Below are 60,948 nucleotides of genomic sequence, written 5' to 3'. Positions count from 1 at the left end.
TCCAACAGTACTGCATCAAGTGATTTGAGTCATACATCAAAACTACCACCACCACCACCACTGGCTATAATGTAATTATAAAAACACAATTTTATTTATCATATTTTCTGGTTATATCAACATCATCTATCTTCTTACATCTACTGTATCTACTGTATTTAGACTCTCAAACATGCTGTACAATGTACATATATGAAATTTTTCCATGTCAATAGACAGTTTTTTCACATTTTATGGTTATTGCATTTTTAGGGCACGACAATAGTACCTCAGGGAAACATGCGATCCAACAGTACTGCATCAAGTGATTTGGGTCATACATCAAAACTACCACCACCACCACCACTGGCTATAATGTAATTATAAAAACACAATTTTATTTATCATATTTTCTGGTTATATCAACATCATCTATCTTCTTACATCTACTGTATCTACTGTATTTAGACTCTCACACATGCTGTACAATGTACATATATGAAATTTTTCCATGTCAATAGACAGTTTTTCACATTTTATGGTTATTGCATTTTAAGGGCACGACAATAGTACCTCAGGGAAACATGCGATTCATCAGTACTGCATCAAGTGATTTGAGTCATACATCAAAACTACCACCACCACCAGTAATTATAAAAAACACAATTTTATTTATCATATTTTCTGGTTATATCAACATCATCTATCTTCTTTACATCTACTGTATCTACTGTATTTAGACTCTCAAACATGCTGTACAATGTACATATATGAAATTTTTCCATGTCAATAGACAGTTTTTCACATTTTATGGTTATTGCATTTTAAGGGCACGACAATAGTACCTCAGGGAAACATGCGATCCAACAGTACTGCATCAAGTGATTTGAGTCATACATCAAAACTACCACCACCACCACCACTGGCTATAATGTAATTATAAAAACACAATTTTATTTATCATATTTTCTGGTTATATCAACATCATCTATCTTCTTACATCTACTGTATCTAATGTATTTAGTCTCTCACACATGCTGTACAATGTACATATATAAAATTTTTCCATGTCAATAGACAGTTTTTCACATTTTTATGGTTATTGCATTTTTAGGGCACGACAATAGTACCTCAGGGCAACATGCGATCCAACAGTACTGCATCAAGTTATTTGGGTCGTATCTCAAAACTACCACCACCCACCACCACTGGCTATACTGTATTTATAAAAACACAATTTTATTTATCATATTTCTGGTTATATCAACATCATCTATCTTCTTACATCTACTGTATCTAATGTATTTAGTCTCTCACACATGCTGTACAATGTACATATATAAAATTTTTCCATGTCAATAGACAGTTTTTCACATATGGTTATTGCATTTTAAGGGCACGACAATAGTACCTCAGGGAAACATGCGATCCAACAGTACTGCATCAAGTGATTTGAGTCATACATCAAAACTACCACCACCACTGGCTATAATGTAATTATAAAAACACAATTTTATTTATCATATTTTCTGGTTATATCAACATCATCTATCTTCTTACATCTACTGTATCTACTGTATTTAGACTCTCACACATGCTGTACAATGTACATATATGAAATTTTTCCATGTCAATAAACAGTTTTTCACATTTTATGGTTATTGCATTTTAAGGGCACGACAATAGTACCTCAGGGAAACATGCGATCCAACAGTACTGCATCAAGTGATTTGAGTCATACATCAAAACTACCACCACCACCACCACTGGCTATAATGTAATTATAAAAACACAATTTTATTTATCATATTTTCTGGTTATATCAACATCATCTATCTTCTTACATCTACTGTATCTAATGTATTTAGTCTCTCACACATGCTGTACAATGTACATATATAAAATTTTTCCATGTCAATAGACAGTTTTTCACATTTTATGGTTATTGCATTTTTAGGGCACGACAATAGTACCTAAGGGCAACATGCGATCCAACAGTACTGCATCAAGTGATTTGGGTCGTATCTCAAAACTACCACCACCACCACCACTGGCTATAATGTAATTATAAAAACACAATTTTATTTATCATATTTTCTGATTATATCAGCATCATCTATCTTCTTTAATTATAATTATTTTTATTTTTAATATTTATGTACAAATAAATTTATTAACCCATAAGAACAATAAATAATAATTTATATAATAATATTATAATTAACATTTACTAATAAAATCATATTTTGTATGTTTCAGATAAAATGAAGATTAAAATAATATTTATTATAATGCTGGTACAATTTTTTGAAAATTGTTTGGATGCATAGATAATTATATGGAGGGTCTTGGAAAATTTTGTGGCTCAAGGTTGGTAATTGAACTTTCCATATTGTGCAAGGGGAAGTACAGTGAAACTAGAGGTTAATATAATTTCTTAATAACATCTAATCATCATTTATTATACATTTCATCAAATTTAAATATAATTATATTATAAGGCAGCTCCCAATTTCTTATTATTCCTATTGATATGTATATGGGACTCTCGTGGTACACTTTTACTGGTGGGAAGTGATGAAGAATTACAAAGTGTTAATAACTTTAAGGAGAAACAAATTATTTTTAACATTTTATTTTACTGCTTTATATGAGATTTAACAATATAAACCAGTATAAAATTGAAAAAAACCATAGTTTGATAATCTGTAATGGATGAACTTTGTTGATGAATTGGTAATCCAAAAATAAAATAAAATCTTAATATATTATAATATTATGTAGATAGGTTTATCTATTTAACTCTTAACATATCGTGTCTAATGATTAATTTACTTCATTTTCAGGAAATGTAAATCGGCGCCAAAAACGCGGTATTGTGGAAGAATCAGGGCCGTATTACCCAATAGGCACTATAGGCACTGTGCCTAGGGCCTACGAACATTTTAGGGCCTACGAAAATGAAATTTTTGGTTACGATTTTTCTGTAATATTTTTTTTTAAAGTTAATTAACTATTTGTAGATGTTAGCACAACAAATAAAATATTTTTTATAATATTTCTCGTATATTTATATTTAATGTTCGTTATCGTAATTCGTAATAATCACTTAATGAAATCAGATTGGATAAACCATAAACCGATAAAATGCATACGGTATACGGGAAAACGACTGTGTATGATGAATGAAACGACGATTTCTGTTTAGAATATTTTTGGAAATAATACAAAAATAATATCATTTACGTAATATAAATAATATTTATCGACCGCGGACTCACCCACACACACACACACACACGCGTGGACATTATATGCGGGACTTGTTCGGTCGGTATCGCCATTCGCCGTATCGAAACGATAAGACAACATTTAATTATTCTTAAGTAATCCTTGTCAATATTGTTATTTGTTCGTAGCAGTCCGCAGTTCCGTACTATAAATTATAATATCATTATTCATTAATATCGTTTATTGTCAATTGTAAATCCAGTATAGTGAACTTTAAACGGAACAATCTCTGAACAGGTACTTTAAAATTTTAATCTATATCTTACGTTAGATAATATATTAAAATAACATCGTATTTAAAATTATATCATATACTGATATACTCTTATAAATGTTTATGTATACATTATTAGAGTAGAACTAGTAGAAGTAATATTGAAATGTCTGGTGATGGGTACAAAAGGATGCACGAAAGTGGTTCTACTAAAAGAAAAAAGAAAGAAAAACGAGATTTATACATCAGTCAACAAATGGGGTCCATGAGCAAATTCATAATAACACAAAATCGTTCTAATGCAGGTACAAGTACAAACCAAATTGAGATTTCAAATAAAAATCAACTAATAAATATTATGACAGATGAATCTAAAATTGAAGGTAATTTATTAGGTTCATCTCCTAAGAAAACTGAACCAAATTTGACAACTCCCTTAAACGAAACTACAAGTGTTATAACTGAATCTATACCAGATAAAGTTAAATCCAATCTGACCGACCTTAGTAATTTAAAATTTAGTAACGATCCTGCACATTGGGAAATTAACGCTGATCTGATTTCTTATTTTTCTGAAAATATTCCTATTCAAAATGTGGATGCAGATTTAACTGTATCTGCTAGACAATTTGGTAAAAAAATGAGATATTTCAGAAAGGAATATTTTTCACGAGCATTAGGAAATGGTGAGTGTGTAAATCGAGACTGGCTGATATATTCGCCATCCACTGGATCAGTGTATTGCTATGTGTGTAAAATTTTTCGTCATTTGCAAAGTAGTGATAAATTAACACTTGTGCATCAATTCGAAAGTGGTTTTGATGATTGGAAAAATATTAATGTTAGAATGGAAACTCACGAACAATCTAATGACCATTTTAACTCGATAAAAAAAATGGTAGACCTTCAAAAATGTAAAAAAATAGATGTGGAATTAATAAATCAGTATAATAAAGAAAAAATGTATTGGATTCAAGTTTTAAGACGAGTTATAGCAGTAATTAAGTTCTTATCGTCTAGAGGATTAGCTTTTAGAGGAGATTCGGAAGTATTTGGCTGTCCAAAAAATGGTAACTATTTAGGTTGCCTTGAACTTCTTTCTAATTTTGATCCTTTTCTTGAAGAGCATATAAAAAAGTTCGGAAATCCTGGCAAAGGAAATATATCATATATGTCATCTACGATTTGCAACGAATTTATAGACATTCTTGCTACTACTCTAAATTTAAAAATTGTTTCTGAAATAAAAGAATCAATATATTTCGGTATTAGTATTGATTCGACGCCCGACATAGCGCACATCGATCAGTTAACGATCATTATTCGTTACACCACCATTGGTCAAGGAAAAGTCGTAGAGAGATTTCTTGGCTTTGTTCCTATTGAACAGCATGATGGTAAATATCTTTTTAATGTATTGACTAAATTGCTTAACGATAACAATATTGACATATCAAATTGCCGTTCTCAGTCTTACGACAATGCGAGTAATATGAGTGGAATATACTCAGGAGTTCAAGCTCTTTTTCGTGAAGTAAATAAATTGGCCGAGTGGGTTCCCTGTGCTGCACATAGTTTAAACTTGGTAGGATCTGTTACTGTTGAATGTTGTACTGAAGCCATTAAATTTTTTAGTGTGGTTCAGTCAATTTATACGTTTTTGGCAGCATCACCTCAAAGATGGTCTATAATGTTAAAAAATATGAAGGAGTCTGTTTTTGTAGTTAAAAGTCTGTCTGAAACAAGATGGTCCGCGCGTAGTGATGCAACGAAGGCATTATCACTTAATTATGAAGAAATCCGTCAGGCTTTGATTGATATTTCATTATCAGAAAGACAACCTCCTAATGCTGTTAATGAAGCTAAGTCACTTGTTAAAAAACTCAATCGTCTTGAAACTGTTCTAATGTCTAATATTTGGAATGACATTTTACAACAAATTAATATTGTAAACAAATCGTTACAAACACCCGGTATTGAGATATGTACTGTCGTTAACCTCTATAACAGTCTTATATTATGTTTTAAAAAAATGAGAAGCGCCGAAGAATTTGATTTATTTGAAGAAAAAGCAAAAAAAAGAGTTTCTGGTTTGTCTGATTATTCTGAAATGGAATCTAGAAAACGTAAACATAAAGTCTCGATAAATGATGGCAATGCAATTGATGCTGTTGATCAAATGAGTGCTAGAGATAAATTCAAAACTCAAACATTTTATGTAATAATTGATAAATTGATTGTTGAAATGGAAAAACGAAAAAAAGCTTATTTAAAATTAGACGAAAGATTTAATTTTTTAACTAACGAGAGTTTAAAAGATGAAGAAATAAAAATAAAGGCAAATAATTTAGTTGAAGCCTATAAAACCGATTTAGAATCTTCATTTGTTAATGAGTTTTTGATTTTTAAGAGCTTTCGAGAAACTGGGATGTCTGTTAATGAAATGCTAATTAAACAAATAAATACCAAAATGGTAACAAGTTTTCCAAATGTAAACATTGCTTTTAGGATATATTTATCAATTTTTGGGACTTCGTGCGAAGGTGAAAGATCATTTTCAATTTTAAAGAGGGTTAAGAACTGGCAGCGGTCAACTATTGGACAAGATAAATTATCATCATTATCGGTACTTGCAATTGAACACGAATTACTCCAAGACATCGATACCGAAAAAGTTATAGAATCATTTGCAAACAAAAAATATCGTAAAAAACATTTGTAACAATAAATTTATATTAAGACATATTCTACATAATACTGTTATTTTTAAATTGTTACAATAAATTATCTTGTTTTATATTTAAATACAAAGAACAAAATGAAAAATGGTATAAAATAAGTTGTTTTGTATGGTTCCTGCAGTTTAATTTTAAATAATATATTTTGAGTAATGTAAAATGTATTTTTAGATGTGTTAAAATTGTCATTAGATAAAGTTATGATTATAAAGTTAATAATTGATTTTCAGGTTGTAAATATTTTTGATTTTAAAGACTTAAAACACTGCGAAAAACACTACCTCTCCCAAAAATTAGGTTTCTTAATCATTTAAATACTGAACACTACAGAACCGTATATTAGCACATGATGGGTAATAAAGAACTGTGCCTAGGGCCTACGATAGTGTTAATCCGGGTCTGGGAAGAATGTTGTTTAACAACTCGTACAAGGAAATTCTTAAAAGATAATTATTGTGGACCTGAATTGACTGAACCAAAAATGTATGTAATTTGTAATTTAACTAAATATTATGATTGTAGTGTGATTAATAATTATAAAGAATTATAAATATATAATATAATTGGTTAGGTTGAATAAAACTGAAATCAGATGGTATAGATAAGACCAGCATAACTATAACGTTAACAAATGTTGAAACTTTTTATAGACAGTTGGATTAACATATAGATTATCGTGTGGTTATTTGATGAGCCAAAATTTGCAAATCATATAATAATTAAGTTAAAACTACACTGCAATGAAATTGTATAAGATAGTACTCTGTTTTAAATTAACTATTTGATTTTGTTCAATAATTAATTAATATTTATTGTATAAATTACAGAAAACAAACAATGGAAAAAACAACGACTAATCCAAACATAAAAATAGATTATTTTGGTTTAATTTTTAATCTAGGTAACTAAATATGTCATTTGTGGGATATAATGTTATTCTAATTTATATTTTATATATATAATTAAATACTTTTTTAACTAATTTAAGTAATCAAATTTTGTAAATCTTTGGAGTGGTGATCCTTTATAGTCTTATAGAAAATTCTAGAAGAAACCTTTATAACCCCACTAACTCTAATTTCTTCCCTTTTTAAATACTATTGGGTGTCTGTTCTTCAATCTCTATTACCAATCTTTAGTCAAGGTAAAGTTTCTTTAATAATTTGAATTAATTTTACAACTTGGAGTGTCGGTGAAGAGGTTGGTATGATAAGTGTACCAAGTGAACATCAACACCCTACATAAATAGGCATTCATTTTTTAGAATTTATTAATCATTTTAATTATTACTTTCTTTTTATATTTTAAAAATTAAGTGTTTTTTATTTTTTAGTTATTGAATAATCATTCATTGACATTGATTAGTTACATTTTTAAAATTTTGTTTGTTATGTTTTATACTATGAATATTTATAATTGGTTAATGTATTTATTTTTAAATTAAAAAATGAATTGATACATTTACAATAAATGTTATTCTTACATTTATTTATAATACTATCAATATTTTAATTTTTATATTAAAACATGAATATCAAATATTAATTATGTACCTATTAGTTTTTTCCAATAGCAAGTAATCTTTGCTTTGATGAGTGAATATATAAATTATATAAAAATTAGGAAGACCTAGTGGGAGCTCTTATATAGGATAGCTTTATACTTATTTTTTTATATATTATTCTATATCATAATATTACAAATATATCTCATGTTTAAAAACAAAACTATATAATGGTTATAAACACATAATATAGGTATCTTATACAATTATTATAGTTTTGAATACTTAATATTATAAACAATTAATAACTTTTACGTTCATCGTTTTAGCTTAAGATATACATTTATTGCATCTTTTACCATTTATAGCTAAACATTTAAAAATACATTTGATTCTAGGTATATTCTGATAAACCACAAACAACCATTACACCTAACTTTTAATAAGAGTTTTTAATATAGTTAGGTATTCTAATAGTATATAGAATTCAAATTCATATTTGTATCGACTAATAAAACAAAAATAGTATTTGTCACTGAATGCATTTCTTAAGATGACTGTTTATAAATGAGATTAATTAATTTCTGTCAAAGTTATTACAAATGATTATTAGTAATAATTAATTACTTATTGATTTATTAAGGAAACTTGTAATATAGAATTTATCTACACATCACATTATTAATTTTTTCACTACACCTAGACATAGGTACTAAGTGTGTATCATTCATACTTCTGTATGGCTTTTTAATTAGTAACGATATATTAATAAAGATATCATATATCTATATAAATATAGATGTTCTCTTTCAGCAATTATTTGTTTTTGTAAGCCTGTGACGATTGATTTGTTTTCTTTAAGCCTTACATTAGTTTCCAACCACATACTAGCACATTTGATATGATGAGGCGAATTCTCGTGTGTTTTTAAATACTCGTGTACATGTTTTCAGTTTTTTAACCCATCTTTGGCTAAACTAGATCGACTCGTAGTATCAAATATTTTACAAAAAAAAAACAAAATACTGCATTAACTGTTTCGGAATACACTAACCGTTTTCTTAAATATTTTTCTCCGTTACTTATGGTTCGAAAAAATAACGAATATGAAAAACTACGGTTATTATTATCTTATTGAAAATTAAAATTATTCATATAATCGATAGACATTTGGCGCACAAGTGTATGGTTTACCGCGGTTGCGCGGTGTAAGTCTTACCAACCGGACCGATACACTTGTCGCCTAAATTTCGTTGTCGATCGGACTCCGTGGATCGAAGGTTTTGGAGGCCGGACAGGCATGGAGGTAAGTAATTGTAACACGAAATTTTGGTGTCGGACGCGTGTGCGTCGAAAGTCGTTTTTATTGTGATGATATATACGTCGTTGACACAAGTAAAAGTCGCGTGTGACTAGGCGTACAACATTTGCCTTCGAGTCGGGTGCTCGATGCTCGGGCGTGCGGTGATGGCGTCGGGGTCGCGTGCGAGTTCGTACGGTAATTCGTGAGCGGTTGTGTGCGGGCGCGAAAGCCGTCGAGTTCGGGAACGTCGGGCACGTGTCGGTCGACGGGACCGTGCGCGTCGTAGCGCGTAACGGACATGTCGTGTCGGTGGTCATTACATCTCGAGAGTGCGAGAGTTTACGTGTAAAATGGCGCGGAACGTCGGGTTCGGGTCGGCGGTTAAGAGTTCGGTCGGACTGTCGCGGATGTGGCTCGGTCGAACGTCGTGAGCAAAGAGAGCGAGCTTTACGTCGCGATCGGTGTCGTAGCCTTCGCGGGACGATTTGGCGCGTACGGCGCGGAGTAGGGGCGCGATCGCTGCGTCGCGTAGATAAAAACATATATATATAATATTCACAATGGTCGCATACATGTAAAAGTATAAAAACGAATATAATTCAAAATACTTGTGAACGAATATAAAATAGAAAAAGGTATAATTCACGGGAACAAATGTAGTTTAGCGGCCAAGCTCGTTTTTCAATTTTTTTTTTCCAAAATGTGTGTTTTAAGTCACTGAATTTGATTCTGTTTGAAAAAATTGTCGCTCTTTTTTATTACGGAAGTTGTACCAAAAAAAACAGGAAAATAGTTGATTTTTAAAACATCATGGTTACCTCGATAAAAATAACAAAAGTTGCATTTTTGAGTGATTTTTTTTTTTGAAAATGTGTGTTTTTGTACGCTTAAGCTTTTGAGGTAATCACATTTTCCCTATTGTAGTTACTTTTGATAGTACCTATACCAAAAAAACCGGGCAAAAAATTGATTTTTAAAAATATCATGGTATCCTCGGGTAAAAATAACCAAAAACGATTTTTAAAGTATCTTTTTATTTACATAAGTTTATTATTATTCAGAATTGTCTTCTGTATCATCGTCAGAATTAGACTCATCGGAATTTCCAACAACAGAGCATTAATAGGATCTTACAATCAGTGGCGTATTTACGGGCGGTGATATGGGGGTCATATCCCCCCCGGAAGCTTATTTTATGTTATTTAGATATTTATAAGAGGCGGCTATCTAATTGTTAATGTTGAATATGATATTGTTACCACAGTCTTCGATTGTTACTATTGTTCAGTGATTTTATCTTATCTTAAGATGAATTCAGAGTTGATAATCAACAATTAACGTAGACGAGAAACACTTATCAATATCAAACTGAATTAATTTTACAGTTTGATTTTTGAATGTGTTAAAGTGTGTTACTTGTTAATCTTGAATTCTTGTGTTAAGTTTTAAAGTGTTGAATATTTGAATATATAACGTACCTATATTTAAATCTATAATAAATTGTTATCATGGATACAATTGATACAGGTAAAAAACAATCTATTTTAAACTATTTTAAAAGAAAAGCGTCTACTTCACCAAGTCAAAATAGTGAATCTGGTAAGACAAATAAAGTTCTTGTCACTTCCTGTCCTGTTACTAATAATGAAAATCTGGATGAAAGAAGTAAGGATTGTGATGTAAGTTTATTATGCTTTATTTATTTTATTTTTTAAGTGATAAAACAATAGTAATTGTACATTTGTACAGCTTACTGCTTATAAATTATAATATACATCAAAATACGTTAAATATTATTTTTATTTTGAAGATTGAAACCAATAATATTGCACGATAAATTCTAATATTCAGCTGCTTCCGCAAATTAATGATATTGCTTTATTTATTAATCGTAGCTTAAATGACGAAGAAAAGCTATTAGTAAGTTACTAGCCATTCAAAAATAATTCCAAACATTAATAAATTATTAAAAATTGTATGCACATTACCCGTTTCGACAGCTACCCCTGAGAGAACATTTTCAACACTCAAACGAGTTAAAACATATTTAAGGAACACTACGACTCAGGTAAATTTTAAAATAAATTTTACACTTACTGTTGGTTATAATGTGCTAAAATTTGTCTTTAGAATCGACTTAATGGACTTTGCATGCTATCAGTGCACAAAAATATAACTGTCACACCTGATGAAGTACTCAATGTACTTTCATTGTCCTCAAGAAAATTGGACTTTGTTTTATAATTAAAAAACAAATTTTTTTACATATTACAACATGTACCTATATGCAATATATTAATATGAATAAATGTGTATAATATACTAAATATGTCTTAAAATCTTTATATCCCCCCGTGAAAAATTCCTAGATACGCTACTGCTTACAATTCCCCTGCTATTTTAAAAAATTCAGGTAGAGGGTCTACATTAAGCGATTTACAATGCTTAATGAACATAAACTTCGCTTATTACCCCGTAAAAAATCTTTTTTCCTACAATACTGCGAAAGAAATGCCTTTGCGTGTCTCCACATCACCTCCGCGTTATTGGCGTGTGCGCCATTGCCAGGGTTTTTAAATTGAATGAAATGGTTCACGGTTAAATGCTGAAAACCTTCTTCCTTCTAACAGTCGTAAGCCTATTATTTAAAAATGTATGTTGCAATATGGCAATTCAAAGTTGCAGTGATTACGCGTGTATCGGCACTCGTCGCTACGCTCCTCGGCTAGAACTATACGAGGTGTGATCAAAAAATACCGGGATTTTTTTTTTTCATTTATTTAAATGTACAAATAATATTTCAAATATTAGTCTCCTTCAAAGTATTCACCGCCCGATGTTATACACTTGTCCCATCTCTCCTGCCACTTTTTGAAGCAGTGTTGGAAGTCTTCAACTTTAAGTTGTTTGAGTTGATCCACCGCATTCTTTTTTATTGTTTCAATATCATCAAATCTTTGTCCTTTGAGGTCAGTTTAAATTTTTGGAAATAAAAAAAAATCACAAGGGGCGAGGTCTGGCGAGTAAGGGGGATGAGGTACAACTGGAATTTTTTTATCAGCTAGAAACTCACGGATTGATAAAGCAGAATGAGCAGGCGCGTTGTCGTGGTGTAACAACCACGATCGATTTTGGAACTGATCTGGACGTTTCTTACGGATTTTTTCTCGTAATTTAATTAAAACTTCTTAGTAAGTCTGATTAACCGTTTGACCAGTTGGAACAAATTCGTAATAAATAAGGCCTTTAATATCGAAAAAAGTAATCAACATGGTCTTCACGTTAGAACGAACTTGTCGAGCTTTTTTGGGTCTTGGTGAAGTTACTGATTTCCATTGTGATGACTGTCGTTTAGTTTCTATGTCATAACCATAGACCCAAGTTTCATCACCAGTTATTACATTTTTAATGAACCCTGGGTCATTTTGTGTTCGTTCTTTCAAACTTTGACAAACTTCAAATCGATGATTTTTTTGATCTTGAGACAACAATTTTGGGACCATTTTTGCACAGACTCGTCTCATGCCTAAATCTTCAGTCAAAATAGTTTGACATGATCCAAAAGAAATGTTACACTCACTAGAAAGTTCTCTTATCGTCATTCGTCGATCTGATCGAATAATTTTTCGTACTTTTGCCACCATTTCCACATTTCTTGATGTTGAAGGTCGTCCAGCACGAGAGTCATCATTAATGTCTTCACGACCCTTAATAAACCTTTTATGCCATTCAAATGTTTTAGACCTGCTCATCGCTTCATCTTCAAATGCTTTTTTAATCATTTCAAAAGTTTCAGTCGCTGATTTACTGAATTTAACGCAAAATTTAATGCAAACACGCTGCTCGAGTTTATTCGCCATGACAAAAACGGCAGACACAATAAAAGTATCTGATTTCAATGAATTTTCGTTCATTACTAACAGTTAATATTAACTCGCGGCTTGAATAACGTAATTGAGTGTTATCTCTATTTTTATTTGATGTGTGTATATTCCCCATTCGATTATTTTTAGCGCAGATATAATTTTAGTCCCGGTATTTTTTGATCACACCTCGTACATATAAATAGAGGTATTACTGTATTGAATATTTAATTTACTATTGTTGCACCCCATACTTTTGTGAGCCATTTCCGAGATGGTCCACTTTCCATTTTCATAGCTGGATTAAAAAATATTGTGTCATTTTCAAAAATTCACATTAAATAAATTTCAGCTTTTAGCTAGCTATATTACATTTGTGATTAGATGTAATAAATGGTATAAAATAAACATATATAATTGCCACATTACAAATTATCTAATTTAAGTAATTAACTATACAAATGTACTAAAGAATGGTCCTAAGCGTTTTACTCAATTTATAGTTCTATGAGTTTGGTAAAGAATTAAAAAGATTCTCGGACCAAAGTAGATCATAAAATGATGTTTATTAGTTGTAAAATAAATACTTAATTAATACATTAATATTAAATATTAATTAAATATAATTCAAGTAAATAAAATCATAGGACTCAAATAAAACAACAATTGTATCAATTTTTATTTGTATTAAGAATATCAATAAAGTTAAGGCTCTTATGCACAGTTATTATTTTCCCAATCCTCTAGTTCATCATACAGTTTACCTAGTTTAGTTTGTATATGTATTTCAGTTCTAGTAAAAAGATAAATGTTTAAAATGTTCTGTTTTTCATATTTCAGTTTTACAATTTCTTCTAGGTTTAATTCAGTTTCTTTAAATAGTTTCCGAATTTTTCGGTTTAAAATTCTTATATCGTTTTTTTTTTGATTTTCATCATTTTTCTGGTATTCGTTGTGTTGTTGCACTAGAATCATTAAATCTTCGATCTCGGATTTAATGCTTCTCATTTGGGGCCATTCCATTTTTTAATTCTATAAATTAAAGGTAAATATTTATTTTTTTGGTTACATATAAATTAGGATTAACATCAGTAATAAAAACGGTTATGAAAATTTGAACATAAATAATTATTGTTTATTGAATAATTTATAAAAGTTGTTCCACCAACACAAGAATATTCATTATTTTCATCTTCGTCACATAATTCGCAATATGGTTTATCTCCTTTTCGTTTAGCATATTCCCATACCCAACTTCTTTTTTTGCCCATTATTGTAAAAATAAATGTGTAATATTTGATGAACACGCAATACAGAAAAAAGTCAACTGTGCAAATATTTGTTAGTAAAGTTACTATTTTCTAATTGAATTTATAAATTGATGATAAAAACGACCAAAGCCGACGATCGTGACAGGAGGCTCATCGGTGGAAGGAGTCACTAGGTGTTTCAATTGTGGTGATCGTGGACACCAGTCCAGAGAGTGTCCTGACGTTAATAAAGGACCAAAATGCTTCTCATGTCGTGCTTTTGGACATAAATCGTTCGAGTGTCCAGCTAAGAGTGACGCGGTGCCGAACGTGTATCAGGTCGACTACGGCAGTAACAACGACCGTATAGTGAAACCAGTGGTGATTTCTGGCTGCGAAGCATTGGCTCTTATTGATACGGGATGCGATATTAATATTTGTCGGCACTCGATTGGGTCGAAATTAGTCAATGTCACCGGCAAGATGTGTCAACTACAACTAAGCAGGTGCAAACTTTTTTACTGAGCAGATATTGGACGCAGAGCTGCATATTGATGGTCAAACATACCCCATCACTGTGTATACCGTGAGTGACGACAGTATAGGCCATGATGTGATCATAGGTCGACCGTTGTTTCAAACCAGTGCCGAGCTAAGGGTAGGACCGAAAGCTGTGGAAGTTGTTGATGCTCGTAAAGTGCGACAGATGATGAACATTGATGTTGGAGTGCCGGAACTGGACGTAGGCGAAAGAGAGTTCTTGCCAACGATTCAAAAAATAGTCAGCAATTATGTGCCTGAAAGTCGTGTAACGGTACCTATGAAGACAGTCATTATTTTAAGCGACGAAGTTCCGGTGTATCAGCGGCCTAGACGGTTAGCGCCGCGTGAAAAAGTTGCTGTTGATCGACAGGTGGAAGAGTGGCTGAGTGAAGGCATTATTCGACACAGCTGTTCTGATTATGCCAGTCCAGTGGTCCTGGTAGCCAAAAAAGATGGGACATTGCGATTGTGCATCGATTATCGGGCTCTTAATAAAAAAATCGTACGTGACCGTTATCCACTGCCGCTCATTGATGAGCAGGTCGATCAATTGCGCGATGCTGTTATATTTTCGACGTTGGATTTACGGAATGGGTTTTTTTTACGTACCGATGGACGAGAACAGTATAAAATACACATCGTTTGTGACGCCTAGTGGACAATATGAGTTCCTGCGTACGCCGTTTGGACTGTGCATATCACCTCCAGTTTTCCAACGGTACGTAAACTTCGTATTCCGCGACATGATCAAAGCCGGTTACCTATTGGTATATAATATATATGGATGACCTTGTTGTTGTGGCGGCTAACGTGGATGAAGGTGTTGCACGCCTGGAAGCTGTGATGGGGATCGCCGCTGAAATGGTCTTGACATTAAGTGGTCTAAGTGTCAATTTCTTAAGCGAACTATCGATTACCTCGGTTACCGTATCCAGTATAACGCTGTCAGTCGCTCCGAAGTTAAACTGTTAGCCATACGTCAATTCCCTAAACCTAAGACTGTCAAAGCGGTGCAAAGCTTTTTAGGGCTTACCGGCTATTCAGACGATTCATACCCGGTTACGCCCATGTGGCACGGCCGCTGATTGATCTGTTGAAACAAGATGTGGTATTCCAAGTTGGTGTTGAACAGGAAGCAGCTTTTGTAGAGCTGAAACGCCGTCTTACAGAAGCACCTGTGTTACGCATCTACAGTCCTGAAGCTGAGGCGACGGAGTTACATACCAATGCGAGTCAGTGGGGATTTGGGGCGGTGCTGCTACAGAAAGATAGTAATGATAGTAAGTTGCATCCAGTTTGCTACATGAGTAGAAAAACTACTGAGGCACAGCGTAACTACCATAGTTATGAACTAGAGGTACTGGCGATCGTGGAAGCGTTGAAAAAGTTTAGAGTGTACTTATTGGGTCTACATTTCAAAATTGTAACAGATTGTGCTGCGTTTACGAAGACCTTAGAAAAAAAAGATTTAGCAACCAGAGTGGCCAGGTGGGCATTGCTGATCTCGGAGTACGATTATACCATAGAACATAGGTCCGGCTCAAAGATGCCCCATGTGGATTCCTTGAGTCGTTACCCGGTGTGCATGTCCATCCAGAGAAGTGAGTTCCTGTTACGGTTGATAGCCGCACAACAAGACGACCCTGACGTTCGGACTACTCTGAATGCACCAGTGGCTGGGAAACATGTAATTAAGTTTGGCATACTACCGATACACGAAGTATGCGATGGTAATGACTTGCCAGTGATTCCTAAGAATATGCAGACTGAGGTGATTAGGAATGCTCATAACGATTAGTTTTATTCGAAAAATCTCAAGACTATCCAGAACTTAAAGATTTAAATTGGTTGAACGATTTAATGTTTTTCACTGATTTTACTACAATGTATAATGAATTAAATAAAAAACTTCAAGGGCCCAGTCACATAGTCTTAACAATGTTTGAAAATATCAAAGGTTTTGAAAAAAAAATTGAAATTTATTGTAAAGATCTTAAAAATGAAAAATTTAAATATTTTCCACATTTGAAAAATCATCTGAACAATTCATTACACTTTGCAGATAGTCAGACTGACATCAAATTTATAATTAAAAAATATGTTAATATATTAGAAAATACAATTGAATTATTTTCTAATAGATTTTCACAGTTTCGATGTCTAGAACCAACCTTTCAATTTTTAATAAATCCGCATAAAATTACATATGATGAACTTGATCTATCTTTTTTTGAATGGCTAAATATCGAAAACATAGAAATGGAATTAATAGAATTTCAGGGAAATGTAATTTGGAGAAATAAATTTATTAATTTAAACAGTGAACTGGAAAAAAATTATTGTGAAATTGATAGCAGTATTAAAACCGAAAACCTAATTCTTATTGAGTGGAAAAGTCTACCAAATTCATTTACATCCATGAAAAAATTAGCACTTTCATTATTGACTATGTTTGGTTCTACATATACATGTGAGCAGCTATTTTCCTCCATGAATTTTATCAAATCCACTTTGAGAAATCGTCTTGGAACAGATATCAGTGCAGCATGTATTCAATTAAAATCTACAAATTATAATCCCAGGATTGATTCGTTAGCTGGAAAAATGCAGCAACAAATTTCTCATTAAAAACTTATTTTTGTAATTAAAAAATATATGTGTTTGTATTAATATGTAATAGTAAATTAATGCTGTAAAGATATATTATTATGTACATGTAACTTTATAAATAGTAAATAGTAATAGTAAATGCTGTAAAGTTATATTAATATGCAATAGTTATAGTACCTAAACAGAAAATGCTGTAAAGTTTAAATATTTTATACACCTAACAACAAATAAAATCATGTTTATATGTTTAATTAATTATTTTTTAAGCAAAAAAAGGTCTGACACGCGAGGCAAATAAAATCAAACCAAACATTTTGATTTGACACGCAGTTATCAAAAGGTTCGCCATCCCTGCCTTATGTTGTAGAAGAGATTTGGTTTTTTTTCCAAAGTGTGCCATTGTTTGGTGAAAGAGAAGCAAGGTGAGATTTGTAAAGTTCATTTTTGTGGGTCTTGAGGAGAGATTTAAGTTTATTAGATAGTGAATTGTATTTGCGCCTGTCCTCAGGGTAGTGGGAATGTTGCCAGCGATTGCGGACTCTGCGTTTTTCATTTATAAGTTGTCTGATTTCAGGTGTGATAAGATGGTCAGACTTCGGTCCGTGTAACGGAACTGAGGCATTTTTTTTTTGTATTGAGAATAGTTTCTGTAAAAGTGCTTATAGCATTGTCAATGTCTGCGTGGGATTTTAGCTTGATGTTGAGATTAGTGTTGCAAGTCATAATGGTACGAAACCTTGGCCAGATTATTTTGGAAGAATTATTATTGTTGTGCGATGAAATTGAGGCATTTATTTGAATCAATACCGGAGTGTGGTCCGATGCTGGATCATTTAGGTTAGTTAGCTTTGATTGAAAATGATTAGGGAGACTAGAGATGAAGAAGTTGAGAAAATCAGGGTTGCGGTCTCGGTGAGAAGGCCAGTAGGTTGGTGCACGTGGTGCAAGTACTTTGACGTTTTTGGTTATGATGAGATTCTGAAGAGAGCGGCCTCGAGTGTTGATTGTTGAGCAGCCCCAACAGTGGTGTTTAGCGTTAAAATTGGCTCCGAGTAGGAATGAATGATTAATCTGTGTTAGATATACAAGGAGTTCATTTTCAGGGAATTTTCGGCCTGAGGGGAGATAAGCAGATGCAATGGAAACCGGAATAGAGTTAATAAGCAAAGAAGTGTCGATTATTTGCATATCGATCGATGTAAACGGAGGAGATGGAGTGTGCGCTATTTTATTAGAGATGATTAACGCTGCCCCACCATGAGCGGTGCGGTCTGGGTGGTCTGCTCTCAGAATGTTATATTCATATATTTTTAAGGTCGATTTATTTGTAAGATGTGTTTCAGTAATCATGGCTATGTCGACTTGATTTTCAATTAATGATAGTTGTAGTTCGTTTATATTGTTTAGTATACCGTTTGCATTCCATAATAAAATGGTGATAGGTTTAATCAGATGATTAGCGTCCATCCTTGATGAGTTTCTCTATGACCGTCGTGAGTAGTGTGATCATGGGGTTGATTAATGACTTTAGTTCATTAATGAAGGAAGAAAGTTGATTGGTTAGGTTATTTTCGGCAGGTATATCATTTTTGGACCAGTGGTTTCTATGATTTCCCGGTAGTATGCTGATGGTGGGAGTTTTGGAAAGAGGTGGAAAGTTTTGAGAATTGGGGATCTCTTGGGTGGTATTTGTTTCAGAGGAGAATTGATGAACTTTTTTATTTCTTTGTGAAGGGTTAAGATGTAGTTTTCTGTATTTCAGTAGGTCTTTGTGTGTTTGGCAGCCTCTATAATTTGCCGGATGCGAGCCACTGCATAGAGCGCATTTGGCTGGTTCAGTACGGTCTTTTTGACATTGAGTTGATTCGTGGTTGTTACCACACCGGACGCATCTTGGGTTATGAAAACAATAACTGCGAGTGTGGCCATATGACTGGCATCGCTGGCATTGGGGGATTTCTTTTTTAAATATTTTAATGTTGGAGTTCTAAATTATGAGCAATTCCAATTAAATATTCATCCAGATCACGTTCGTCATATGTGGACACAATATCTTCTATACGTTTAGCAACATCTCGATATTTTTTTTTTTTGCAGGAAGATTTTGTCCAGCGATAAATTGATTAATTTTTATCTCGGCTAAATGTTGTTCTTTTTTAAGAACCTCAATAAGTCGCCATATGGTAGGATGAGACACAGCTAACAAAGACGAAAATGCTCTATGCCAAACTTCAATACTATTGTTTGTTTTTGGCAAACCCGCTTGTGTAGTATCATATTGGTTCAATAATTTTATATCAAATATTGGAGGTCGTTGTTCTAGTGGTATCCCAATCCACGTTTCTTCAAATAATCAATTAAATTAAGTTATAACTTTTCATTGTCTACAAAAAACTGTTGAGACATTAATTCTTCGAATTTCTTAACAACATATGGCACAGGAACTAAAGCTAAAGCCATTAGCTGTTTTATTTTCAAAGCGAAATCCACATCTTTCGTATATTTTTGACGTATATCTGGGAAGTTTTGTATTTTTTGCCATAAACATTAACAAAAATGAAAAAAAACAGCCTCTCATTTATGTACCAGTAAAAACATTAGTAAATGCATCAATTAGACCTAGCGTAGGTAATGTTATTACTTTATCTTCGTATTATTTTGGTTTTGCTCTAATAACGAAAAATATATAACAATAAATGTTTTGTAGTAAAAATATTGAAGTTGTTGACCTAACCGTTGAACCTAACCGTAATGGACGAGATAAATGTCATTATATATAATATATTATATTTACATGACCTAAAGATAAACATTTTTATATTCTTTTTTAAATTATAATCATTATTCTTATAAGATAACATAAATATAATTATATTAATAAGGAAAGGTATCAGACGGGGAAATGTCTTACGTGGAAAGGTATTGGACGGCGAAATGGCAGACGAGGAAGTGACCCGATTGTTATATAATGCGTATTTACTAATGGTTCATAACTAAAAAACCATTCTAATTTTGCAAATACGATCTGATGCGCCCGAATCTAATACCCACATATCCATTGTGGTGGTATTATTTAGTGTTGACTCATAAATAAATGCGTTTTCGTTTAAATTTGACGTATTTGTCTATTTCATTTCCATGCTCCGAAGTTAACATACAATCTCTTTTGAAATGTCCCTTCTTACCGCAATAAAAACAACTTAATCTATTATTAGTATTAATAAATTCCTTGTTATTTTTATTATAACTGTCGTGTTTTCCACTAGATTTGTTTTGAAATTTGGCTGAAAATGCACTCGATTTTTCTTGATCGCCCACTTCAACTTTAATCTGCTGTAACCTTGATTCTTAAATCATAAACGACTATCTAGTTAAATTATTTACCGTTTTACTTCCTGTTGGATAGAGTCCCAAGCACTGTAAAAATGGTGATAATCTTTTGGCAACTGATTTTCATAGGGCCAATGTCAATAAAAAATACTTAAATAAGAACATTAAAAACCAAACGTATACCATTAGGTAGTATATAATTATATTATGATGATAGCTAAAGGAAAAATGCATACAATGAAAATTCAAATTTATATGAATTTTTGAAGTTCAATAAAAACGTAATTGTTTATTATCCAAAAGTGTTAAATAGTAAAATTGGCCCTTTTTGACCCAAGGTCCAGATTTAATTTACATTGTATCAGCAGCAGCGCAATCAGGGCACGTGATCTTAGATCGCGGTTCGCGTTCGCGATCGCTCAAGGGAAACCGTACCTTATAACTGGCTATTCGGAAACTTAAAGCTGCCTGTATTGATTATAAATCTAGAAAAACATTTTATCACTTTGAAGTAAATGAAATAATAATTGTAACTTGCAAAACTAATTTATTAATTCATAACGACAATATGTAAACTTTTTTACTCGACGGTACATTCACAATTAATTTCACAATGCACAATTAATGACTTGCTGCACCTTACAATAAAGAAACCACATTACTTAAATTTAGCACGAAGAAAATTTTAAACATTTCATAAAGTTTTCATACAGAAATAGGTTTATTGATTGATGTTAAACTATAAGGTAAAAATAACTATTGTTAGTTTGGTAAAACATAAAGTAAGCAGATACAAATACTTTTTCATATATTTCAGGAAAATTAAATGCAAATGATGGCAAACAACAAGGATTTAAAGCTATCAAAACTATCCATTAAAAGCCGCAACAGGCGGCCATCGTGCTTTTAACCTTCATAGCTGTAGTACCAACCAGGACACAGCTATTTCCTTAATACCAGTGTTTTAGATTTAAACAATTCTGAAGCTTGATTTTCTAATATTTCGTCAGTTCTATGTCTATTGTTTAGTGAATTGATTTTTTTGTATGCTATAACATGAGCTCTGGCCAAGTGTTTATAGACTATTTATTTTAATAAATAAATACATTTTAATTAATTACAGAAGAGAATTAAAAAATAGTGATGGTGTGGTTCAAGTAGGTAACAAAAAAATTATATTTCAAACCACATTTGAAGAAGATAAAGATCGTAGATATGTACACAAAAGGAACTAAGGATTAATCTGTTTAAAGGTTTAAACGGAGAGATAGTTTTTTTTTATTAATCAATCATTAGTTTATGTATTATACCTTAAAATAAAAGTTAACATCATCTATCATATAACAATAATATAAATGTCTGTCAAACTAAAATTTTGATTTTTTTTTAATATTTTCTAACTTAAGTGGTTAATAAATTAATACATCATAGACTACATATATTTTATACTAGTAACACCATTAGTTTTACTGTGCCAAAAAAACGTGTTATTCCTGTAAATAGTTTAACATGACATTGTTTGATGTGATATTTTCTCAAAAAATAAAATTGTCCACTACTCGATGGACCTCACATGATCGTATGGATGTATTTGAAAATTTTAGAGATTTATGTTTATCTAATCTTAAACTAGATCCTGCTCATTATATGACTGCTCCAGGATTTGCTTTTGATTGTATGCTTAAATATACTAAGGTTAAATTAGAAAGATTAAAAGACTTTAATATGCTTTTGTATTTCGAAAATTCGATCCGAGGTGGAATAAATCAATCAACTAAAAGATATGCTAAAGCAAACATACCAAACATTAGAGGTTTGAACTATAATCCGAATAAACCAATTACATGGTTAACGTATCTCGATTGTGTAAATTTATATGGAAAGTCGATGTTAACTGAACTACCTTTTAAAGATTTTGAATGGGTTGATAACTTAGATATAGATGTTACAAAAATTCCAAACGATTCAAAAGTTGGTTATATATTAGAAGTCGATATTGATTACCCTAAATATTTACATAAAAAACATAACGATTTTCCATTTTTACCTTTAAACGAATGTCCTCCAAATTCAAAAGTTAAAAAATAAATTACTACGTTATCACCGAAAAAAACTTATATTATACACTATAAAAATTTAAAACAAGCAATTGCTAATGGACTTAAATTAAAAAAAATTCATCGAGCTATCCGATTTTCATAGAGTAAATGGATGGCCCCATATATTGAACTCTGTACAAATATGAGAGTAAAAGCTAAAAACAACTTTGAAAAAAAATTTTGGAAGTTATTAATTAATAGTGTTTTTGGTAAATGTATGGAAAATGTGCGTGCTAGAATTTCTTTAAAGTTGGTTTCGTCAACTAGAAAAGCAAGTAAATTAATGATGAAAACTAACTTTAAAGATAGAACTATATACTCTGAAAATCTTATGGCTATTCATCAACATAAGGAAACTATTAAATTTGATAAAGCAATTTATGTAGGATTCGCAATTTTAGATGTCTCAAAAACATTTATGTATGATTTTCATTATAATGTAATGAAAAATAAATATGGTAACAAAATAAGTTCTTTATACTCGGATACAGATTCTATGGTATATGCTATTCGAACACACAATTTTTTTAATGATTTATGATATGATTTATCACCGTTTTTTAATACATCAAATTATCCTATCGATAATTATTGTTTTAGTGAAATTTATAAAAATCAGCCCGGTTATTTCAAAGATGAAATGGGAGGAAAAATTTTAAAAGAATTTGTTTCATTAAGACCGAAATTATACGCTTACAGAACTGTGGACGACATTGAGGTAAAAAACAGTGGCGTATTTGAGAGTTCATCTGAGGGGGGGCGATTTTAAAAAGAATATTCCAAACCGGCAACCATTTACATAAACTTACCTAGACATAATTAATTTTATATTGTACCTGTATAATATAACCTATAAAGTAATAAGTTACTAATATGATAAAAAAACAACATATTTACAAAACAAAATCTATATTTCTTTTTTTTGTATTAGCAAATCTATTTATAACATCATCTACTGATATGGTTAAAGTATGGTGTATGTTTAGCAAAGCCAAACCAGTCAAGCGTTCTTGTCCCATTCTAGATCTTAACCAGGTTTTCAATCTAACAAAAGTTTTTTTTAATGCAATTTAAGAAGAAAAACAGATCTTTAATTTTAAGCATTGTAAATATATATATATATATACTATTATATATATAGAATATATATAGTATTAGGTTGTAGGTATATAGTTAAAGTATTTTATAGAAGCTAGCTAATTTTTATTCTAATAATTAACACATGCACCAAACCTTCTAAGCGTTGAAAAGCTGCGTTCTGCGGATGCTACACTAATAGGCAGACAAGCAATAATACTTATTAATTTATGCAAAGTTGGATAAATGATACTATTACAATTTTCCATTGATGACAAAGCATCTTGACAAATTTCATGACCTTAAACAAAATTATAAAACAATCAATTAATACAGTTTTAAGAAAAGTATAATTACAAACATTTTTTACCATCAGTTTTTATTCGTTGCCATTTAGTTTTCCATAGATCTAGTTCTGTTTTTAGCTCGATTTGGTCAACAGATTCTTCTTCATTAAATACAAATAATTCTGTGGCAGCTTCTGTTATTTTTTTAAAATCGTCATTAGAAATGTCAGTAATGTAGCGTGGAATTAACAAACATAAATCTAATAACATCTTATTTTCTTTTCTTATGAATCTTGATCTTAAGTCTTCTAGGATATTTTCCAGTAATGGTATAAATAGTGATACTCTATAATACTCTTCTATATTATTTACTGGATGGTTAGAGCGTTTTGTTTGATATTTCGATAATCTAGGGATTTTTACTTCGATATCCATTTCGTTCATTAACAATACACACTCTTGATATATATCTCCAAATATTACAAGACAATTGGTACGTTTATTTTCTAAATTAAATATTATATCATCAATACAGTTTTTAGCATTTAATATATCATAGTTCAAACCTTGGAGAATACGGCTAACAGGTGCTGTCACACATAAAATATTTGCTAAAGAATGAATTGCAATTATGAATTCACAACTACATAAAGCTGTTAATAAAGTTCTAGCCTTAGAAGATGAATCAGATTCTTGCCATTCAGAAATTTTTGTTAAACTTTTTATTATATACGGTATAGATGTTTTGAATACCATGACACTATCATGGCGCTCAGTCCAACGGGTCTCACATAAGCTTAGTAAGCGTTGCTGACCATTCAAAATTGTTTTCAAAACAAAATTTCTTTTTGATGAACAGTTAAAGAACTGTAATATTTCTTTCATTAGTCCGACACTGTTTCTAATAGACTGAACTGTAGATGATTTAGATATAGATAAATTCAGACTGTGATTTGAACAGGGGCTATGGACAGCATTTTTTGCATATGACTGAATTTTTTTAACTGCACCTCGCACTTCTGATACCATCACAGAACAGCCGTCAGTTCCAACTCCAACACAATATTGTAGGTCAAGGCCATAATTTTTTAATAAAGAAATTACTATTTCACCCAAAGTGTCACCATTTAGTTTTGGTTCAAAATTAATATCTTTTTCATTAATATTATCATTTTTATCCTCATCGTCTCCGATTAAGGTGGTACATTTTTCATTGTATGCATAAGCATGACAATCAATAAAACAAACAAAATTTTCTTTCACAACTCCTTTACATAAATATCTGAGCACCAAACTCATTTGAGATGTATGACTGATGTCGGTGGTCTCATCAAAAATAACACAATAATATTTTGATATTTTTACTTCCCCTAAAATGTTTTCTATAATTACTGATTTGCAGCAATCAATGAGTTCATTTTGAATGACAGGACTTATATAGGTTGCTTTAGAGTGTGTTGTCTTCAAATGATTTTCTAAAGCTAAATCCCCAGCCTTTATTCTGTAGTTGAGAAGTTCACGAAAATTACCTTGATTTACAATAGAATGTCCTTCATTATAATTTTCAAAAAAGTCTCCATGGTCTCGATGACCCCGTAATGGAATATTTTGACGACCTAGGAATATGATAGATTCTACAATGGGTTTTAGACGATTTCTATTTTCTGTAATTTGTTTCATTCTTTCACTGTTTATTAAATTTATCACTTCTTTTTGGGGATTATTAAAGGTTTTCATAAAATCATCTGCAACTTGAACACAATTTATGTGATAAATATTTTTGCTGTGTACTTCTAGATCCCCATCTTTTCCTAAGAGTTTAGAGTACTTTTTTAATGGTTTAGAAACAAATTTACTTAATGTAATCGTTTTGTATCTCCCTCCTTTATGACCGAATAAAACACAAAATTTACAATATAGTCCTGACATTGTTTTAGAAAAAGTTAACCATTTATATTTTTCAAAATAACTTTTGTTTAGGTATCTTTTTTCTTCTTTACCTTTTTTTATATGCACAGAAAAAGGAAGAATAAAATCATTTTCGGGCAAATTATCCATGGTTATTAATTTTGCACGATCATGGTCAGAACAAATTACATTAGAGTCTTTTATAAAATGTGCAACATCTAGTTCAAAAGAGGGACTAGCAATATTATTAATAGTTACCAAGCTATTTAATGTAGATGAACCAGAAGTTGCAGACGGAGTAACAATTGTCTCATTTATTTTCTTTTTATTTGTACTATCAGTATTATCAGTGCAGTCTTCATTTTTGCGTTTTAACCACTGGTTCATTAAATTAGACATATTATCGCACTGAGACACTAGGTAATGTATTATTTAATTATTATAAATTTATAATATAACACAACACATCAACTATTATAACTATTAATATATATTTATATAACTATTAAGAACAAAACCACATATTAAACAAAATTATATTATGTATCAGTTATCAATATCATAGATAATAACAGCTGTTGTCAGGCGATCACACACTTTGATAAACGGTCAACTAAGTTACCGGGGACCTTAGATAATACATATTAATTGATTAATTTATTATTAATCTAAGTATGTATTATCTAAGCCGGGGACTAGGATATCACAGAACAATATGATGATATAATATGACCCCAGGGGACCTAGTTGGCCAGTGATCTACGTGACGTAGTGTGGCGAGTGAGCACGACGACATTTGTACCCCAAAGAAAAATGTATGTACATTTTTATCTTTTGTTATCACTGATAACATTTTTCATAAATCATAATTTTATTTTTGTTTCTTAATAAAATACCTATTACTTGTACACAAATTTTCTTGGTCTAAAAACTCTCGGGAGGGGCGATTGCCCCCATCGCCCCCCCCCTCAAATACGCCACTGGTAAAAAAAGCTATAGGTGTGAAAAAATATGTAATTAAAAAACATATGCAATTTAGACATTATATAGAAATATTAAATGCATACATGAACCATAAAAATGTTGATGATAAACAAACACGTAGAAACATGAATTTTATTTAATCGAATAAACATATTGTTCATTCTAAAACAACGAATAAACTTGTATTAAGTGCTAACGATGATAAACGTTATATAATGAATGATGGGATTAAGACACTAGCGTATGGACATTATACAATTAAAAAATAATAATACTAATAAATAAAAATAAATTACATACATTAAAAAATCTTTATTTTAAAATATCTGCTGACGATATCCACGAATTATGACTTGAATCGGAACCCATCCATTTAACAAGCATTTTATCTTTAACTTTTTTTAAAATACGCTCAATTAAAAAGGTGTTCGGGAAATCAGTTAATTTAATTTCTTGTTCATAAAAATCTCCTAGAATTATATTATTTGATTCATCCTTTAGTTGATAAGTTATCGGGTTTGTATGTAAAACTTTTGTTATTGTAAAAATTTCCGTTGTCCAATTCGGTGTATATCCTTTAATAAATATATTATGTTTGTATTTTGATATTCTTACTTTATCATTAATTTTAAATTTTGATTTATGAAATGTTTTATCATCTATTTGTACATTTGATTTAATTTTTCTTGTATTCATTCGAGCTTCATACGGTGTACACTTAATTGTTCTGTTTTGTATGATTATAATTATAAATAATTTTTGATATTGTATTATACCAATTCCATGTACCTGTCGCAGTAAAATATTTATATATATTATTTTTAAGTGTTCGTATAGCACGTTCACCAATTGAACACTTGATAACGCTATACGAACTGTAATGTTTAATTTTATATTTTTTAATTAAATCTTGAAATTGATTATTATAAAATTCTGTACCAATATCTGTTTATAATAATTTTGGATTAGCTTGTTTTAATATATTAAGCATACCTTTTGTACATTTTTTTCCTGTTTTATTTTTCAATGATTCTACCTATACATATTTTGTGTATGTATCTATAACAACTAAAATGTATTTAAAACCAAGATTTTAATTCGAATGAGATTGCATGTCCATTAAATCAGCTTGCCTAAGGTCATCTTTAAATCGTGTTATTACACTACATCTGGGAAATATTTTTCTTGCGGGTCGATGTAGCTCATTAGCTATACACTCTAATGTAGACATTATACTATTATATTCCTTTCACGTAATTCTTCTAAAATAGATATGATTTCATTATTTACACCAGTATTACCAGCAATTTGAGATGATGTTATAAGATTCAATCTAGTAACTTATTCATTCGGATCATCATAGTACACTAATTGTGTTTGAGGTATTACATCTTTATATAAACCAGAACCTTTCTTAGTCGTTGGCGATAAACTAAATTTAAATAGCTGACCTGTTGGAGGTTCTGTATGTTTAGAACTATTCATAGGAGAAGAAAAATCAAATGAGACATTTCTTATGTTCGAATCATCAATAACGTTTCTTCGTTTAGCGCTTGAACTAGATAAAATGTTACCAAATTGTTTTAAATTTAATTGGGAAGGAGTTTTAATTTTTGCGTTATTAATTTTTAATATTTCTTCGTTAAATTGCTTTTCTTCAATTTGTATTCGTTCATAAAGAGGTTTTACAACGTTCATCCATTTGAAATATCCTGAGGTTTTAGGTTTCCCGTCTGCTTTTAAAAAGACTTTAGTTATTTTTAAAATATTATAATATGATTCCATGTCTTCCATAGTCATATTTTTTGGTACTTTTTCACATAATAAAGACCAAAGTCCTTTAGTCCAAGGATAGTAATTATCGAGCAAGTGTAATTTACCGTGTTGGAAAGTAACAGGTATATTTGATATTTTAAGTTGATTATTAACCGCATCGTAATGCATACCATAAGCTTTATCATAACGTTGTGATTTAGGATTTGAAATTAAAAAATTGTCAAACGATGAATTTAGTACACTATCGCTATCTTCATCACTAGCGTACACGGATACTTTTTTTTTTGATAGTGTCGGAAATATGTGGTGTTTTTTTCTGTCAGTGTACTCAATGGTTCTAGTAAAGGTTTAAATGTTTCACGAAAATAGTTATCAGAATCTATAATACCACGCTTCATATCCATTATTTTACGTTTGATATTGTTTTTTGATGTTACCAAATTTTCTAACAAAACTTTGTCTTTATTCATTGGAAATAATAAACTTGATATAACTGTTTCGTTCGTCCGACTTTAGATAATACTATGTAGATGTTAACACTATTACAACTGTATTTATATTATTATTTTATTTTAATGAAAGAATGGAAACCACATCTAAATCTACCTTCATTCATTTCACGTGTTTTGTCGATAACCATAAATCCATAATCATTATGATTCCAACATAGAAGAGAAATTTTCCGAAATTCAGAGAAATCCATATCTGCCGATGAATGGTCATTAAATATATGGCGTAAATTCGTATCATCTTGTTTAAGTATTATTAAAAAGTTTGAGTTATCTCTTACTAACTGTTTTGGTATTTTAGAATATGTTTGTGCTAAATAAAATACAGAACTAGCACCTAAATGTCTACACATTGAGAAGAATTCCCTAATTACGGATTGTGAATCACAAACACGTCATCAAAAATTATGATAGAATTTTTCTTAGTTAAGTTTGGTTTTATAACTTTATCAGCACTTGAAAAAATAAAAAATTGGCACCTTTTATATCATATTATCATCTATTATTTTTTTTTAGTAAAACATATTTTTCTTGATTAGAAGTTTTAGAGTATAAATAGATATTCTCAAATCTTAATCCGTTTTCATGTGTGATTAGGTTATACATTATATTTGTTTAACCTGAACCACTAGGACCAACTATAATAGCACGTATAGTATCAGGTAATAATGGTCCGTGTCTTGATGGTTTCTTTATTATTTGAACATCTACGTTTAAAATATCTAATTTATCTTTCTGTACAATCAAATCCATTTTCTTATAAATACTCTAGAATTTTCAAATTATAATCAGTTATAGATGATGCGTTCAACCCGTAAGTGGGAATCAGATAAGACTGTCAAAGGTTTCGTAAATTTCCTTATAAATAGTCTCCCGTTTGAAGCCCATGTTCCGAAATATCAGTATTGTAGGCCTGGTACGAAATTAAAAAAGAGGTTAGATCGTGGCGATAAAAGAATAAACCCATTGGATACTGCATGTCATGATCACGATATTGTGTATGCGACTAGTAAAAATTTAGAAGATAGAAATAACGCTGATAAGGTGTTAGAACTCCGTGCTTGGGAAAGATTTAAAGCAAAAGATACACCTAGAAAAGAAAAAATTGTAGCGTGCGTAGTAGCTAACACAATGAAAGCTAAAAGAAAAATAGGTAGGGGCTGTAAAGGTAAACGGGAACGTGTTAATAAAATAAAAAATGGGACACGAGCTGCGATAAAAAAAAGAAAGGTTAAGAAAAATTATAGAGGTAAAAGACTGATTTAGCACCGGGTCAGACAAGTGGTGCAATTCCCTTAATACCTATTTTCGCAGGATTATCGGCACTTGGTAGTTTAATGTCTGGAAGTGCTAGCGTGTATAATGCAATCTAAAATTCAAAAAGAAAAAAGGTAACGAATTAGATTTAAAAAATAAAGGATCGAGAAAAAAAACTGATGAAAACGCTACCTAACAGACCAATTACATCTAGAGATATTATAAAATATGTTACAAAGTTTAATATCAGTCATTTCCGTAGCGACTTTTCGCGAGATGAATTGCCTAAAAAACCTCATCAGATTGAATGTGGTATATTAAACTTGGGCGTATCTTCAGGTGATAGAAGTCATTGGGTAGCGTTTTATAAAAATAAAGATAATGTTATTTATTTTGATAGCTTCGGTGATTTGCCTCCACCAATTGAATTACAAAAATACTTTAAGGGAAACAAAATTATATATAACTATTCAAATTATCAAGATTATAACACATTTAATTGCGGGCATTTATGTCTTGATTTTATACAATGCATGAATCAATCACATTAAGTTTAACTGGGAATGAAACCACATTATCTTCAAATTATTTCCAGTCACTAAACGTGCACGAAGACTGAAATAGCTTTGTTATGTTTACAAACGTTCAATTCGTTTCCAAACATAAATTCTTCTAATAACAAATTTGCGATAAAAGTAATAGAAGATAATAATAATGATGAAAATATATGTTATATTGCATTAAAAACGGGATGTTACGAAATTACAGATATTGACCGTCAAATTAAGAAGCAAATAAATTCTTACAATAAAGAAAATGGTACAAAATTAACATTCGATATTTCAGTTGACCATAATGATTTTAGATCATACATAAGATGTAATGGTATAATTATGTATAATATGGTTAATAATATAGCACCTATATTAGGATTTGAAAAACGAGACTATCCTCCGGAGTATGCAATTCATCGATCGGAAAAAGCTGTAAATTTAAACACAGTTAATTCTATAAAAGTGATGTGTTATATAGCTCAAGGATTATTCAACAATCACCTTCAAAGTCATACGATTTATGAGTTTTTTCCGAGTGAAAAGACTGGGACAAAAGCAGTGGCGTATTTATATGCAGGCACTATAGGCACGTGCCTACAGCGGCAAATTTTGAGGGGCGGCATATTTTTCAAGGGATTTTTTTTTCGATATTGATGGTATTGTACTATTGTATATTGACTTGGTGAACTTATTATATCGTTTTCTGTTATTGTAAAATACTCTAATAGCCACAACAGCCTACAAGATTATTTTAAATTATGTATTGAAAACAATGGCATTGATTTAAAATAGAATTCGAATTTATTATTTTTATAGTTTATTTAGTTTATTACCGCTGCGCGCCGTCTATTGGGAATACTCACGATTATAGATACTATCTATAATTGTGGAAACACTCACGCCGCGGCGGCGCAGCCAGTGAGCGTCTATAGTACATATTTATAACAAATGACAATAATAGTATAATCTAATAATATCAAGACGGCACGCCGGTTCTATACCAATATTTTGTTGACGATCTTTTATTTTATTTCTGGAGTAGTGATAATAATTAATTATAAATTATAATTCAGTCTGTGCGTACTGCCAGTATTGCGTAGTGTCGAGTTCTTACCGCTGTAGCTTTGTCACTTTTATTTGTCTACTTATTATATCGTTGTTGTTTTTATTTTAAATATTCTATTTATTTTGTGAATATGAGTACGAATAGAAAACGGTTAAGTGGTGACCAATACAAAAAAATTGCCAAATTAAAAAGTGAAAAATTGCATAATGTTAAAACACACAAATTGACTGATTTTTTTAAAAATCCAGTTTCTACTTCTGCTAGTTGTAGTAGTAATAGTAACACTAACACTATAGATATTCTGAAGAAAACAGATGCTCAGGTTAGTGAAACAAAAATTAGTTTATCTGTTGAAGTGGACAATATTGAACCTGAAGGTAGTTGTGGGTCAAATGAGTTAACTAATATGATAGTAAATGAAACCATTTTCGAGACAGACCCAGTTAAATGGGTTATTAACGACGAATTTCGTGACTATGTTGCAAAAAATGGTTTTAATCAAAATATGACAAACGGTTTTATTAACTCTAAACGTGTATATTGTGATAAAACAAGATATTTGACCAACATTATGTTTAATAGACGATTGATTAATGGAGAAATAATTGTTCGTTCATGGTTAGTTTATTCTCCAAGTTTAGGAGTAGTTTTTTGTGGGCCTTGTCGTATACTTCAAACATCTTTAGAAACTCAACTTGTTACTGAAGGATTTAATGATTGGAAAAATGCTATTAGCCGTTTCAGTTACCACGAAAATAGTAAAGAGCACAGAGATGCTATTATTAATTTAAAACATAGAGGGAATGTCTCGGAGCGTATTGATTATTCATTAATTAAACAATTAGATACAGAAATCGAATATTGGAGAAATGTGTTAAAGAGAGTAGTCGAAACTATTAAATCGTTAGCTTCTCGTGGACTCCCTTTTCGAGGACATGATTCGTGTTTTGGTTCTGTACACAATGGTAATTACTTAATGTCACTCGAATTAATCGCAAAATTTGACCCGTTTTTAGCCGATCATATAGTTCGTTTTGGAAATAAAGGTAGTGGCTCTACATCGTATTTATCTCACGTGATATGTGAAGAGTTTATTTTATTAATGATGAAAAAATTAAAATATAATATTGTTAAAGAATTAAAAGTATCAAAATATTTTTCCATAAGTATTGATTCGACGCCAGATATTTCGCACGTCGACAAATTGTCATTTATGGTGAGTTATGTCCTCGAAACAGGTCTTCCTGTAGAACGATTCTTATGTTTTGTTTCAAATCCAGGACATAAAGCTTTAGATTTGACTAATGCCATTACCAATACTTTAAAATCGCACGATATTGACATTTCTGACTGTCGAGGGCAAAGCTACGATAATGCTAGTAATATGTCAGGTCAATACAGTGGAGTTCAGGCACGAATTAAAGAAATTAATCCACTTGTTTATTATGTACCATGTAGCGCACACTCGTTAAATTTGGTAGGCATATCTTCTGCTGAAAGTTGCTCACAAGCATCAATGTTTTTTGGATTTATACAACAATTATACAACTTTTTTTCCGCATCAACGCATAGATGGTCAATTTTGCAATTAAATATGAAACATAATGCTAATACAATTAAGAGTTTATCGAATACTAGGTGGTCGGCTCGCGCAGACGCATGTCGAGCATTATATAATTCGTGGGACGAAATTATTAATGCATTGGTCACTATCAAGGATGACATTTTTGAAAAATGTGCTACGCGAAGTGAATCAAATGGTCTTTATAACCAAATGCAAAAATTAGAAACATCATTTATGGTTATTTTCTGGAATTATATATTAGAACGATTTAATGCATCAAATAAGCAACTACAATGTGTTGAAATTGGAAATGATAAAGTTTCTCAAATTTATACATCACTTATTAATTTAGTACAAAAAACCCGAAATCATTTTAATGAATATGAAACTAAAGCTAAAAAAATATCAAAGATTACTGAGTACAATGTTGATATAACTCGAAAAAAAAAAAAAAATACACTTCGATGAAAAATCCGAACAAACTGAGTTAAGTGGTAGAGATACATTTCGTGTTGAAACATTTTACGTTATTATTGATAAAATTACTAATGAACTTGATAAAAGACACCAGTCTTACAAAATGTTTTGTGATTTATTCGAAGTACTACTAAAAATTACATCATTAAATTCTTTAAAAATAGTTGAGTCCGCTGAGAAATTGCAAAAAATGTACCCGAATGATTTGGATAATACTTTTTCGTTAGAATGCTTACATTTACAATCTTATTTACTGAATAGTAATATCGATATTGTCATCGATAGTTTAACTCCAATCACATTGTGTCAGTATTTGAGAAAAAAATCTTTACATATTGAAATATTTCCAAATGTTGACACTGCATTAAGAATTTTCGTAAGTGTACCAGTGTCCAATTGTACCACCGAGAGATCGTTTTCATGCCTCAAACGAGTAAAAAACTACTTAAGGTCCACTCAAACTGATGAGAAGTTAAACAGCTTAGCATTATTCTCGATAGAAAATGAAATGTTAAAAGAATTGAATTGCGACGATTTAATTGACGCATTCGCAAAAACCAAATGTCGACGTAAACCGATCGTTTAATAAATAATTTATTATGTAAGACATTTAGAATGTATACAAATATTTTGTAATTCTTTTTTTTTCTAATATTTTTCAACTTTAATTATTATGTTTTTGTATTTAAAATATAATAAAAATTTGTTTTGTATACCTGCCTAATTAAATTTTATTTTACCATAATTAAGGGCGGCAATTTTCCACAGGCCTACAAGCGATAAATATACAAATACGCCTCTGGACAAAAGTTGTTCAATCACCACCAAATTTTATATATTATAAATTAAATAAAATAAAAATTGATTCAATAACTGTACAATTAGTTGATCAGGATTTTAATCAAATCGAAAATTTTGGTGAGACATTAACAGTCGTGTTACATATTAAACGTTACGGTTCTTAAGATAGGATTAAAATTCAATATAAACCCATTACTTCACGTTAATCGAGCTAGTCACACGACTAAAGTGTTACCGATAACATCGACTAAAGTAAAAAAATTAACGGTGAAAAATAAAAAAATTCTAAAGGCTCTTGGTTATAAACTAAATCAAAATGCCTGAAAGTGATATTTTGGATATAAGTCCACGGTTCGAAACGGATTCTAAAATTACGAAAATTGAATATCATTCATATACACCGTATACGACTTCATTTAAAAATAATGATGAAATATATCGTATATCAATCCAGCAAACATGTTTATCCGTATCTGCATGAAAGTTTTATATTTATAGAAGGTACAATATCAGATACTACAAAAGTAAAACTTTCTAATTATGGTTTTTCCTATCTCTTTGAACAAATACGACTTGAAATCAATGGGATAGAAGTAGATAGCACACTTGCATTTGGTATTACAAGCTCATTGAAAGGTTATCTATCAGGTACGCCAGATAACTTTAATTGTTATGAAAATGCAGGCTGGATTTTTAAAAATAATACAGTCCCTTTAAATGTTAATGGTGAATTTAGTGCCTGCATTCCACTGAAATATTGGTTAGGTATATTTGAAGACTTTAAAAAAATATTAGTTAATTCTAGATTAGAACTAATATTAACTCGAAGTCATAGTGATTTAAATGTGCTAAACGTAAAAACTAGTGGAAGTGCTAATTCTGGAAAAGTTGTTTTGAATAAAATTGTTTGGAAGGTACCCGTAAAATTATATATAAATTGAAATATAGGTACATATAATATTTAATATAAATTATAATATCTGTACTTGAATTACAGGTATACAAGCATTAAAGAATTTTTAAGTATAGTTATATATTATAATTTATTATTAATTTTCACTATATATTAATTGTGTGTTTAATTTATATAATAGAATATATATATATATATATATGTATACAGTACGTTAAATCAGGATTTACTTATTGCGATAACTTCTGGTATGATGGAGATACCTATTACAATTATAGTTTTTTTTATAAGATTTATTGACAAGTACTACAAATATTTCATATTTAAATTTTGTTTTAATTTTTTCGAAACAAATTGAAAGTATAGTTTTAAAATGTTTATTTTTTTTCCCTTTAATCTATTGATTTTTAATCATTTTTTTAGTAAATACTATAGATATGATAGCAAAAATCCAATTTTGTTCGGTTAGCATATGATTTACTATGGGTTATGGGTAATGTCTAAATCTTATTGTGTGACATCTTATATTTGGACGTACATAATATATATTTTATTTAAATGCTATATATATATATATATATATATAACTGATATTAATATATTATACTGTACTTATTTATATATAACATTATATAATATAAAGGTTTAATTTTTATATGAAACTGAATATTTTCAAACATTAATTAACAATTTTATTTTGATTTGTATGTTTACAGAAATCATATCTTTACATAAAAGCAATGAACACAAGCGCGCCCGCAGGATAAAATCCCACCTGTGGCAAGATAAAAATTCTAAAACCAAATCAAAAACGTTATTTTAAATTTTAAAATATTTCTAGTGTCTTCATTTTAATATATCATAACTTACATAGAAAAAAAACATTATGTTATACTTCATAAATGAATCTCAATAAAATTATGTTATAATTAATATGCGTGGCATTAAATTAAAAATGGTTAAAAAAAACTCACAGTTGGGGCAATGGCCCCTATGCCCCCCCTCTCGTGGGCGCCCTTGAATGAACACGTCTTCATTGAGTGCTGCGTAGGGCAGATAGTTAATTCTTGTTTTGAATACCACATTTTAGCATTGTTTAGTTACAAAGGGAAAACTAAAAGTTTATTCATAGCATTAAAATTATATTCAGTTATTCATGGTGAGTTGAGCAATGTTTATTTAATCATTCTTATTTATTCAGCAATAAGTGACAATTTTAATTTTTGTATTCTAAAATATCATTAGAAATTAAAAACTGAAATTTTTTCCTCTAATTTAAGTGTTTATTATGTTTCAGAAGCTTTATCTGGTTTACGAACATCTCCATTAGAAAAGCAAGAGTTCGACAAAGTTACAGACTACTATATTCGACATGCCATTAAAAAATACACTAATACACCAGTTTGAAATTAATTTAAATAAATACAAATAAGGTTTTCTGTAAAAAAAGAAAATGTATTATTATTGTTAAGCAAAGTGTGTTCTTTAACTAACATTATATTATATATAAATAATTCACTTATTGCTAACAAAGTTGTTAGTTTTTATTTTATTGATATTAATAATGGTTTTATTAATATTAGTTTTTTATTATTTTATGTCAATTAAAAAGTTTTGATACTATATAAATATTATGTTTTATTTATTACAGTATAGTGTGTGGATTAGGTAATATAGGTTCAATCAATATAGAATCCAATTTTTTAGAGTAGCCTGGATAGTGTGTTGGCGTTGGGAAAGTGGCGCGCCCATCGCCCAGCACACCAAAAAGTGTGCTGCAATAGCCCCACGCTGACTTTAATTAGCTGGTGTGGTCTGGCCCTCCAGGTTGGGGGTTGAGCATAGGGCTGACAACCCTACCTCATAAAAAAAAATAGATGTTAAGAATCAACAACATAATAAGCCTCGGAACAAAGATTTAACGGACATCAACATTGGAACCTGGAACGTGCGATCTCTGTATAGGGCTGGAGCTTTGACAACATCCCTATCGTGTCTTGAACGATATGAGATGGATATAACTGCGATTCAAGAAGTGAGATGGACAAACTCAGGTACCTTGAAATCTCAAGGAAATACAATATTATACAGTGGTGGAGATAAACATGAACACGGAGTAGGTTTCGTAATAAGTGATAACGTTGCGACAAATATAGTGAGGTTCCAACCAATAAGCGATCGGATATGCTACATAGAACTCAAATGTAAATGGTACAACATGTTCCTAATAAACTGTTATGCACCGACAGAAGATAAGAGTGACGACATAAAAAACAAATTTTATGAAGACTTAGACCTGGTGTGTGACACCCTACCGATTGATAAACCGAAAATAATAATAGGGGACTTCAATGCGAAGATTGGAAAAGAAAACATATACAAACCTACAATTGGATCCGAAAGCCTTCACGAAATTACGAACGACAATGGAAACAAACTAATCACTTTTGCCACAGCCAAAAATATGATAATAAGTAACACGTACTTCCCTCATAAGAATATACACAAACAAACATGGATCTCCCCATGTGGGTTAGTAAGAAATCAAATAGATCACATGTTAGTGGACAACCGGATAAAATCATGTGTCAAAGATATAAGAAGTATGCGAGGGAGTAGTGCAATGTCGGACCATTTCCTTGTGAAAGCGAAAATCAAACTCAGAATATCAACAAAATGGAAAATAAAGAATAAGCACAAAGAAAAAATTAATAAGGATATACTGAAGACAATAACAGCTAAAGTGTACCAAGAAAAAATATCGATAGAATTACGAGACATACAAGAAATGGTGAACCTGAATGAAGCCTGGGGAAAGGTAGAGCAAGCAATCAAAATAACAGCAAAGGAAGTACTTGGATATGTATCAAAAAAGACAAAGAAAAGATGGTTTAACGAGGAATGTAAAGCAGCTCAAGAGGAAAAAGACAAAGCAAGAACAAAAGTTTTGCAGAACCCTAGTGAAGACAATAAAAGGCTACTAGCACAAAAACAAAAGGATGCAAAAAAGGTCATCAGAAGGAATAAGAGATTATGGGAAAAAGAACGGATACACACCATAGAAAACAACAGGAATAACAACTCCAGAATATTTTTCGAAAAAGTAAATGAAGTTAAACGTGGATATCAAACTAGGCCAACAGCTATGAAGAAGCATGATGGATCCTTACTAACAGAGAGTAAAGAAATTGCGTGTGAATTTAAAGATATGTTCGAAAAATTGCTAAACCAACCAAATGAAAATAACACAATAATTCAATACTCTACTGTAGAACAGCAGCTTGAAAAACCATCAGAAGACGAAGTGAAGATGGGACTAGATATGCTAAAAAACGGGAAAGCACCGGGAGATGATGAAATAGTAGCTGAATGCCTAAAAAAGGGAGGCCAAGGTTTACTGAACCAGCTACACAAACTTATGAACACAATCTGGGAACAAGAGGAGATACCCGAAGCATGGCGTATATCCATCATATGCCCTATACACAAAAAAGGAGACATCATGGAGTGTGAAAACTATAGAGGGATCTCACTACTCAATACTTCATATAAACTATTGTCCAACATACTACTGACTAGAATTAACCCATATATCAAGGAAATAATTGGAGAATACCAAGCTGGTTTTATGCTAGGAAAATCAACAACAGATCAAATACACATCGTAAAACAAGTTGTTGAAAAGAGTCACGAATACAATAAAGACACATATTTGCTATTTGTTGACTTCAAAGCAGCGTATGACTCAATCAACAGAGACAAACTATGGGAAGTCATGGAATCGTTAGGAATACCAGCCAAGTTGACCAGATTAATAAAATCGTGTACATATAACTCAAAAAGTAAAATTAGTTTTGGAGGAGAATTATCAGAGGAGTTTCAGGTAACGACTGGCCTTAGACAAGGTGACGCTTTATCACCTGCACTGTTCAACATCGCCCTAGAATCAGTTATGAGGACAGTTATATCCCAATCTAAGGGCATAGAAATAAAAGACAATCGACATCTAACGGCAGTCGCTTACGCGGATGATATAGTACTATTAGCCGAAACAGTTGACGACCTAAAGTACACAACAGATATATTGCTGAAGGAGGGGAAAAAAATTGGCCTGAAAATTAATGAGACAAAGACAAAATACATGATAGTATCTAGACAAAACCACAGATCGGATTCCTTGAAAGTAAATGAGTACACATTTGAAAGGGTAGGAAATTTTAAATACTTAGGTGCAGATATTAATGAGGATGCTAATAGCCACGAAGAAGTGAAAAGACGGCTCATTGCAGCAAACAGATGCTACTATGGACTATTACCATTGTTCAAATCAAAACTATTATCAAGGAAATCCAAAGTAACATTATATAAAGTTCTAGTCAGACCAATAGCTTTGTATGCAAGCAGTACTTGGGCGACGACAAAGTCAGATGAAAAAAAGTTAGAAGTATTTGAGAGAAAGATATTGAGAAAGATATTTGGCCCAAACAAAAACAGTGAAGGAGAATATGAAATACGTAGCAATAAAAATTTAGAGGAATTATATAACGAACCCAATATTACTGGGATCTTGAAAAGCGCACGAATAGGATGGGCTGGGCATGTATGGAGATCAAAAGGACTAATCGGACAAATAACCGCATGGAAACCAAACGCAAAGAGGCCCAGAGGACGTCCTAGACAGAGATGGGTTGATAGAATAAAAGAAGACCTAAAGATGTTGGGAGTAAGGAATGCTGAAGAAACGGCACAAAACAGAGAAGAATGGAGACAGTATGTTGTTGCGGCAATGGACCTAAAAGGCCTGTAAAAAGCCAAAGAAGAAGAAGAAGAAGCCTGGATAGTGTTTATAATGCAGTAACACTAAAATGAATTGTGTATTCATTTTTTTATGGAAGCTTATTAGCATTAGTATGAGACTAAGTATTTTGGCCCCTACTATTTGTTTCTATGCCTATAAATGAATAATTACACATTTATAAAGAAATTAAATTCATTAAAGTAATTTATTACAGTTATATCATTTAATTTTACACAATTTGTGTTCAGTGCTGTGATTCTTAACTGAACCGTTAAAACATCAATATTTACATTAATGGTGCACAGTATAGAATAAGATAACTTTTAGCTACAACACGCTTATAACACTGACCTACGCATCAATCGAGCACAGTGTTACACATGTAAAAAATCGGTATTCAAATGGAAAAAAAACACCATGCCCTGAACCACAAATGCACGGAGTTCAACACATACACTTAAATAATATTTTAACCATCTCTGCCCTTGAATTGCTACTCGGGTAAGTACTACCTATATCAATATTACAAAAAAAAAATATACTAAATTTATTATTAATTTTCTAAGTAACTTTATCTAAAATCTTTTATTATTAATAAATGTATATTTTATATACCTATTCAAAAATTTACGTAAAAACCGTAGTTTTTAAAAATGAATTATTCTTACATTGTACGACAGCTGTATTTTGGTCGCGTGACAGGAAACAAAGTCTTGCTATTTATATAATATGTTGCGTTCCAGTGTTATTAAATAATTTTGTTGCATAATAATTTTTTGCAACACTTATAAAACACATTCGATAGGGGTCAAGAGTGAGTTTAGTGTGAATTCAAAATGCCTAAATCGCTAATAATTAACGTATCTTTATATGTATACTACTCAGTAGTTACTTGCAAGTTGCGATGCGACGAACCAGTGACGTATGTGGTCATTAATCGCCTTTTATACCAGGGCCGTTCTTAGGGGGGGCGAGCAGGGCCCAGGCCCTGGGCCTCACGCTTTTTGCTTAAATTTGGGGCCTCGCGTTTTATTTTTTAATTGTTTTTTTTCGTAGTATTTAAATTGTATGTTTTATATACCTAATTAGTAAATATGAATAAATGTATAAAAATAACGAAGTTGGTTCAACGTACTAATATTGGAATATCCATAATACAATATTTTTGTAATCACAACACATCAGCCTTAGTGATGCAGGTAACAGGCAGCAGCTACGGTCTTTTTCGTCGAATTGTTATTACTTATTACTTATTAGTAGGGCTCGGATTTTAAAGGAAATGCTTCTTTTTATATATTTAAGATAGAAATCTAATTATTATACATAAAATCGTTTCACGTCAATCTGATTCCAAATAAACGAATTTATTTTGGCATTTTTTAGTTTTTTTTTTTTGTGTAAATGATTTTTGTGCTTTTTTCAGTTATTCTAACTGTGGAATTTTTATATATCTATTATGCTATAAAAATAAAAATAAATGTTTATTTTCTTAATAAGAAATGTGAAAACCCGCAATAATGACCGTGATAGTACCATTAGTGTGAAATGACCTTAAACGTATAGATTATCGATCTGCAGATAGTTATATAAATTATTACTAATTATTCATGTTAATTTTTAGTCATGCTTTTTTTTTGCTTTTTATAGAATAAATATGCTTCATTTTTGCTTTTTTAAAACAATTTTGTGCTTTTTTTGTTATTTATTATGCTTTAAAATCTGAGCCCTAGTTATTATAGTAATATAGATAATAATAGATTTAAAAACGTCGCCGTCGGGCATCGGGAAAACATTAATAATATGTATTGAACAAATAGTAGGTAAATTGATTTTATTAGTAGTAGTTTTTACTTTTTCGTGTGTGCGTTTGCTGTTGACATCGGTTGTATCTAATATTCTAGTACAATAATATTAAAATGAGTGGTCGTTTACGTGATAAATATCGAAAATTTAAGTGGTGGTGAAAAACGAAAACTTAAGAGTTAAGATTGCTATTGAACATCAAAATAAACGTCAAAAAAACTCTTTATTCAAATTTTTGAAAAAAGACCAAAATGATAGTAATGATACAATAGTCGATAGTGGTCAAATTGAAAGTAGAATAAATGTAATCTCCAATTGAAAATATTTAAAATATGTACAAGTATTTTCGCCCTGGGCCTCGAAAATCCTAAGGACGGCCTGTTTTATACTTTAGAATTAAGACTAAATCAATTGTCGAAATAATCCGTTAAATTCGTTATTTATTTTAGTTTTCTGTGCTACTAAAGTACCGTTAAGATCTTTACAACTGTAGTATTTACAGCCGTGCTGATAACGAAAAGAAAACATCAACAAACTTGTGGCGACACCGATTGTCACCACTTTACTGGTCGACCCGTCCGACCGACGTTACCATTTTCGATACGTGAATTATACCTTTTTATACTTTTACATGTATGCGACCATTGTGAATATTATATATATATGTTTTTATCTACGCGACGCAGCGATCGCGCCCCTACTCCGCGCTAAATCGTCCCGCGAAAGGCTAAGACGCCGATCGCGACGTAAAACTCGCTCTCTTTGCTCACGACGTTCGACCGAGCCACATCCGCGACAGTCCGACCGAACTTTTAACCGCCGACCCGAACCCGACGTTCCGCGCCATTTTACTCGTGGGTATGTGACTACGACCAAGCGCAAAGACGATCGCACTTTCGAGATGTAATGACCACCGACACGACATGTCCGGTACGCGCTACGACGCGCACGGTCCCGTTACATCTCGCGATTCCGCGACTACGCTCTCGTCCCGTCGACCAACACGTTCCCGACGTTCCCGAACTCGCGTGCGCCCCGACGCCATCACCGCACGCCCGAGCATCGAGCACCCGACTCAAAGGCAATTATTGTACGCCTAGTCACACGCGACTTTTACTTGTGTCAACGACGTACATCATCACAATAAGAACGACTTTCGACGCACACGCGTCCGACACCAAAATTACGTGTTACAATTACTTACCTCCACGCCTGTCCAGCCTCCAAACTACCGATCCACGGAATCCGATCGACAACGATATTTAGGCGACAAGTGTATCGGTCCGGTTGGTAAAACTTACACCGCAACCGCGGTAAACCATACGCTTGTGCGCCAAAAACTCGTTGATATGACTCACGAATTGTAAAACCTATATTGATAACGTTGTTAACCGCAAGTCCTCAACGGCGTTCATCTGCTTTCTCTGTTGTCGAAAGCGATAGTTTTTTTAAGCTGCTATGCGAGCCACTACCGTCGTTTCCCCTTCCGTTTGCGTTGCCGGCTTGCCGCACAAAGTATACCCGGCATGTCCTATAGTTGTAAGCATGTTGTATCCACGTGTTCATTATCAATGAGGAAAATATATTGATTTACGGCACAACTGCGAGAAACACGAGAATTGCACGACGTTTACTCGCCCGCAAAATATGTTATTAACGCCATCATTATAGCGCGTAACGTCGAAAACCACTGCCAGTCGTCGTAACTTTACAGTCTATTCGGAAAAAAACCAAAAAAATGCGTCGACATTTGGTGAAATGCATTCGACTTTTCGGCTGTTCTTACACGGTTATCCCGCACAGACGTATTAATATAATACAGCGGTTGTTAATCTTATTAAAGCTTTAAAATACTCTAACCTAAAGTACTCGGCGACGGTCATTCGCACTGAACGACAATACTCCAACGAGTCCAACGTAATGTATAGAAATTGTAGTGGACAAAGCGTTCGCAATAGTCGTTGTAACTTGTAAAACGCGTAGACGAAAAACGAGTTCAAGGCGCCCGGTACTACGTCACGTTTCTCGTTAATACTCTCCATGGCAATAATTTTCCTTTCTCGTAGAATCGACCAAAATGGCAAATTTTTTTTTTAATTTATAGAGGAAAATGTTCTATAGCCCATTTCTTGATATATTAATTTCAAACTATATAATAATATATATTTTATATTAAATAAAAATAGGAGTTCATTGAGAACTGTAGAATGTTTTCTTCTGTTGATAAAAAAAAATGTATTTAATGAAAATCCAATAATTTTACGAGGCCTAAGAATCAATTTCATTCCCTAAATAAGTATCAGACTATAGTCTAATAGATTAGTTAAAATAGTACTACCTCATATCCTACTAAAGGAAGATAAAATATTTAGCGTATAGAAAACTATACACGAGTATACTGACTATACTGATCTACATAGACATCTAAAAAGTTAAATATAATGTAAAATTGTATATTTGTATAACATAATATAATTAATAACACAGTCAGATTAAATCATGAATAAATACAAGAGTCAACATATTTTTAATTATCTATAGTTAGAACACTTAAAATATATAACATTATTAATACAATATTGCTTACAAAGGTACAGAATTGGTACTCATAATCATGCTCGTGAACCTGAAAAAACATTAAACAATAAATTAATCATCATCATTATTAACAAAATAGGTATAATCAGGGCCCGGATTAAGAACCAATAGGCCATGGGGGCCTACAAAAAAAAAAATATAACAATCTTATATTTTCCTAATTGATAAAACTACTTTTACAAATTAAAAATTGTATTCTTAATTTTTTTTTATTCCTTTTATATAATCTAATTATCAAATTTCTACTTTAGTCATTTGTGAATAATATTATTAATACCTGTAGTAATTGATAAACATTACAAGATGTTCTAAGTTATAATCAGAGACGAAAGAGCATTTTCTAAACTGACACGTATAAAAAACAATTACAGAAGTACTTCAACACAAGAAAATTTAAATTCTCTAATGAAGTTATCATGAGAAAAGATATTTTTGAATTTATTGACTGATGAGACTATCAAAAAATTAGTTTCTCTAAAAGCAAAAATGTTTTTAACATATTAAATAGGTATATCACTTGATGTAATTATATATAAGATAGATTGTTCCTTCAATTTATTTATTGTAAATTTTATTAAATTTTTATTTTGGTTGAAATACAAAAAAATTGTTTAAGAAAAAAAAATTGATCTAATAAAAAAAAACTGATCTATTAAAAAATTTAAATTATGAACCACAAAAAGGTATAATATATGAAAATATAAATGTGTATGAAACTCCTTAAGCATGGATAAATAATTAATAATGTATTATTATTTTTTTTTAAGAAGTTTAATTTCAATAAGGTTAAACAATAATGCACGAGCATCTATAAAAATAATTATTTTTATAATTATATATGACTTACCGAGTCATTTGTCACAGGCATTTTTACTGTGCATTATTTTTTATCATCTCTTCATAAAAGTCAAGAAGCATGAGTGGCCTGTAACTTCGCATGAGGCTTGATTCGATTGGTCTAGATCAGGGATGGCGAACCTTTTGCTAACTGCGTGTCAAATCAAAATGTTAGGTTTGATTTTATTTGCCTCGCGTGTCAGAAACTTTTTAGACCTTTTTTTGCTTAAAAAATAATTAATTAAAAATTAAACATATAAACATGATTTTATTTGTTGTACGTATTTCATTTTACGAGATTAAGAAATGTAAAGTACATATTACGACGATTATGACATTATACGTTAATAATATCTTAAAACATATTACAATAATAAGTTATAAATAATTTCAAATTATCAGTAATTATTTTTGAAAAACCTTTTTTTAAAGTAAAAATTATGAATTATATTTAAATTGGCGTGTCACTGAGTGACACGCGTGACATAGGTTCGCCATCCCTGGTCTAGATGCACTGTTCTCGGACCACCTGACCTGATATAATATAGTATTATTTTCGACCAAATGTCCCGTGACAGCGTCTGGCTCGAGATGTCTAGCAAATCCGTTGTACGTCACACCACATTCAAATGGTGTGCGGTCATCGTTGCTGTGAACAGTAAAAATTGAACGTGTTTACTGGGTAGTTTTACATGCGTAATAAAGACGACGACGAGAAGGAAAAAACGAGCATCTAATCATCATATTATTTCGTTATCACCGTCGTTGTTGTTATTAATTATAATACTTATAATACACTTTATCGTTACTGTAATACTGTACCTTGTTTGTTGCCTATTGCGCCCTCTTATAGCGACGTTCCTACTGCGAACAGCGTTTGCTATCACTCAAGGCGAGGGTTGCGGTTCATCCATGTCCATGGTTTCGTTTCCGTAACGGACGGCGTAGCTCTTTCCATGATTGACGTCGGAGTCTCGAACACTTCCTTTAACACTTTAACCTAACGGAAATATGGTTGTGATAATTTGCAGCATTGGGCATGATCAACAATGATCTAGAGAGAAAACATTTTTAGCCGTACCTACCTGCGTAAAGTTCCAGAGGTGCAAATGCGACAAGTCCGTGAGGCCGAAAGACTGTAGTGACACCACGGATATAGATACTATGGTTGCACGACAGCCTATATTGGATCACGGCGTTGAGCGGCGCAGAATGTTCTTATCAAATCTGACAAAAAGTCGCGTACTACTAGTGCCCTCTACAGTCATTATTATAGAAATCTTGTACCATGTTACCACAGACTACATTTAGTTTGTGATGTTACCATAACTAATAACAATAATAGAGGCTATAGAGAGCGCTAGTATGACGCGACTTTCTATTCATTCTTGATAGGAACATTCTGAGCCGTCATATCCGTGCTCGTTGTGCAACCATAGTATCTATATCCGTGAGTGACACGGAGAACGACAGAAGTGATAAGAGTGGACGACTGTCGTATGGCCGAAGTGCCGTGTGCCGACTGACGATGCCGAGCGCCGTTCGATCGGCGAAACGTAGATGTCGGCCGCGTGGCGATGGTGAATCGGCGGCAGTGACGCTAATGCGGTGGAAGGGTTATGGTTTGGTCTGACAATATATCGCTAGCGCCGCCTCTACAGGTATATCGATCTCGGTCGACATACGATATCCGCAACAATAATATTATGACCGACTACGCGATTTAAAAACGAAATTATTTTTTTCACTCGCAAATGAAAATATTATTATGCCCATCGTGTCACGTACACTGCAATAAAATTATGTTCTCCGGTCGTCGTATACTATTCGTTTAATCGTTTAACACATGCAATATTGATGTCGTTATTCTACAACTGCGTTTATACGTACTACTATACGATATAAATATATATCAAATATGTCAATAATCAATAATACAGATCCTTTTTTTGATTATCGTCGATCGATGATTATTTGTATACCTACTCTAATGTGTCGAAAGAAAGTTGATTCTTCTCTTTCATTTCGGTAGGCTCGAAAACTAAAATATTTAAAATTATCAGAGTGATCCGCGGTGGGGGGGGGGCGCCTACCGCTATTAGAACCGGTGTCAAGAGGACGTTACACTCGCACGTGCCATCTCCGGCCTACAAAATATAGACAACTAAGACCTTGGCAAATTTTTATTCGGAAATGTTAATGTTGTGCCGTTCCCTATTAATTCGAATCGACTCGCAATTAAAGATTTATAGACAAGAATATTATCCGCTTTCTCTCTCGTTGAAATGTTGACATTTTATGTTTTAAGCGAGTTATGAGCAATTATTTACATATTCATAATTCACTTAGAAATTAAAATACCTTAAGAAACCAACGATTGAAACGTTAACCAACGATACATTCACGTTAATGTTATATCAAATTGGAACTGCTGTACGTAAAATAATGTGTTAGTCAACTAGGTACTGAACTATTTATTCTCTCTCACTCACTCTCTCTCTGACCCGCGTCATAATATTATAAAACATTTAGGTACGACAATTACACATATTAACAGATACTCAATATTATAACAGTAATAGGAGTTCCTACGCTTTATAGCAATCTTCATATTTTAGCACTGCTGTAGATTTTTATTCTAATAAATTATGCCCTTTTGTAATCGATATAATATAGCTAGTATTATATTACTAATAATTAGAAATTTGAATTGTTCAAATAATAATTATAATAAGCAAAAAATTACACTTTTATAGTTTTTTTTAAATCAAAACTCTGTGTATTCCAATATTGCATCGTATAATGGATAAATAGTTAATATATATAAACGGTTTAAATTATTTACTGCAACGACACATCTGATGGTTGTTAAATACAAATAAACGCGGCATATAAAATGTTTATCCATAATTTGTTTGCATGAAATACATTTTCTGTTAAAACGTTTGGCCATCCCTGGTGCATAGGTATACCGTGACATACCTGTTGGTTGTTATCGCCCGTAAAACGTCATGTTGCTATATAATAATTATTACGTAGTCGCTCCAACTATAGTCGGAATTGGAAAAAATAAAATCGAAACGAATAAACGGCCTAATAGTTGATATACATAATATTTCCATAATATATATCAACACATTAAATTATACATATAACTACTCGTATTTACAGCGGATTCGGAGCCATTTTTATCATTAACGCCTTTTTAAAAAAAATGAATTCAACATTCTCAACATAATTACCTCTGTAATTAATCAGCTTGGAATTTTACCTATTTTTAGCAGATATACACGAACACGAGTAATTAACTACTTGGTATTTTTGAAAATGTTAATAGATGGATTAATGGATATAATATATATAATATATATTAATAATTGTTCAATTAATTTAATCAAATTATGATTGTATACCGAAATAGGTCTACCTATTTAATTCAGAAAATATATTTGAATGCGTCATAAAATCTACTTACTTGAAAACTTACTTAAATGTTGAGTTTTTGAATTTAAAAATATTTATTATATTGAAAAGCAAAAATGTTTTTAAAATATCAGTTTTTAATAAATTACGTATCGAATTAAAAAAAGTTTTAAGAAATGTGATCGAATAAATAGGTAGTTAATACAATTAGCAAACGGTTGGTATTTAAAAAAAAAATAAAAATAGTAATTTATTTTCGTGTAGTGCCGTGATTGACATTCTGTGTATGCATGGGGGCGTATAATGATCACATAATAAAAACCTATGTCGCACATATTGACACGACGCGCAAGAATCCGCTTGGAAAATTTCCAATGTTAACTTTGAATGTTTATATAAGTTATTTTTCGATATTAGTTAAGAGGACGCCTACCCGCATGTGTTGTCTCTGTCTTACTAACGTATATCATAACAAATTTTCGTTCAGTAGAATGCATTTTGTGACATTAGCTTTAATATTAGAGTAAATTTACCTATTATAAAATGTAAAGGTAAATTATTATTATTATTTATTAAAGTTCGAATTCACATATAATATGACAAGTAATGATCAAAACAAAATGTTAGGTACGCTAAATCCCCCATCCCCAACTATAAATAATATGTCAGTTTCCGTTAATAATTCGAAAAACATTTTTCGGACAATTAAATACAATTTAAAGTTGCATACAAAATAGGTAGGTACTCATCACAAAATCATAGCAAACAACAATTTAATATAAAATTTCAATCACAAAGCCAACTAAAGTATTATATTATAATTTATTATAAACTAAAATACTAGATTTTATTAGTAATGCCATGATTATTAGTATTATCAAAATTGTTTGTGTTTGTAGTTCACATCAAAGACAATTTTAACTATTCAATTAATAACAATATTTATTGTTATGAATAATTGCATTTATTGTATGATCTATAGTCGATCTAGAAACTAGAAATATGAAATACGGGGAGTTAATTTTTTTACAAAAAAAATACAATTTTAATAAATACGTAAGATAATAGTGACACGGCCGGCGGCAGGTACTCGTCCGGATCGATTTCCCGTCCCACCGTGTGCCATTATGGTGCGTTTGGGGGGGGGGGGGGGGGTGTCGACGGTGTCGTGTCGTCGTTTGCCGTGGTGGCGCTTGATAAGGTGCGGTGCGGTCGCTGCGGTGTCTGTACTTTGTACCGGCGGCCGTTGCGTACCGTGTCAATAGTTAGTAATAATCATAGACATATATGATATATGTCAATATGGTTATAATACATTATATTCTCAAATGATAAAATGTGAAAAATTGTTATCAATATTCCAATAAGAGCAATAAATATTATCTTAACATTTTTAATGTATAGATATTAATATGAATTAAATATTACACATCCAAAGGTGGGTGACTAAAGCATCATAACGCGCCTTCCCTTGAATTCGTAGGTTCCTGAATATGGTTAGGTCTTAGGTACACGGTACGCCATAATATTATATTAAATAAACGTTGTATACAAGTCAATAATCGAAAATTGAATAATAATAATAATGTAATTTATATGAAATAATTTAATAAATATTTAAGTTAACAAGTCGACGAAATGAGACGGCGGCAAAATGGGAGTATATTGGCAGTAAAATGGTACAGCGTCCAAACAAATAATATTCTTATTGTGAAGAGGATTTTGGGACACTAGACACTATTCGTTTGCGTTCTTTCACTCACACTCTCATTCACTCTCCCTCTCTCTCTCTCGACCTCACTCTCACTCTTATCCTCACTCCGTTTTTTCTCTCTCTTTGGTCCATACGAAAAATGGAGATTACACAATCGCGCAGTTATTATTTTTTATGTTTTTGAGTAATCATTGAGAAAATTACGCATTCAAATTAATAGAGTAATAGAGATAAATATTTTTTTACAAAGTTAAAAAACAAATAATATTCATTTGGATGTAAATTTTTTTTTAATTTTTAAAAAAAAATACAAAGTCTGAAAGTCGATGGTATTTAAATACAAAACTAATATACGTCAAAACCTCAATAATTTTATTCTCCATAATTATTGTAGTATATAATTTTACTATAAGATTAATCAAAAATAGATAAATAATTATTATACGTAAATAGATTTTGACGATTTTGTCTGTGTTGTGCGTGGGTCTGAAAGAAAACATACATTATTGCGGCGTCACTCTGATACCTATAGACAGTGGTCGGAAACCTTTTTGGATTCTCGAGACACATTCCCGAAATAAAAAAAAATTCACGGGCCGAACAAAAAAAAAATGTATATTCTTAAATTATTTACTATGAAAAAAATACTGTCTAAAACTTTAAGATAATGAAATGTATAAAAAAAATTTCGTTATTCTAAAATTTAAAGCGGTCCGTATACAATATAGTGACGCAAGCCAGATGTGGCCCAAATTACAACGAATTAAAAAGAATTCGTGAATGTAGCCCGCGAGAGTCCCAAAAGGTTGACGACTACTGATTTAAGCCAAAGAAAAATTTTCTAATTGGATGGTCCCTTAATATTGAATAAATAGTTAATAACCAACTAAAAACTGACCATTATTCATAACTATTATTGCACTTAAGCCTAGTAAGTAGTTCATAAACCATCGAGATTAAATTTATTATTATATATTACAGTGTCAAAACGCAATAATTGTGTAGTTGTGATAAAGATGGTAATAGTTTTAAAAAAAAACAAAGGCAGTGGAAATCAGCTTGCGAACGAAGCAATCGTTTTTTTTTTTTTTTTATGTTATCTATATATTATTATACGTATATTTCATCTGAGTGGCTTGGTTGGTCACACATTTTTCTTTCTCTATACGTATAGAAATTCCAAATTAAGTTACATAATATAACAGATGTTGTAGACTGCAGTAAGAATATTATAAATATAGTTAATATAATATATAGTATAATATAAACGACCGTACAGTGAGATGTTTTTAAGAAGATGGCTAAGCATTAATATTCTACTCATCAATATTTGGTGTATCGTTATTCGTCATATTAAATTGTCACGTTTCGACTGTTGTCCGTTAACCTGCGGCAGAGTACAGACGTATTATGTGTTCCGGCAATCGGGATCACGGCGGGATAAACCTTATAATATAGGTTCCACAAGCAATTGTAAAATTCACAAGAATACCGTTTGAATAAAAAGGTATAATGAAAAGGTCTAATATAAAATCACTTTTATTTTCTTACTTACAATGGGTATGTGGATCACCGCCAGTGTTAAGGCCTTGTCACATATATACGCTAACGTGCGTGTTGTAACGGCATATGTCGAATTTTCTAAAGTAGATATATTGGTTTCTATTGCGTCGTATGATTTTATACTTGTCTTAATGTGATTTTCTTTTCTGACGGAGTCTGAGCGAAAAAAAAGTTACTTATTGTATGGTCAGATTTGACATGGGTTATAGGACCCAATGAGAGCATTTTTTAACAACACATCTCGGAACTCACAAGCCAACAAAATAAGGTACTGCGAGTCGGCGACAATACCGCTCATACAATTGTATATACAATATATATGTTGTATATATAGTTTAAACTAACCCAAATACGCGCAACGATACACCGTATAGTCGTTCAGTTTACAATACCGCAGGTCGTCTTTCCACTAGCTATAAGACATTTTCTCCAAAATCAATATATTAATATATAAATATTTGTAGATAATTTTCCGTAAATTCCGTTATTACTTATTATTGTATAATTTAATTTATTATTATTTAGTATTTAAAACACATTGGTTACAAAATATATGTGAATTTTTTACAAGTCAAGATATTTCGAATTGCTTAGTATCCGTGAGCCATCTTATTAAAATGATAAATATTATGAAGTTAAAAATTAAATAGGTAAAAATAATTTCAACCACCCAAACGAGTTAAATGATTGTCATTCAAAAATGTATTTTTGAGTTTTTGGTCAAAATCATTATTACGCATTCACTCAACACGAACACAGTCCGCCCCACTGCAATGTCTATAGCAGCTTAAATTATAGCCCATATTATGACGAAAAAAATTATACTACTAGCTAGGTAGCGGTTACTTGTACGGTCCATTGTTTAAACTGCATAACGCGGACACTTTGTACTATATTATTATTATAGGTATACATAATGTATATATTAATATATGTATATATATAATTATATACCTAAGTGTTAAGTGTACATAATGTAAACTATTAAAATGTAAAAATTAAATATAAATAAAGTATATTTATTAATTACGTTATAAAATATAGTATGTTACTATTGGTCAAAATAATCAGTTTAAATCAATAAAAAATGCGTACAATATAAATATAAATAAAAAATAATATCGAAAAAAAATCTGTCAAAAACGAGAAAAAATGTTAAAACCGACATGTATTATAATATTATATGGGATTTAAAAATTATTTGAATATTTATGAATTATTTATGTTTTGGTGTTGGTTAGTGGTTACATAAAGTCAATAGCTTATCATTATCACCAGCATTAGATTTTTGCTTCTTATATAGTCCATCGACATCACATTCGTCTAATTGTATTGCCCGCAAAACTGTCCAAAAACTCGGAGAATGTATAAAATACTTAGATTTACCAAATAATATTTAAACTTAATAAAATTGTATATTAAATTTTATATTATATATACATAATTATATACTTTATGTATATGTACAAAGTGTCCGGGTTCTGCAATGAACCTTTTTACCCGGTCCATAGTGTGTCAGCGTTTCGCACTTTTAATGCTCGACCGTACAAAGTGACCTAGAACCCACTAGGTAGCTATAAACCGTACTCGAATTGTTACGGTGATTTTTAATATTGTGCAGGGTGACGACACGTATTCTTCCGCCGCAGGTACATTATACATTATATATTATTTATACACGTATATTATACACTTGGTAATATTTATCCGTTTTTGGTTTAACGAAAAATAACTACTAAAGAACTTTTTTTTTTTTCTTTTTGAATGAACTAATCAAATGTATTAAAGACTAAGTGTATCTCATAATTTTATTCTATTCGTATAACCATATCACATTTTGATTTAATATAAAATATAAATTAATTAATAACAATTACCTATATATTATAAATTATATAATACATATATACTTTATACACCGCTTTCATAAAAATACTGCTATTATTATAGCTTATTTTTCAATTTTATATCCAATGTTCATTTTTTATAACAATATAGTTATATACAGTTATTTATTGTTAAAACCAAAATCTGATAAATATTACCGTGTATTATGCGTATGACAGCCGCAGTGCCGCCGCGGTCTAACCCAGCCGAGATTCGAAAACTGATATAGGTCACTTTGTACGGTCGAGCATCAAAAGTGCGAAACGCGGACACTTTGTACTATTATATACATAAAGTAATATACAATATACATTATTAAATACAACTTTATTAAAATTGTTATTAAATTTAAATATTATCTGGTAAATCTAAGTATCTTATACATTCTCCTAGTTTTTGGACAGTTTTGCGGGCAATGCAATTGGACGAATGTGTCAATAGGCTACATAAGAATCAAAAATCTAATTCTAGTGAAAATAATAAGCTATTGATTTTATGTAACCAGCACCAAAACAAAGAAATAGTTTTGAATTTTTAAATTCCATATAATATTATACTTATACATGCCGGTTATACTATATTTTATAACGTTTTTAATAAATTTACTTTTTTATATTTAATTTTTACATTTTAATAATTTACATTATATACACATAACATTTAGGTATATTACTATATACATTAATATGTTCTTTATGTATATAGTATATAATAGTACAAAGTGTCCGCGTTATGCAATTTAAACAATGGACTGTACAAAGTGACCGCTTACCCAGTCAGCACAGTCAATGTCAATTCGATTGCAGAAACGGTGCCATGGGACGACTTACAATAAAATTTATTTAAATTTCCAACCGTGGTGCGATATTTAAACGCATACAATCCGTTTGCTTTTATAACAATAATAATAATAATAATTTAATAGTAAATAATTTTTCGTTTGCCGCAGCATGAATATATGTTATTTATTTGTATCCACTGCAGTAATAAATCCAATATATATACGCTAGCAATAATAATAACGATGACAGCTTATTGTCTAATAACATAATAATTCAGAATAGCAATATTATGATATTTAAGTATTTAACCGATAACCTTACGAAATCGTATCGAATATAAGTTAGTCAACGGTTTACAGATTTTTAGTATATACTACGCGTATTATAATAAAGGGTAGTATACTAAAAATGAGACAACCTCAGTTTATTATTATTATTAATAATGCTCTAATTTTTAGTGGTACACAACACGAACCGACGTCGATCAATCGTTATTTCGTTCTGAACGTCCACCTCGAACACGGCAACTTTCAGTTTCATTGATTGCAGTCAAAATTCTTTCACTACGCGCTTTTTATGAGCTTTTACGCGAGTTATATTCAAACTACCGACGGCAGATAAAAAAGTTGGAACACTATAGTGGGTGAGTGATGAAATTATAATCATAAAATATTTAAAAATAAAATATAAATATTTTATAAAAAATATAGTACCTATAGAATATATTATATATCATATAAATATGTATATTATGTATTGTATTATAAGGTATTTATATTTTGTTTTAGATACTATTTTTAGTATTTTTAGATATTATTTTATAAATAGGAAATTCAATTATTAAGATTAAATTTAAATTTATATTAATTATTAATCCACTGGTGAATAAAAATATTTAAAATTTAAAATGAATAAAGTAATATGATTATTATACAATATAACATACAACACTGATATTTGGTTTCAAAAATTATAATTAAATAAGTTAGAACCAAAAAGACGTGTAGAGTTAATTACTACCTGTATATTCCTAACATTTTTACGGATAGGTAAAAATTTAGACTGTAGAATGCTGACACTTAATATTGTATAAATATCAACTGCATGTTGATATTTATATATAATATGAACAACTGATATAATGAAAAATTATATTGAAAACGTTTTAAAGTTCAATAAGATATAAAAATGTCTTATGTGCAATGGTATACATACAAATAGGTACGCCAGGTAATCCAATTTAGCACTAGCAGCACCGAGAACGATTCCACGGGAGAGATCGCCCATCCCGTGGCCTAATTTCCTAATTTATATCACTACCTAATAATTTATGTATTTATATAATATATAATGTACAAAGTTCGCTCAATCCCTATAGACGTCACTAAACAGCACCATATTTTCATTAATATTAAACAAATAAAAAATAATTATAATATATAGTATTGTGCTATGTCGCTATGTGACGTAGTTTCTCACAATAACAAAATGCTTCCCTTCTCGCCAATAATTTTCCAAATCATTTTACATTTTAACATCCAAAAAAAAAATCATTAATTTATACAACTTAATTTCCTGAAACGTTTGGCTGGTTACTATAGTAATGAGTAGTGTCCATCGACAAAATTGTCTTCTTAATTGCAACCCTTGGAGTACATATGTAGATATGAATAGTGGTATGTATTCATATTGTTTTGTGATGCATACTCATTAAAAATATAAAACCTAAGGACCTCAGCACCAAAAGTTCAATACGGACGTTTCGGTGAAATAACAATTCGACGATATCCATTTCAGGGCATGACCGTATCGGAGAAAATTATAATAAAGAAAAAAATAATTATAATGTAAAATCGTATTGTATAATATTAAAATTAATATCACAGTTATTTTTTTTAAATCATAATTACATAACTAAGTAAAAATATTTACAATTATTTATAGTTAAGACACATTGAATACATAAAAAATACATAATTATCACAGTATTAATTTTAATTACAAAGCTATTTACAATTATCAAAACATGGAACTCGTATCTTGCACGTGAACCTGAAAAAACATTAAACAATAAATTAATAATCTTCTTAAAAAATAGGTATTATCAGACCCGGATTAAGGAGAAATGGGGGCCTAAAAAAAAGAACATAATCTTATATTTTGCCTAATTGATAAAACTACTTAAACAAACTAAAAATTATATTCTTAATTTTTTTTTTCTCTTACATACTCTAATTATCAAATTTTGGCTAGTCATTTGTCTATAATATTATAAAGACATATGATTATTGATAAATGTTACAAGATATTATAAGTTATAACTAGGTACCTAAAATATTAAAAATAAGATATTTTTATGCTTTATAATTTCATCAAAATAATCTTTTATATACATGAATATTAATTTTGAAAGAATAAAATTTCTTATAAAAAAAATATTAAATACTGAAAACAGAAAATAAAAATTATAAGGTAGTTAAACTAATTCTAATCTTTAAACAATTATTCAGTCATATTTAATCTATATATTCTATATGCCATGGTTATATTGTCTAAATGTTTAATTATATTTTATATGTATGATTGTAGCACATAGTTATATGCCTAAATTTCAAATTTATATGAAATCAAAAAAATAATAATAATAATAACATGTTTTAAATAATAAAAATAAAAACTCATTTTTTGTTATGAGTAGACATTAACAGATGAGAAATATTTTTGTATTTTTAAATAAACCATTACATTTTCTATAAGGTATAATCCAGGCCTGCAGGGTATATGAAAATAAAAATATTCGATGAAACTTCTTTAGCATGGATAAATAATTAATACATTATTAATTATTTAACAGCTAATACCATGACGTAGAAATATATCGTAATAATAAAATTTTTATTTATTATTTATTTTTTTTAAGAAGTTTAATTTCGATAAGGTATAATACATTATATAATTATTTATTATTATTATATATAATTCGACAATATTATACGCTCATCTATAATTTATTGTTATTTTTATTATTATGTATAACTTACCGAGCCATTAGTTTTGTGGATTTTGTGGATTCAAGATGATCGATTCATGAAAATCGACGAGCATCAGCGGCCTGTACTCTCTAATCAAGCTCGATTCGACTAGCCTGATCCTATCTTGGTCGTTGCTCCATTTCACCATGTACAATAGCGAACCATTTTCGTCGAGAGAATATCCCAGGACTTCTTGGAGCTCGAGATTTCTGGCGAACCCGTTGAATGTAACTCCGCGTTCGAATGGCGTGAGGTTGCGGTTCTCGGTTCTGTGAACAGTAAAAATTGAACGTTGTTAGTTGTACATGCGTAATTATGATAACGACATGAAGGAAAAAAACGAGCACGCGCACCGAAACAGTCCCGGTGATCGGGAGCATGGGCCGTGAAACACGCGCACTTGTTTCTTATCACCATATCATTTCGTTATCACTGTCATTGTTGTTATTAGTTATAATACACTTAATCGTTATTGTAATACTGTACCTTGTGGTTCCACTAATGCGCCCTCTCCTTGCAACGTTTCTACCGCGATTATGAGCGGCTTCCGCATGCCTAATCTCCATCGGTGTCGGGACGAAAAGCCGGGTCGGCTGCTCCGAGGGTTCTTCTTCTTCTGACGTATATTCTGACGAAACGGACATGAGATCGGCGTCTTCAGACCACGTTTCAGTGTCGTCGTCGTCGTCGTCTAGGCCAAGTTCCATATTAATTTCCCATCGCGTGAGCTCTTCCGATTGTCGTAGCTGTTCTTCGATTTCATCGTTTGTCGGATACGGCAAGTCGCCCATTTCATCACGTGGAAGACTGATACGATCTTCAGGCATGTTTAACGATGTTGTTGTTAAAATTTGTTTAAGCCGTACCGGCGAAAAATTCAAAAATTCTGTCAGGCCGAAAGACACGGAATGTTATAGCGAAAAGTACAAGTCGTAGGCAAGGTATCGAAGAACACGAACACAAGACTGCAGGCTGTCGACTGACGATGCCGCGCGCCGTTCGATAGGCGACATACGCGACCGGCGAAACGTAGGTGTCGCGATCGTCGACCATGTGGCGGTGGGATTCGGCGGCGCGGCAGTTACGTTAATATGTAGTTGGAGGGGCAATTGTTCGCAGGCTGGCCACGAGGACTCCCGACGACAATACTTGGCTACCGGCGCCTCTACAAGTACCGGTTTCGGTTTACATACGATAATATCCGCATAACAATATATCCGACTGGGTCCATACGCCATTTAAAAACGAAAACGATAGTATTTTTTTTTTCACTCACAAATAAAAATATTGTGCCCGTCGAGTCACGGCAATAAAATTATGAACTCCGGTCGTCGTACACTATTCTCGCGGTTTAATAGCTATATATATATATATATCGATATCATTATACTATATACAACTTCGTTTATACGTATATACACTATACTACATATATATCAATAGTATATTATATATATTATCTGTATATCGTTTTGGATCGCGTCGTCGTCGTCGTCGTTGTTTGTAGACTTTAATGTGTCGAAAAACTCGATTCCTCTCTTTTATTTCGGTAGACTCCAACACTATAATGATTAAAAATATCAGAGCAATCCGGTGGGATGGAGGCGCCTATACCGATATCAGAACCCGGCACCTTTAACGTGTTAAGAGGACGCGTTACACCCGCACGTGACCCCTCCGGCCTAGAAAATATAGACGATGACCGTCGACTAGGGCCACGACAAATTTTTATTCGGCGATTTTAATATGTCGCGCTGTTCATTTTAATATTAGATCGAATTGGCTCATAATGAACACTTATATATACGAATATTATCCGCGTTCTCCCGTTGATATTTTATGACCGAGTTATAAGCAATTATTTACACATACCTACTCATAATTCATTTAAAAATAATAAAATGTCTTAAAAAATCAACGAAAGAAATTTTAACAAACTATATATATTCACGGTAATATTATATCAAATTGGAACTGTTAAACGTAAAATAATGTCGGTATATTTATGCCTATACGTTAATAAGACGAAGGTCAGAGATAAAACAATATGTCAGTGAACTATTTGTTCTCTCTCTCACTCTCTCTCTCTCTGACTCGCGCCATAATATTATAAAACATTTAAGAACGACAATATTTTTATGTATATTAATCTTCATAATTTTAGCATCGTTGTAGATTTTTATTCTAATAAATTGCTCTTTTGTAATCAACATAATATTAATATAACTTGTATTTTATTACTAATAATTAACAATTTGAATTATTCAAATCATTATTATAACAACTAAAAAATTATATTCCAATATTCCATCGTGTAATGGATGAATAGTTAATTTATAAACGGTTTTAATTTATTGATTGCAACGAAACAATTGAAAGTTGTTTAATATAAATAAACATTACTAAAATATAAAATGTTTATCCATCATTTGTTCGCATGCAAGATGCAATATACATTTTACGTTTTACTTTAAAAACTTTTGGCCTTTCTTGATACATAATATAACGTCATACCGATGACATACCTGTTGATTGTGATCACCCGTAAAACGTCATGTAGTCATATTACAATTATTATGTATAGTCGCTCTAACGAGTCGGAACTGGAAATAAT

The 60,948-nt window shown here is 31.2% G+C and overlaps 3 protein-coding genes and 1 long non-coding RNA gene across 4 annotated transcripts; 2 read left to right on the top strand and 2 right to left on the bottom strand.

The window, feature by feature from the left end:
* Positions 1-2,868: 2,868 nt before the first annotated feature.
* LOC132927867 (zinc finger MYM-type protein 1-like) lies at positions 2,869-6,626 on the top strand. The gene is made up of 2 exons (XM_060992446.1): positions 2,869-3,507; positions 3,624-6,626. The coding sequence occupies exon 2, from the start codon at positions 3,651-3,653 to the stop codon at positions 6,204-6,206; it is 2,556 nt and encodes an 851-aa protein (XP_060848429.1). The 5' UTR covers positions 2,869-3,507; positions 3,624-3,650; the 3' UTR covers positions 6,207-6,626.
* Positions 6,627-23,616: 16,990 nt separating this feature from the next.
* LOC132927663 (52 kDa repressor of the inhibitor of the protein kinase-like) lies at positions 23,617-26,678 on the bottom strand. The gene is made up of 3 exons (XM_060992239.1): positions 24,172-26,678; positions 23,958-24,102; positions 23,617-23,768 (listed from the first exon to the last, which is right to left on the bottom strand). The coding sequence occupies exons 1-3, from the start codon at positions 26,393-26,395 to the stop codon at positions 23,618-23,620; spliced, it is 2,520 nt and encodes an 839-aa protein (XP_060848222.1). The 5' UTR covers positions 26,396-26,678; the 3' UTR covers position 23,617.
* Positions 26,679-32,272: 5,594 nt separating this feature from the next.
* On the top strand, positions 32,273-34,174 carry LOC132924932 (zinc finger MYM-type protein 1-like). The gene is made up of 3 exons (XM_060989370.1): positions 32,273-33,107; positions 33,159-33,231; positions 33,310-34,174. Exons 1-3 carry the CDS (start codon positions 32,273-32,275, stop codon positions 34,172-34,174), a joined length of 1,773 nt encoding a protein of 590 aa, XP_060845353.1.
* A 10,838-nt stretch (positions 34,175-45,012) lies between these two features.
* LOC132926670 (uncharacterized) lies at positions 45,013-47,561 on the bottom strand. Its single transcript, XR_009661491.1, has 4 exons — positions 47,019-47,561; positions 46,756-46,933; positions 45,944-46,582; positions 45,013-45,124 (listed from the first exon to the last, which is right to left on the bottom strand). It is a non-coding gene; the product is annotated as an uncharacterized LOC132926670 (long non-coding RNA).
* Between the last annotated feature and the right edge of the window lie 13,387 nt (positions 47,562-60,948).

This window comes from Rhopalosiphum padi, chromosome 3 (assembly GCF_020882245.1).
Source record: "Rhopalosiphum padi isolate XX-2018 chromosome 3, ASM2088224v1, whole genome shotgun sequence".
Taxonomy (NCBI): Eukaryota; Metazoa; Arthropoda; class Insecta; order Hemiptera; family Aphididae; genus Rhopalosiphum; species Rhopalosiphum padi.
This window is presented reverse-complemented; position numbering and strand designations above follow the sequence as displayed.

What these genes read in the sequence shown, in the direction of transcription:
- LOC132927867 (XM_060992446.1), top strand. Translation starts at nt 3,651, where the DNA reads ATGTCTGGTGATGGGTACAAAAGGATGCACGAAAGTGGTTCTACTAAA.
- LOC132927663 (XM_060992239.1), bottom strand. Translation starts at nt 26,395, where the DNA reads ATGTCTAATTTAATGAACCAGTGGTTAAAACGCAAAAATGAAGACTGC. An exon ending in GCAACGAATAAAAACTGATG is followed by an intron (nt 24,103 to 24,171) that starts GTAAAAAATGTT and finishes ATTTTGTTTAAG; the next exon opens with GTCATGAAATTTGTCAAGAT. An exon ending in AGCTTTTCAACGCTTAGAAG is followed by an intron (nt 23,769 to 23,957) that starts GTTTGGTGCATG and finishes AACTTTTGTTAG; the next exon opens with ATTGAAAACCTGGTTAAGAT.
- LOC132924932 (XM_060989370.1), top strand. Translation starts at nt 32,273, where the DNA reads ATGAGTACGAATAGAAAACGGTTAAGTGGTGACCAATACAAAAAAATT. An exon ending in TTTTGGTTCTGTACACAATG is followed by an intron (nt 33,108 to 33,158) that starts GTAATTACTTAA and finishes ACCCGTTTTTAG; the next exon opens with CCGATCATATAGTTCGTTTT. An exon ending in TCTCACGTGATATGTGAAGA is followed by an intron (nt 33,232 to 33,309) that starts GTTTATTTTATT and finishes TTTTTCCATAAG; the next exon opens with TATTGATTCGACGCCAGATA.